Source organism: Pelodiscus sinensis, chromosome 13 (assembly GCF_049634645.1).
Source record: "Pelodiscus sinensis isolate JC-2024 chromosome 13, ASM4963464v1, whole genome shotgun sequence".
Lineage (NCBI taxonomy): Eukaryota > Metazoa > Chordata > Testudines > Trionychidae > Pelodiscus > Pelodiscus sinensis.
The window spans coordinates 39180912-39253000 of record NC_134723.1 but is presented as its reverse complement, the minus strand read 5'-3'; the positions used below and the strand labels follow the sequence as shown (position 1 = coordinate 39253000).

Here is a 72089-nt window from a genome sequence, read left to right as displayed (position 1 = left end):
TTAATTGAGCGTTGTGGCTACTGATTTAAGTTTTGTGTCTAGCATCTGTCACCCGTCTTTTTCTTCCTTTCTTTCCTTGCGGGGGTAACTATGTTTTGTATATTTGCTTATTTATAAATACAGGCAGGTTGAAGAGAGCCAAGAAAGATGTAGGGAAGTTTTTAGACCTAGTAGGAGTTTGTTCTATAGTCTTGTACCTTACATTAAGTAAATCCTGTTTCCCATACAATGTCTGAGAAATAAGTGCTGAATAAATTGATTTATTGTCATGGAAGCTAAAATATACTGTGTAGTAAAAAAGTAAAGACATTCAGTCCATTTAGCTTATCTGGAAATTGGAAGGAAGTCATTTGATCACAATCTAGAAGTACCTATATGGGAAAAAAATTCTGATAGAGGGCGAGCAGAAAAGGCATAATGAGATCCAATGATTGTAAGCTGAATAAATCTACATTAGAATAGAAATATTGTATGATTGTTTAAGCTGTGATTATAACTGCATCACAAATAAGAGACAGAGTGGATTTGCCAGCACTTGCATGCTAGGACTGCAAGACTGGATGTCTCTCTCAAAAGTTGGGCACTGTGGAGACAGAAGTAATGAGTTTGTTGCAGAAGTTCCTGGGTGGATGGAGGCACGATGGCCTATGTTTTACAGAAGACCAGGCTACACACAAAAATCTATTAATCCATTCCCAGACCTAGGAGAAGGGCCCTCTAGTTGCAACAGGTTGCAGCTGAGGAAAATAAAAGAGGGAGGACCACCTCTCCTTTTGAAGGAGGGCAAACAGATGGTTAATGGTAGCTGGGTACTTGTTAATGTAAGTGCTGGTGCTCCATCAACACTACAGTGACAGGACAGTATCAGAGTGGAGATATGAAGGTCAGGAGCAGGTTAGAAGAGATGGATATTATTTGCCACTACGAGAAAGAAATGCCTGGCATTATGATTAAATAGTATCCAATAAAGCATGAACGCTTGATGGCATCCCACTTCTCTAGGCCTGGTCTACATACGTATCTTTGTCCCAAATTAGCCCCCCAAGGTCGAATTTGTAAACAATGCGTCCATTCTACCAAGCCTGTTATTCCAGAATACGAGGCCGTGGAATTCAAACTCTGTAGTCCTACTTTTCATGAAGAATAATGCTATTCCCAAATTTGTGAGTCCGAAATAGCGTTAGTGTGGCCACTAATTTGAACTTATTGGCCTCTGGTAAGTCCCCCTCAGTTCCCCAGAGTGCATCCTAGGGCTCTGAGTCTGAGGTAGCGCATCAATAAGTTTGAATTAGCAGCACTGGAATGTCCACATTAGCGTTATTTTGGACTTACAAGTTCGGGAATAGCATCATTCCTCATGAAAAGCAGAGCTACAGAGTTCGAATTCTGTGACCCCTTTGTGGTATGGACACATTGCTTAGAAATTTGACCTTAGGGCCTTATTTCAGACTAATGTCTTAGCGTAGATCAGGCCAGACTGACCTGCACATGTGAAAAAAGAGTCATGATTTCATCAAAATGTCTTAGCCAGCATCAAGACATAAGCAATTTCTCATGTAATTAAAATGACATAGCATTGCTATCTTGGTTTATTTGTGGTTTGATAGGATTAAAGGAAAAAACAAAGTGATTTTTCAGGGAATTCAATTCCTATTCCACATGAATTTAATTAGACATTATTTCTCAAAACATTTTAATACCCTATTTAAACAGGGATAAACTAGGGCTTTATTGAAACCAAGTAAAAAAAAATAATTTACTGCAATATTTGGCCCTAAAAGAGAAATTTATCCTTATTTTAAGAGCTAATACAGGATTTATGCCCCTTTTAATCTCTAAATAAAGAAGTTAAGTGGGTCTTAAATCAACAAAGGTAAAATAATTTCGATTTTTTTTAAATTACTACCATACAGCCACCTCCATTTTACTTTTTAAATTTCTTATTCATATAAATTATATTTTGATTATAATTAATTTACACTTTAGTAAAAAGTCTCAAGTCTTTAATTTAGCTTCACAACCTAAAATTTAGCTAATTCTTGAGAAAAATGGCATGGATAAATGCTCAATTAAAATGTACTTAACCGCACATGATACTGAACCTATCAAAATGTTCTCAAAAGACCAGGGGGAGGGAAGGGAGGAAATCTCATTAACTATTTCAGTTTTATTTTCAGAAATGACTTAGGCCCAGATTTAAAAAAAATGTTCTGAGGCACTCAGTTTCAAGAGTGAAGTAATATATACTGCTACATTCCATTTTCAGAAGCGATTTAGACAACTAAGAGAAATCAAACAGGCTCTGATAGCGTCTACATCATTTTTAAAAATGGGATTTTATAGGTCTTTTGAACATTTTACCCTACTTTTTCCATGTAAAATTCCACTTGTCTTGGAAGCATGGCCACAGCAAACACATAGGCTATGTCTACACTGGGCCACTTATTCCGGAAAATCAGCCGATTTTCCGGAATAAGCTGCAAGCTGTCTACACTGGCCCTTGAATTTCCGGAAAAGCAATGATGCTCTACTGTACAAAATCAGCCACTATTCCGGAAAAACTATTCTGCTCCCGCTCGGGCATAAGTCCTTATTTCGGAACACTGTTCCGGAAAAGGGCCAGTGTAGACAGCCCAGTAGTCTTTTCCGGAAAAAAGCCCCAATCGTGAAAATGACGATCGGGGCTCTTTTCCAGAAAAGCGCGTCTACATTGGCCACAGATGCTTTTCCAGAAAAAGGGCTTTTCCGGAAAAGCAGCCTGCCAATGTGGACACTCTTTTTCCGGAAATACTTATAACGAAAACTATTCTGTTTTAAGCATTTCCGGAAATTCATGCCAGTGTAGACACAGCCATAGCCTTCATATATATCCCAATTTCTATCTTGGGCATCATATTTTTGTTTTATCTCTAAAATGGGAATAGCAATCATTCCTTCACTCCCAGGAAAGTTCTGAGGGTCTAAAAATGTTTTATATAAGTGTATTAAGTCTCAAACTACACTTATGAAAGTGTTAGGAATGAGTTGATTTTTCAACATCCTTATTAGTACTTTGCCTCTACTAAAACTATTAGTCATGCCAATTAGATCCAGTCAATGGGGATTTTTTAAAATGTGGATGATTGTGCACTGGGAGACAGACAGACCCTTCCAAATTATTTCAAATACACTATTATAGATAGTAACCAAATATTTCTAATTTCATGCTTATATTGAGGGGATAGATAGATAATGACAAATGAATTTGCAAATGTGCAGTAGTTACATTGTAATTTGGCAGACTACTTCAAATTCATTATCCTTGGATTACTGTACATACAAAAGGATGATTTCCCTACTTGTGAGACCTTTGGCTTCTTTTAAGGAGATTCCATGAACAGACAAAATAATGCTAACTATATTTAAGTTATCCAGCCTAAATAATCCTTCAAGTTTCTTGCTCTAAATGTATAGACAATTACAGAGTCTCTTCAGTTATTACCAATAAAACCCACAGATCAACCAAAGTCAGGCTTCCCAGACTAGGCATGGTAGAAACAGAGTAGACAGTCTCTGACCCTAATAATTTAAAAGTAAAGTAGATGAGATGGACAAAACGTAAGGGGAAAGGGATAGAATGTACAAACAGAACAATGTGATGGTAGCAAAAATCATGTTAGTTCCAGCTTTTGTTGTTGTTGAGGGAGTAAGGGTAGGGTGTGGAGGACAAGGGAGTGATAGTTCAGCGTGATTAGAGAAACTGAAAGCAAAGGGAAGAAGTGAGGGATGTACAGATGAGAAGGAGAGGGAGGCACATATCCATATAGCTAAATAACAGGTATAACTATAATATTTGTATATATTAACATTATAATTATATATATCAACACTGGACATATATTAACATTATTTTAGCAGTATTTTTAATTTTAAGTTCTCCAGCAATGAGAGTTCCAAGCAAAGCCCTAAGACAAATATTAGCTGTCATTTTGAGAAGAGTAAATACAGTTTCAAGTACGCTTACTTGGGAAATAGTGAGATATATCCTTATCTCTGATAAAATATGTTATTAAAGCTTGAGTGTATTAAATAAGTGTAATTTAGATATATATTTTAGAGAGTTTGTGCCTCTGTCTGTGAGTCTGAGTGTGTGAAAGTGAGAGTCAGAGTGAGGGTGAGGGTGAGGGAGTGTGTGTGTGTGAGAGAGAGAGAGAGAGAGAGACTGACCTGCTAGCCCCCTGACCTGAGCTCCTCATCCCCTACCCTGATGCCAGCACCACCCACACTACTAGGCCTCTGCCCTGAAGGACTGGAGCAATGCTGGGTTAGGTAAGTCTTTTAGGAAACAAAATATAAGTTAATTGTAATTGCTCTAGAGAGCATCAGAGAAACATGGTATGAGAATATAGTTAATGTTTTAAAGAGTAGGTAGAAAGACATACAAGGGAATGGATCTAATTTGTGTAATTGTTTGTTAACTTTCTAGCCAAACTGATTGTCCAAACTATGCCAGACAATGTTTACACTGGTTTAACACTACCAAAGATGTCATCGAGCAAATAAATACTGAAATAGAGGCCTCAGTTGCCACATCAAAATGATTCCAATACAGCAATGATTCATTTAATTGCTTGAAGATGGCTCAAAATCTGTCATGGTCATAGAATTCTATACCAGGAAAGGACGTGGAGAGGTCTAAGAATCAGGTCTTCTAAACACTTCTCTAGATTATCCATGACAGTTGATGGTCTGACCTACCCTTTAAAACCTCCAACAAATGGCCATCAGAGCTTTCTTGGGCAAGAGAGCGTCCACACTGCCAAGGACATTCTTGAGCAAAAGCACATGGCAGTGTGGACGCACTCTTGTTCAAGAACTTTTGCACAAGAACTCTTGCGCATAAAGTTCTTGCACAAGAAGCCTGCAGTGTAGACAGTGTCAAATTGAGGACATATCAGTGCACAACCATAGCTCAACAATTATTTCTTGTGTCTTTCAAAGAATAGACATGCTTATGTATCCAGGCTGATACTTTGTTTTGCAGTGTTATGCTGTTCATTCATATTTTGCTTGTGATCCACTATGACCCCTAGATCCCACAGTACCTCATTTGGATTATGTACAATTGTTTGTTTCTGAAGTACTTTGCATTTTTCTTTATTGAATTTCATAGGATTATAGAATACAAGAACTGGAAGAGACCTTGAATGGTCATCGAGTCTAGTCTCTGCCCTCATGGCAGGACCAAGCGCTGTTGGATCATCTCTGATAGATGTCTATCCAAACTGCTTTTGAATATCTCCACTGATGGAGATTCCACAACCTCCCTAGGCAATCTATTCCAGGTTTTAACCACTCTGACAGGAAGCTTTTCCTAATGTTCAACCTAAACCTCCCTTGCTGAAATTTGAGCCCATTGTTTCTTGTCCTATCATCAGTGGCCAAGTAGAACAATTTTTCTCCCTCCTCCTTGAAATATCCTTTTAGATGCTTGAAAACTGCTATCATGTCCCCTTTCAGTTTGCTCTTTTCTAAGCCAAACAAGCTCAAATCGCTCAGTCTTCCCTCATAACTCAAGTTTTCTAGACTTTTAATCATTTTTGTTGCTCAAATAGAATTTAATTTTATTTACTTCACAAATTTTCCAGTTTGTCCAGATAATTGTAATTTTTATTTGTTTTTTCCAATGTACTTGCAACTGCCCCCTAGCCAGCTTGGTATCACCCATAGACTTAAGTGTACCCTCTATGCAATAATCTAAGTCACTGATGATGTTACTGAATAGAGATGGACCAACAATTTGTCCCTGCAAAACCCAACTTGTTATGCCCTTCCAGTGTGAATGTGAGCTACTGATAACTGATTGGAAAACCATTCTAGATAATAGTTTATGCACCCAATAGAAGCTCCATTAGGCTCTATTTCCCTAATTTGTGTATGAGAAGACAGTATTTAAAGTCAAAGTCAACATATACCACATCTACCGCTGTTCCTCTATCCACAAAGCTTGTTACTGGGCAAAGGAAGCAGTTAGGTTGGACTGACAATTTTTTTCTTGACAAATCTATGCTGATTGTTACTTATCTTTTCTTTTAAGTTTTTGGAAACTGGTTGCTGAAATATTTGCTCCATTATTTTAAAGTTAAGATGACTAGTTTCTAATCCCCCAGGTTATCCTTATTTTCCTTGTTATAGATGAGCAAATACAATGCCTTTTTCTAGTCCTCTGGAATCTCCCCCATATTCCCTCACTTTTTAAAGATAATCACTAATGTTTGAGAAATCTCCCCAGTCAGCTCTGTATGTATTCTAAGATGTATTCCATAAAGCCCCAGTAGCTTGAAAACATCTAACTTGTCTAAAGTTCTTTTTTCCTGCTTTAATTACAAATGTTAATTGATTTTCAGTGATAGTCACTCTTCAGATGTCCAATTGCTAGTAAACATTTTGGTGAAAATTGAAATAAAAAAGTTCATTTAGCACTTCTGCTATTACCACTTTTTTTTGTATTGTTCCTATACCACCTCCCAGCCTTAGGTAACTGGCCTACCCTGCCCTTCATCTTCCTCTTACTTCTAATGTGTTCGTAGATTTTTTTTTTTAATTGTATCTATTAGCTATGTCCCTGGCTAATTTAATGTTATTTTATGCCTTGCCTGTTTCTTTCTATTTATATACATCCTTTCTAATTTGACCTAGTTTCCACTTTTTGTAGGACTCTTTTACAGTATTAGATCATTGAAGATCTCCTGATAAAGTCATACTGTCTTTCTAACACAGAGAGAAAGTTCATTCTTGTCCTTAATAATGAGTCTTTGAAAAACTGCCAACTCTCTTAAACTATTTTTACACTTTGACTTGCTTCCCATGGGATTATACCTAACCACTCGTGAGTTTACTAGAGTCTACCATCTTGAAATCCTTTATCATTCATGGTTTCTACTAGGGTTGCCAGGTGTCCAGTTTTGAACTGGACAGTCCAGTATTTGAACTTTCTGTTTGGGAAACAAATTGAGAAAATATAAATGAGAAAATATAAATGTCTGGTATTTTCTAAATAAGATGTAATGTAATATCAAGTGTGTCCAGTATTTTTGTTGAAACCATCTGGCAACACGAGTTTCTACACCTTTCAAAGTCTGACTTGTTTTCCTCTTTACCTATCAAGTCTTTAGTAATGAACTCTACCAGTTGAAATTCCTTGGTTTCAAGTTCATCAGTCACCAGCTTGGGCATTTGTAGTTTCCCTTGATAAATTCGGGCAGAATTTCAAACAATTGGCAAAATTATTTCTATGCCTTACACTTCAAATTTTGTCAATTGTCAGACTTTACTCTCACTTTTCTAACAACCCATTTTATAAGAGTTTGTTTTTTCCTGTTATAGACTAATAGTCTAGTTGCACCTTAAAGACTAACAAAACAGGTAGATGGTATAATGAGCTTTTGTGGGCACAACCCACTTCTTCAGATGACATGAGTGTTAGAAGTCCAGATCCAAGAATAAATAAGGGAAGGGGTAGGAAAAAAAGAGAATAGGAAAAAAAAGAGACTGAGTAGATAGATCAAATAGTTACAAGAACTGATAAGAACCATTAGGCTGATAAGAACCATTAGCACCTTCTTTGGTTGGTTGGTTAAGTCAGTAAGATGCGGAAGATAATGTGCAATCCCAGTTCATACCATTTTCATAAGAATTAAACTTGTGAATGAAAACCCATTTATGGATGTCTTGCTACAGTATTACTTCTTTATTTGGGTTCTCTCTCTCAATAAGGGTATTTCCTAAATTCATGCTCCTTTCCCACATCAACTTTACATAAGAACAGCCATATTGGGTCAGCACAAAAGTCCATCTAGTCCATCAAGTGATCCTTCCCTGTCACCCATTCCCAGAGGTTAGGAAGACCATTCCTATCTATCCTGCCTAATAGCCATTGATGGACTTACCATCCATATACGCAAATATCTTTTCATACTGATGGGCATGAATACAAAGTTTAAGGCAAGACTACACAACACACAGGCCCCATTTAAGTCAATTCTGCTGAGATGAATAAAATGCAATAGTTACCCGATTTCCATCCATATGATGGCACTTTTCATGAGCAATGACAGTCCAGAAATTTAACTACTAAAACATAACAGAAGACCATTATATTGACTACTTTTTTGTTTTTGCTCCCACCCACAGGCCGCGTGTTGAGCTCCGTGTAAACCCAAACCACACCATGGGCCACAACAAGCAGCCTGTGGGCCTCATGTTGAGTAGCCCTAATTTAGGTTCTTTTTTGAATCCTGTTAAACTCCTGGTCTTCACAACATCCTCTGGCAAGGAGTTCCACAGGTTGACTGTGAATTCTGTGAAGAAATACTTCCTTTTGTTTTAAACCTGCTGCATATTAATTTCATTTGGTGACTCCTAGTCCTTGTGATTTAGGATCAAGTAAATAATGTTTCCTTTTTTACTTCCTGCACACCAGTCATGATTTTATAGACCTATATCATATCCTCCTTTAGTCTCCTCTTTTCTAACCTAAAAAGTCCCAATCATATTAATTTTTCCTCAAATCACGGCCACTCTCAACCCCTAATAATTTTTTATGCCTTTTCCTGAACTTTTTCCAATGCCAAGATATCTCTTTTGAGATGAGATGACCACATCTGCATGAAGTATTCAAGATGTGGGTGTACCATGAATTTATATAGAAACAATAAGATATTGTGTTTTATTCTATATCCCTTTTATAATCATGCCTAACATTGTGGGTGTTTTGGTTTTTTGGGGGGGGGGTTGTTTGTTTGTTTGGGTTTTTTTTAAACTGCTGCTACACGTTGAGTTGTTGCTTCCAGAGAACTATCCACAGTGACTCCAAGATCTCTCGAGTGGTAATAACCAATTTAATCCCCATCATTTTGTATGAATAGTTGTGTAAGCAGGGGCTGAACTGCTGCTTGCTGTCAGCCAGCTGAAAGGAGGGGTGGGTGTGCCCACTACAGTTGTTTAGCTCTACAAGGTAATTAACTGTTAACTGTTGACATGTAAACACTGCTCAGGAGAGAATCCAAGGTGTGGCTATGTAAATCCCATTCAGCCAGGGCTGATGGAGGGTCAGTGTTGGAATGGAATGTGGAGAATTGTATATAATTTGGGACTGTTGTGGGGGTCACTAATCATGCTACCCCTAAATGTGGGAACTGTCAAACATGCCACCAGTGCTTGCAGGAGAGACACCACCATCATGGTAAGAGGTCTCGGAAGAACAAGCCTCCCCCCTTCCAGAGTTGAGTGAACAGAGCTGGGGGAAAGGGTTAAAGGACTTGAGTCAGCCTGCTTCACACCTGCCAGGTGTGAGCTATAAGACTGGCCCAGCCTGCACCTTTCCCCCTTTGTTTTAAGGACAGACCTAAAGCAGACTCCCTGAGGAGTCTGTTTGCTAGTCCAGTGAAAGCTGGATTCATTTGAGAGCTGAAATCACTGGTTTGGCTGAGAGTTGAAATCACTAAGCTGAAATCACTGGTTTGGCTGAGAGCCAGACCTACTGCAGCCAGTAGAGTGGCAGCAGGCGAGGAGCGGCGACTAGCGGTGTGGCGTGGTGCGGCGGCAGGCGAAGAGCAGCCATGCGTGGCGTGGAGCGGCGGCAGGCGAGGAGCGGCCATTAGCGGCGTGGCGTGGAGCAGTGGCAGGCGAGGAGCGGCCATTAGCGGCGTGGCGTGGAGCGGCGGCAGGCGAGGAGCGGCCATTAGCGGCGTGGCGTGGAGCGGCGGCAGGCGAGGAGCGGCCATTAGCGGCGTGGCGTGGAGCGGCGGCAGGCGAGGAGCGGCCATTAGCGGCGTGGCGTGGAGCGGCGGCAGGCGAGGAGCGGCCATTAGCGGCGTGGCGTGGAGCGGCGGCAGGCGAGGAGCGGCCATTAGCGGCGTGGCGTGGAGCGGCGGCAGGCGAGGAGCGGCCATTAGCGGCGTGGCGTGGAGCGGCGGCAGGCGAGGAGCGGCGACCAGTGGAGTGGCGTGGAGCGGCAGCAGGCGAGAAGCGGCGACAGGTGCCCAGCGGAGCGTCCAGAGGTGTGGGACGAGACAGCTGGTGAAGCGTAGCGGAGTTTCGTATAAGGTGCCCCCTATCTATCTCCCCACCCCCCATTTCTACCCAGGTTGGGAGGTGAAACCCTGTGGGTGAACTTTGGGACTCTGGGTGGCACAGAGACTTTTGGGGAGTCGGTGGACTTCGGGCGAATCTTGGCCGGGGTGGGGGCTCATGTTTGGGTTATGAACTCTGTTTGTGGTGTTTTCTCCAAGCTAATGCCGTATGAATTCTTCCTCTGTTTCATTAAATGTTCTTTCCCTACACTCAGACTCAGTGCTTGCGAGTGGGGAAGCATTGCCTCTCAGAGGCGCCCAGGGGTGCGTGAATTTCCCAGATCACTGGGTGGGGGCTCGAGCCGGTTCTTTGTGAGATTGACCCCAAGATATTGAACCCAGCCCTGGTTCCTGCCAGGCCTACCCGGCAGAAGGGCTACAGTTGGGATTATATTTTCCAGCTTCATGATGCAAGGTAGCAAGTTATGCTCAAGGACTCATGCCAAGAAACACACCTTCACAGCACTTTGGGAAATACTTAAATGGCAAATGAAAAACAAATCTAGCTGCTCAGAGGGATGGCTTCTGACAACAGCGATATGTCCTTGCAGAAAAAGGAGTGGAGTGTTTGTAATTGTCTCTTTCCTGTGCCTTGCACTGTGGAGTCGTAGGTTTTCATGCAATTGCAGTGCTCCAAGGGAGACGCAGGGATTAACGCCTTGCCAGGTACATTAATCCATCCACATTTATGGCAGGAGGAAGCATTAGAACCAGAGGAGCACAATGATTATCCTCTAGAAGTGAGCAGGAAACATGGGAAGGATCCACTACTTGTTCTGAGTAGCATCATTTCTGCCCTCCTCTCTGCTCAGTTGCTGTAGGAACAGTCAAGCTTTCACTCATCTGCTCCCACCTCTCTGTAGAAGAGGGCGGGAAGGCAATCCCATGAGCTGTAGCCTGCTGTCCGCTTGCGCTGAGAACAGAATAGTGTGAAGATCTTGTGTCCTGGTGTGGCCATGTAGGACTAGGCCACAAGTTGTCGCTGCCAGAGCCATACCATTCCTATACAGACATGGAGGTTGTCACTGGAATGGGAGCACACACCATTAACCATTACCCAGAGCAGTTTCTGCCTTTCAGACTTCCATTTCTTTCTGCCCAGCATTGTAGAAATGTGACAAGTCTCACAAGAAGAGGAACTGGCATTTAGAGCTGGCCATCCTAGGCCTGCCGATCAGAACCAGCTGCGTGACACCACACAAAGAAACCTATTAGCCTCTTTGCAGGAAGAGAAACTGCACACGGTTGGCTCCCAAAACATGTCTTGTCAATAGGATGATGGTTTATTTGCCAAGGGATTCACTTAGAGCCAGTTACAAACAAAGTATCGTGAGCTGTTGTCTTTTCTGTAACACATGTAATATGATATCTGGGCTATATTCTGTTAATTGGGCAAGATGCTCCTGATGCTCATGTTCATTGGGATCCAGGTCAAATTTCTTATAAACCCAGAAAGGACATAGGCGTGCTCTGCCTCGCAACCTCTCTATTATCCAGGATTTCCTACATATGCTCTTTTTATAAATGTAATTGATGTACCCACATGTACCTGGAAGCAACTCTGTTACCTACCCCAGCCTACCTCGTCAGTTACAGTTTTCTAGTCTGCTCCTAAAAATAAAATAGATCTCAAGCTAATGGATAATGGAAGGCAGTGGGTTATCTATACTTCCCTCTCCTTACCACCTAACTTTTTACTTTGAACCACAAACCAGACTTTTGGGTAAAAAGGTGCAATACCATTTGGCTCTGTGCTCCTAACTGCCTTCTCTGCTTTATGTGATTTTTGTATTTTGGTATCTCGTCTTTTTATGATGCCTCCCGAAATCTACTTGTAACTGCAACAGTGCACAGCTCACTTCAGACATTTGTTTGCTCGATGATGTTAGTCCCCGACAGCCTATTATACCACAGCTACACAGAGTAGATGCTGGTTCTATTTACTTCTACTTTATTGATATTGATCTTCAAAGACCTACATGGATCGGTTCCCAGGCCCTTGAGAAAGTTTCTCCTTCTTATGCCTCTTGCAGCTGTTGAGCTCAGCTAATATGCTTTCACTGTCAGCAGGAGCTGGCCATAAGTGTTTTGCTGTCCAGGGTGGAAAAATGTTTGCTCTCCAATCACACTGGCAGAACAACAACAAAAAAAACCATTATACCACAAACACATACACACTCCTGAATTATGTGCAATCCCCGCCCCTTGATTTAGTGTCCCCAGAAGTTGGTACCCCCTCCCTGCTCCCCTGTCCTTAAGGCTGGCTCTGACTTCCTAGTATGGCTGAGGGGAATGTTTTCTATTTACAAACAAGCTCAGTAGCTCCTCTATGAAAAATTTCTGCCAGACTCAGATAATGGACTTTCCTTTCCCTGCCACTATCTAGTTTTTGAACTCATCTGATCTTCACCCACAATACCAATTTCCGGGGGTACACACTGTGGGTCAAGATCAGCAGCTGCTCTCACTAGTACTGACACAGTCTGGGTGTTGAGTCACCTCGGTGACCACAGATTGTGGTTTTCCCAAAGATTTTTACAGTTTCTAATGCCTGGTAGATAATAGCATCCTCAGTATCTATGGGCACTTGACCCAGCATAAGCGCTCGGCTGGGTGGCACTCCTACACCTCTATACCAGGACAGTAACTTAAGGGGTTCCATGATGTACCCGATAACAGATTTAGTAGCACAAATCAAGGTTTTAAATACCAGCAGATCTCAGAAAACAATCATAACTCCAACACTATTAAAGAAAGCAGGGACAATTTTTCTTGCAGCAAAATTAGAGGTGGTAAAGGGGATCCCAGCGGTGCCTCCAAAATGTAACCCCCTTTTTCCTCCCCGAGTTACTGGGGAGCAGGTCACACTCACAGGTGTGCCTGGGCGCCTGGTGTTTTAACCCAAAAAAGAGATCCTGAGTACCCCAGTGGTGATGGTGTTTAGCTGGGGAAAGCCCTATCCACTCCCTTGCTGCAGTCCCTTGCTGGCAATGAATGTAAAGTGGCGGTACCTCCACCTGGCTGGCCTTGTACACACACTGGTGCCTTGAGAGCCTCCAGGAATATACTCATTCCAACATAAAGCTGGATCTAATTCCAGAACAACTACAAATCATATACATCTAATAGAATACTTTAAAATAAACCATCTTTACTTAACTACACAGGGATTAACAGATTAGCAAGGAATAGCATTAACAAAACACATAAAAATAACTGAAGCTTATATAGCTAGACAACAGTTACTCCACCCCAGAGTGTGCACACCCTTAGACTCAGTCCCAGACACTTGCTTGTGTTGGCGCGCTGATGTTGCAGCTGTAGTGAGGGTTTGGTCCAGGCTAAACAGCAGCTCTGTCCCCGGCAGCACTCTTCCAGCAAGGCCCAAACTTACTGCCTCATGCTGTGCCTATAGGAAGCAGCCTGCTAACTCCCAGTTCCAACAGGCATCTAGTAGCTGCATCCAACAGCCCCTGCACTGGGTCAATGTCCTCGGCAGCAGCCTGACTCCCCCTTTGGCTCCACAGTACAAGGCAGAGTCCCAGACTGCTAGGCCTCTTCTTCAAGCACATGGAGAGAGCAGTCCTCTCTCTCACAAGAGTCCCTCCTACCTCTTTTGTTCCAAGGGCTCATGGGAATTGTAGTCTGGATTGTAGCACCCAGGGTCTTTTTAGAATAAAACAGAGGCCCCTTTATTAAGGGGACTACATAAGGGAGCACCTTGACATCAGCACCCATCCTCTCTTTTCCCTGCCCTGCATAGCAAACAGGAGGCTCCTGGGGAAACAGCTCAAGGCAAAGGGCCAGAGATGTGCAGCAGTGGGAGGAGGAGCTGAAGTGGTGTCACTTGATAGCCATGTGGCCAAACCAGTCAGGATCATCTGTCAGAGGCTCCAAGATCTACCAGTAGATCGCGATCTACTGGCTGGTGACCACTGTCCTAAAGTTATCCTCAACCTATCTTTCTCATAAGCATGTAAAAATTAATAAACATCTCTACCTGGTCAATGTGTTCACTTCTCCGGGACTTGGTTTTCACAGGGTAAATTCATCCCTTTGGTGATATCTATTGCTTCCACAAGTCCTCCGAATAAGTATATGTGTCACCCTCAGACACAACAAAGCTTTGAGGTGACCCAACAATCCTAGGGAATGAAATTCTGGCCTCAGTTAAATCAGTGGGAGTATAGGTGCTGAGCATTGAGCTGGACATGTTTACTTCCAGCTAGTTGGTAGTCACAAAAAAAAAGGGGGGGGGATGTTTTTTGGCATTATGCTACTTCTTAAAAAAAAAAAAAAAAAGATAGGAGCAAGTAAGTGACAGTCTGCCTGTGACTAAGAAAAAAAAAAAAAGATTTCCATAAGATGGTGACCATGTAGGATAATAACCCATGGCTGAGAAGCAAATAAAATTGGAAAATTTTCAAAATTCTCAAATGGGAAATTGCGGAACTATGAACTGTGGTCTGTAACCTATCCTTTAAATCAGCTTCCGTACCTAATGATTGGACGATAGTTAATGTGATGCCAATATTTAAAAAGGGCTCTAGAGGTGTGCCCTAGCAATTACAGACCGGTAAGTCTAACGTCAGTACTGGGCAAACTAGTTGAAAATATTAAAAAAAAAAAAAAAATTCAAGTGTCAGACACATGGATGAATAATTTGTTGGCAGAAAGTCAACATAGTTTATATAAAAAGAAATCATGCCTTACTAATCTGCTAAAGTTCTTTGAGGGAGGTCAATAGACACGTGGACATGGGGGATCCAGTGGATATAGTATACTTAGATTTCCAGAAAGCCTTTGTCAAGGTTCCTCACTCAAAGGCTCTTAAGTAAAGTAAGTTGTCATGGGATAAGAGGGAAGGTCCTTTCATGTGTTGATAACTGGTTAAAAGACAGGAAATGAAGGGTAGGAATAAATGGCAAGTTTTCTGAGTGGAATGGGTCTGTCCTGGGACCCATCCTATTCAACTTTTTATAAATGATATAGAGAAAGGGATAAACAGTGAGGTGGCAAAACTTGCAGAAGATACCAAACCCCTCAAGCTAGTTAAGACCAAAGCAGACTGTGAAGAGCTTCAAAAAGATCTCACCAAACTAAATGATTGGGTCACAAAATGAAATGTAATGTTGATAAATGTAAACTAATGCATATTGAAAAAAATAATCCTGACTATATAGTCTCCATCATATTGTATAATTTGGCTACAACTACTCAAGAGAGAGATCTTGGAGTGATTGTGGATAATTCTCTGAAAACATCCATTTAGTGTGCGGCGGCTGTCAAAAAAGCAAATAGAACATTAGGAGTCATTAAAAAAAAAGTTAGAGAATAAGACATAAGATATTTTATTGCCTCTATATAAAGCCATGATATGCCCACGTCTTGAAAACCATGTACAGATGTGGTTGCCTCATCTTAAAAAAAAAAAAAAAAAAAAGATATATTGGTTTTGGAAAAGGTTCAGAAAAGGGCAACAAAAATGATTAGGGGTTTGGAACGGGTCCCATATGAAGAGAGATTAAAAAGACTTGGACTTTTCAGCTTAGAAAAGTGGAGACTAAGGGGAGGATATGATAGAAGTCTATAAAATCATGACTGGTGTGAAAAAAGTGAATAAGGAAAAGTTATTTACTTATTCCCACAATATAAGAACTAGGGGTCACCAAATGAAATTAATAGTCAGCAGGTTTAAAAACAAACAAAAGGAAGTTTTTCTTCACTCAGCACAGTCAATCTCTGGAACGCCTTGCCAGAGGATGTTGTGAAGACTAGGACTTTAACAGGGTTCAAAAAAGAGCTAGTTAGATTCATGGTGGTTAGGTCCATCAATGGCTATTAGCCAGGATGGGTAGGAATTTTGTCCCTAGCCTCTGTTTGGAAATGGATGGCAGGAGAGGGATCACATGGTGATTATCTGTTATGTTCCCTCCCTCTGGGGCATCTAGTATAGGTCACAGTCAGACAGGATACTGGCCTAGATGGACCTTTGGTCTGACTCAATATGGCCATTCTCATGTTCTTTTTGGATTGCAGCAGTGTCCTAGTGAATTTTAATTACAGGGAGGCAAATTTCATTCTCTTCTGGGTTTAGTATCTTAAGCCACAAAACTTGGAATGGCCAAAATTAGATTCTATTCTTACTAGCTGAAAGAGAAGAAGAGAACGTGCTGAGGGTGTTGAAGAGATCTGTTAGCAACAGACTTGCTATGACATTTTAAAATCAGGAAAAATCACTGGAAAGGCTCTGGGTTTTCAACACATTTTTTATTTCACAATGTTTAAAACAAAACTAAAATAGCTGTTCTCAGCTGAGACCAGAATATTTTGATCTTTATTGCTGTTTTCTGCCAGCTTGTTAGCAGTAAACACTGGGCAAAACTCTAGTCCTAGTCACACACAAGCAGCTCACATCTATTTCAAATGGATGAAGTGATATTGGGCCCACTCTGTTCATTGTTATGGGCAGAATCAGGAAAGTTTTTAAAAGATTGTATTCGTTTCAGTTTCAGAAATAGAAGTGGGAAAAACAGTTTCTGCTACTGTAAAACATGATATCAAATAACTATCATAATTCCAAAAAGTTATTGCAATTTATAGGTACATTGTGTATAAAACCTCACATAAAACAAACCTGTTTTTGAAAAAGGATTAGTGATAGGAAGAAACTTGCAAATGGTGAGAGATTTCATTTTCCCAGTTATTTAAAATCAGCAAACAAGTAGGCAGGTAACTTGAGCTCATTCAAAATTGATTTTTAATTATTCCAGCCGGTGACTTCTGCATCTTTACTGACAGCAAAATCCTAATTATAAAGCAAACAAAAACCAAACCCAACATCCAGGTAGAATTTGTACTTTTCTTGTCTTCAATTCATTCAAATAGATGGATCTCTCTCTGTTTTACATATGCAAAAATATTCCATCTTTTAAAAGCCAGGGAACAGAGGTAATTTTGGTTTTGTACATCTAAAGCATGCATCATAGGACCTGTCAAAGTTCCATTTCATCCCCATCAGAACTTCTATAGTTGGTCTCCTGGAGAAACTTAAGTGGTGTTTAATTATTGTGTAGGCCTTTTGGGCAGAGGTGAATTTCACCCATAACGAAGAACGTAAGACTACCTGTAGTTATTAAGTCTGCCAAATTCAGACCTCATACATTTCCACAATTCACTAGAGATCAAGGAAGCACAAAAAAAATTGTAAACCTAATTATTTTAGTTGCAACATTTGAGATATTCTGGGATTTTTAATTATATCATAGGTGAAAAACATCAAAAACTCTTATATGTTCTCATCCAATTCCATGCAAATGGAGGTATTTTCATGTACAGGACAATTTCTGGGGATTGCGATACTCGGACATGGGGGAAATATTACTGTCACAGGCACATCACTCACCACTGTGCTGGCTCCTCTTCCTAGATGCTCTGATGATTAGGACTAGAGGGCAACACATCCTTAAGTGGTTTGTGTGTCATCTCCCTTTCCTCCGGTGGTTTGCATCCCCTCTCTAGCTCCAGGAACCACAGCATCTTCTTCGTGAACTTCGGCCAGGTCACTCCAGGATAGCAAAGTCCACTTTCCCAAGCAGTCCTAGGAAGTTTATCCCTTCCATTGCCTCAGTGCCAGTCCCTCAGGGGAACCCAGTCATGCCCTCTACTCTCGGTGCCAGCTCAACAGTTCCGAGTTTTCCTTTTCTCATCCCCACCGCTCCTTCTCTAGATTACCTCCTACCCCTCCTAATACCCTTTCTCTCACTGGATGCACCAGCTCTAAAACCCTCTTTCCCAATCATGAACACTACCTAAAGCCTCTCTCAGAACCCCTCGTTTTACTGCTTATAACCCCTGTACTTTATAAAGACCTCTCCTGTTCCGACACACTGAACTAATTCCCTAACAGTATGTCTACACTGCAGTCCTCTTTCGAGAGAGGAATGCAAATGCAGCCGAGCAAAATTGCAAATGAAGCGCGGATTTGAATTTCCCGTGCTTCATTTGCATAATCGCTTCTGGCTGCTATTTCGAACTACCCTAATTTGAGATAAAAAACGCCGTGTAGATGTGGTTATTTTGAAAGAAACCCCTTCTTTCAAAATAACCCTTAACCATTGGAGTAAGAGTTATTTCGAAAGAAGAGGTTTCTTTCAAAATAACCGCATCGACATGGTGTTTTTTTATCCCGAATTATGGTATTTCGAAATAGCAGCCAGACTCGATTATGCAAATGAAGCGTGGGAAATTCAAATCCACGCGTCATTTGCAATTTCGCTCAGCTGCATTTGCATTCCTCTCTCAAAAGAGGAATATAGTGTAGACATATCATAACTCCTCCTCCAGGTGTGGCCTGTGGCCACATTAACGACTTTTGAATCCTTTCCTCCAGTTGGTGGTTACCCCTATCAGAAGGACTTTTGCCTGTGAACAAGGGTTTTCTTTTTTTTTTTTTAAATTTGTTTTTTTTTTTATGCAACTTTGATGCAAATATGCAAGGGGCAAAGCTGTTCATTTTCCTGGAAATTTTCCTAGTCAATATTTGTGTCATGTTCAGAGCGAAAGACTTAAGAGTTGAGCTCTCCATGACACAAGTTACAAACAGCCCTTCCCACCCCAACAGGACAGTCTCAACATTTGTGCTAACAAGAGTTTCCGCTGAACAATAAAGAGACATTTTTCCACAGTTTGCAGTAAGAATTACTCACACAGTCTTGCTTTGATGCTCCATTTATAGCAAAACCTTGGAATGTACCAAAAACACCAGCTAGGATATCTTAGAACAATATAAAGTGACATATATACACCATTGTACATGCAGAGTGTATTTCTATTATTGTATTTCTTACCCTTTATGGGCATGGTCACACTAGGCTCTTCAAGTTCCAAAGCTTCTTGTTTTTTTTAAAGATTCATTTACTGAGCTGAATGTTACTGTACATGTTGTTCCACTAACCCATTGTTGCCTAAACCATTGACACCAGTTACTATGGAAACTGTTTTTCAAAGAAGGAAATCTGACATGAGATTGAAAGAAAACAAGTGAAGGAGAAGGCACGTGTTCATTAGCAAAGCATGTGCTGGGATGTGGTGTCTCACTTTTTGGGTTACTTACTATCATATTATGTTTGTCTTTATTAAATTAATGCTCATTTCTCCTGTACTGCAAACTCTAAAATCCTCCAAAAAAGCTTTTGTCCAAGCTTCCACCATCTCTTTCCCTCTAGCTTTGTTACCCTCAAACTTTCCCCCTTCAAGTCCATTCAAAATACTGCCACTAAAAGTATCTTCCTGACTTGTCTCACTTACTAGACCACCTCCATCTTAAATCCTGACAGTTTCTCCTAGCTGTCCCAAAACACAAAATTCTCTAACTTTCAAAGCCCTTCACAGTTTTGTTGTGCTCTTGGTAACACAAGGTCATTTCTCATCTTCAGCCTGCCAACAAGGCCAGCCTTCAACATCCAATTGGTCCACATCTTCCACTTCTACCTTCATGCATCCTCTCATGCCATCCCTTATGAGGAATATCCATCTGAAATCCATTAAGGCACTCCTTATGGATTTGTGAAGTCACCCCTCAAAACTGACTTCTGTCTACTGCATACAGAAAACTGACCTCTGCTACCGTAGCTAGTTGCAACTGTGGCTAACAATTGGCTAAGAGCAAGGTGTGGGTAGAACTGACAGGCCCCTGAGCCAGATGGGGGGTGGGGGAGGGGAGGGCTCCACACACCTAGAAGGGGTGGAGCCTCAAGTGGAAGGGGTGGAGTCTCAGGTGGAAGGGGCAGGGCTGTAGCTAGCCTCTTCCCACCCCCACCAGCCCTTCAGCAGCTCCTAGAATTCTAGAGATTTAAAGGCCCCAGAACTGTGGCTACTGCCAGAATAGCGATGGCAGTGGCCAGGAACGCTGGGCCCTTTTGAATTGCTGGGCCCTGGGGCAGATGTTCCCTTCCCACCAACTCTCTCCCCCCCTCCCCCCCCCCCCCCCCCCAGGCAGGCCTGGCTAGAAACTCTGCACACAGTTCACCAGTAATAAAACATGCTACAGTCTGCCTCTTTAACATCCCCTAGTTTGCTTCAGCCACCTTTTGTCTTTTGTGGCAGGAGCTATAATTAACTGTGTGTTCATACAGTGCCTAGCACCACGGGGCCTGACCTGCATGAGGAATTCAGGCCCCGCTGCAGTGCAAGTTAAACAACAGACAAGTGATGCATACAGATGTTTAAGAGGAGTAATATTTGCCAGAGTTCATGTCTGTCTCTAAGGCAACTGTCAAAAAAGAGATTTACAGACCTAATTGCAGAGGGGGAAGGAGGAAAGGAGACAACAGCCAAAAATCACTGCTTCACTTCCCTGTGATTGAGAGGGCAGGCACTTTGGATAAGAATAGATTGTTTAGTGTCATTCTTCCCTCAGTTTCTTTTGTGGAGAAGATGTGATAAACCTACACTGAACTCATCCAAACATCATCAGATTTAATTTCATCATCAAGAGGAGGACATGGCCTTATTGAAGTAGCTTGAAACTAGGGTCCTTCATTTTTAATTTAAAAGTGAAGAGCTACAGTTCCCCTTTAAAGTAAAAGCAGAACTGACCTGTATTTTGAATGGATTAGAACTGGTTGGGAAACAATTTGTCCAATGGGGTATTTGACATTTCGAAACCTTCTCTTGAATTGGAACAAAGTTTTTTCTTGTGGTTTAGAAATGCCTTTTTAATAAAAAGGTTAGATCCATCAAAATTACTCAATTTTGAAAGCAAAAGCATAAACAAAAAATAAAATACGCTAAAAAGACTTCTAGCAGAGTCAGCACGTTCATGGGAAATACGGTCATCAACGCAAGTATTTTTTGGTGAAAAACTTTTCAGCTAAAAAAGTTTTCCACCAGCTCTAACAAATCACGGGTGGCCACTCAGCTCTCAATGGAAGTAGAGCAGTCTAGACTCACCAATGTATCTGTTGGAATCTCCAATCATTTTGTGAGACAACAGGATGCTCCTTTATAGGTCTTAGAATGAAATACAGGACCAAATTGGATTTCATGTATCTTTTCCTGCTGCTCTAACTTGGTGTAAGTTGGAATTTAATTCGTAGTTCTTATGATCTGTTACACATTACATGGTAAATCTGTGTTGTCCAGAGCAGCATTACACAAAGGCTACGTCTACATTGGCAGCTTCTTGCGCAAGAACTGTTTTGCGGAAGAGTTCTTGCGCAAAAAGTCTTCCACAGAAGTGCGTCTACACTGGAATGTGCTTTTGCGCAAGAGCATCCATGGCTGTGTGGACGCTGTCTTGCGCAAGAAAGCTCTGATGGCCATTTTAACCATAGGGGCTTCTTGCGCAAGAAATGAATGTTGCCTGTCTACACTGCCCTCTTTTGGAAGAGCTCTTGCGCAAGAGGGCTTATTCCCTCATGGGGAGAGGAAAAACTCTTCTGAAAGAAGCCCTGTTTTACAACGCTGTACTGTAAATTTACTTGCGCAAGAACACTCGTGCAGTGTAGACAACAGGCAAGTTTTTGTGCAAGAATGCCTGTTCTTGCACAAGAAGCTGCCAGTGTAGACATAGCCAATACAGTTATGGTTAGGAATTTAAAATAAAAGGATGTAATATATTTCTTGTGGACATGGAGAAACTACTTTGGGTAATTTATTCGATCTCAGCCAGCTTCTGTTCAGGTGTTCCAAGAAGGTCCAGAGGTTTGCCCTTGTGTAACAATTTATGTGATTTAGGCTTATGAGTACACAGGCAATTTCTCTTTTTAAAGGCATTTCTAAAGTGATGTCTTCACTTCCCTGAAGATCAACACTGCAGCAGTCAATCTTCTGGAGTTCGATTTAGAGGGTCTACTACAGACCTGCTAAATTGAAAGCGGAGGGCGCATCCATCGATGCTGGAACTCCTACTCCTCCCGAGGAGCAAGGGCCATTGACGGAAGCATTTCTCCCATCAACCTCCTGCTGTGAGGGTTGTGCCAAAGCTCCACTTGCAGTACATTGAATCCAGCAATGTTTTTTATGTAGATATAATTGCGTACCATAAGCCAACCTTCCCCCATAGTGTGGACCTGGACTAAGTAAATTAAAGTAAGTCTCATATAGATCCACTCTCATTTTATATGAAAGGGAATATTCCATCAGTGCTGCAATTTCATATATTGCTTCTAAACAAACTAACTTTAGAACGACATTGTCACCTCTGTTCTTATCCATTAGACTCACATTTAGCCCACTGCGGTGACAGGAGTAAGACACCCACACCTTTGTCTCAGATTGTACGTTACTCAGCACACATGCTTCATAAAATGATGTCTAAAGATAAAAGCTTAATCCTTTATTTTTATTGGTTTTTCATGCTTATTATAAAATTTCATATATGTCAAATAAAAGCAGACAAATTCTTGTCAGGAAAAACAAACAAAAAATCCCTCCATCATAGCACAACATATGGCAGGACACATGAAAGTTTTAGGAAGTTACAAATGCAGAAGATGATTGGTATTAGGAGCCACTGCTGGGATAGAGAAGGCTTGATATCCTATGACTTTCATAGGGCTTGATATCCAGTCATCCACCAAAATGAAAATCCTCCTTGTCATGTTATATAGCTGCAGTTATGCTATGCTACCAGTAGATATCTGCATTAAGCAGAAAAGGGAGTGGTCTTAGAAAGAGAAAGATGGTAACCATCTTGTAATCTCTAATAAATCCCCAACCCTGCCCCCCCCACCCGAAACGCAATCGCAGTGATGATACTGTAGCAATTTTATCACAAGTCTTAAGATATTACATGTTTTTGTTTAAGGCCCCAGCTCTTGCAGATGACCCCGAGGTTTTTCAACTTTCATTTTAAAATAAAATTTTAAAAAGTAAATTCTTAGCCCCTGAATTTGTGGAGAAAAACTTTTAAATTAAATTTACATGTAACCTAAAAGCTACAAGATTGCAAGTTGAGTATATTCAAATTTAATATACATTTTTAAAGCAGTGTTTCAGTGTGGCCAGCTCATATTTTATTGTGATTCACAATAGTAGGTTTTTTTCCTAAGAGCCCAAATTCTGCAAAGGAAAGAAATTGCATCCGAATCTGAGCTTTTAAAGATGACAAATAAAAAACAAAGCAAGTCCTTCCCTAGCCCTCTCGCTCATGGTTATGAAAAAAGAGCTTCAAAATGAGATTTGAATGCCAATCAAAGGCTCAGGAACCAGAAGACATGAAGAGAACTTCATTGTAAAAGTCCCTCAAGATTTAAGCTGATCTCACTGTTCTATTTCTGGGGCTAGCAGAGAAGAGAAACAGATGCAGAGGGAGCTGATGGAAACAGCTGTCTGCTGCAGTAGCATTATTCTGTCTGCAAAACTCAAACTAACAGGAAAGTGAGGCTTTGGACTGAGGAAGGGGAAGAGAACAGAGGCCCCATAATATTTAAAGGGACAGGACATCACATGATTTTGCATGTCTGACTTATGTTTTATTTTAATACCTAGGATTGATGATAAGCATGTGGCTCCATATATTAGTACAACTGTTCATGGAAAAGCTAATCTATTATGGACAGAAAAAGAAAATTTGAGGCCTGGAGAAAACATTATCCAAAAAAACCTACTGACTCACTGTGAGACCATCTTACCACTCATAATCAACATCCAGCAAAGTGGAGGATGTCATGATCCCTCCACAGTAGAACCATCCATCTCAGCTGATGACATCATGACAATTCTCTTGTGGCTGTACAATCTGATCTTCAAGGAGCTGCATCGTGATTAAATGTCTCATAAGAATATAGAGGCTCCCACTTTTTGTTTGTATGATTGTTTGAAAAACAACAGGCTGGGATTATTACTTAATGTTGACATTCAAATGCTATTCTAATATTTCTGGGATAGCTAGGTGGACCTCCTCCCCTTATACAACCACAGTAAGTACGAATGGGGCAGTTGTCTGTGAGGTACCCATTGAAGATTTGCTACGATGATTGGTCTTTTCTTTTAGCATCTCTATGTCCTAGGTTGACATAGAAATGAACTGAGAAAAATGAGCGATCATTGTTAGTTATTTAGCTCAGACATTCTACTCCCTTCCCTACTCATGAAAACATTCTCCGTGCAACTCAAAACCAGAAGGTGGTTGAACGCTCATCAACATGAGCAGTTACACGTATGACAAATTTGCCTGCTTTTCCACATGCCTGCCTCCACATGGTGAATAGTGATAGAAATGTAGCTGTGTTAGTCTGGGGTAGCTGAAGACCACATGGTGGTCTTTCTTGAGCAGCTTGCAGTTTAATAAGCCAGTTTGCCTCATCGAGTTCAGGAGCCTTTTGTTCCCATAGGCTGGGATGAGCATGGTTACAACACTACCAACAGGTTAAAGTTATGCAGGCAACATTTAGGGCACCATTTCTACCCCCCTTCCCTCACCAGGGTGAGAAGTGAAAATTTTAGGAAGGACTGCCTCAAAGAAGTCATCTAGGTGTTGCTGAGCATTGCTGCTGTCCACCATTCGAACCCCAAAACACCAGGATCCCAAGCTTCATGTGCTGCGTGTCTGTGTTGATCAGTAACTGTCACAATATCACTTGCCTGTCACTGCAGGACTTAGTGATAAAAGTGAATACCTGCGTCTGAGGTTTTTTTTTTTTCCCTTTTAAGTGAGGACCATTGGATGGGGGCAGTTGAAGTCTTGGAGCTGCTGAATTTGAAGCTGGGAGGCATGCGTGGTCACAAAGACTAGGACCTTGGTTAGCTGCCACGGACAGCCACTGCCATCTTTTGTGCCTTGTCAGGCCTGATGTATTCCATCATGTTACAGCAGTGCAGGGCCACCATCCTGAGGGGATAAAGCAGGCCACTGCCCTGGAGCCTGGCCATTTATGAGGGTCCGTGAGCCCTGGTTTGCTGTCACTGTTACCGCAACCACTGCAGCAGTTGGAGTTTTGGGCCCTTTTACATGATTTCCAGAGCCCCTGGCAGCACAAAGGGCTGGCAGTGGGAAGCTAGCCCCCAGCTCACCTCTTCTGCCCAAGGCCCCTTCTGGGAGGGCCTGTGGGTACCCCCCAACCTTTCCCAGGAGCCTGGCATTTCTACTCTCAGCCACTGACCAAGAGTTCTCCTCTGCCTCCCCCACCTAAGCACCCTTCGTATGTTGGGGACAGGCTCCTCCCACCTCCAAATCTTCTGACAAAAATTTAGCCTGCCAGTTGGAGCTGTGTCCTGGGAAGCAGCTGCTGACACCACGGGTGGTAGCTGGTTGTGATATGGGGACTAATTAACGAACCATTCAATGAGAGCAACCTCCTTCCAACCCCCATGAGTGCCAGAGTACAAGAAAAGAAAGCACAACCAGAGGCTGAGCACCTCAACTTTTAATTCTGGCTCCCAAATGCTTGCTTCCCAGCCTAGCTCTCAGCATCTCACAGGGAAGGGGGCTAGAAGCAGACATGTGGGAATGGCCTGAAATAAAAGGCCTTTGGATCCAGACAAGAACTGAACTTTGGCTGATAGGAACAGAACAAGCATTTAGGCCATACACTGGCAAATATTGTTCGTAAAGAAGAACCTGCAAACTGAAATATTTGCCCACCCAACTGTCAGCCTTAGCGATGGTTTGTTGCTTTATGATGGCTTACTGACTTATGGCGGTCTTTCTACAGTAGCTGGAAGTTAGATGAGACAATCTGATCTTCCATATAATGCTATGGATGCTTGATTAGTTTCATTAAAACCAAACCCACCAAAACTGTAGTTCATTTTGTTCTGAATATAAAGGCATGTATAGTTTAGGAAAAAATGCTTACAAATAAATTAAAAGGGTATGTTCCAGTGGAATAAAGAGCAACATTGTGAGAACCCGGGACTTACGAAAGGCTTGGCCATCTGTTTATATATTTCATTTTTCTTTGCACAGTTGTCTGAAAGGTAATCAGATCACCTACATCAATATCACTTCTATCAGTATGTCCTCATTTGTCTTCCTAATGTTACTAGGAAACTGTTGATTTTACTGCATGTTGTCAGGGACCAATCATTAGTGGCTAGACACTATTCCCCTCTCACTTGCCTTCACCCTCCAAAAGCAGCACCTAAACAAAGCAGAACAGTCTCTTCCAATGTCTCTTTTCTCCTTTTACATGATAGCTTGGCTCTTCTGATATGTTTAAATGCTAAATTGAAAAGGATTCACTGGCATTTTAAAAGCCTGTATGCACACATCTAATAATGCTGGCATAGTAACTGTGCTAACTGCAACTTACCCAACAAACAGAAACAAGGATTTAATATCAGGGATTGGATTGAGGAATTCACATTTTTCAAAAGCCCAATGAAAAGCATGCTCCTGAAAGGAGATGAGATGTGTCCACTTTAAGGCAACTCTGTGCATAGCCATATAATCATGCAAGTTCATATCCAAGGCTAAGGAATGAAGTTAGACTCAGAGGCCAGAGACTCAGAGTAGGGATGTTAAAATTAGATTAATCAACTAATTGATTAGTTGATGGATTTTCCATCGACTATTCAATTAGTCGATCAGGGTGCTTCCACTTTGAAATGTAGCAAAAGCCCCGAGGCATTCTGCCTTTGAAATGTACACAAGCCCCAGAGGTGACCTCTTGTATATTTCAAAGGTGGAATGCCACCCCTGCGCCCCTCCCTCAGAGATGGAGCTGGGGGGAGCCAGTTTTTAAGCCAGCTCCCTACAGCACCTCCTCTTCTTCTCCCCTCCCCTTGCTGCCTCTTTCTGATAGAGGCAGCGGGGAGGAGGAGAAGCGGCTAGTCGACTAGTGTGTCGACTATCCAATAAGCTTTTGCTTATCGGCTAGTCGATTAGTCTCGTACATCCCTTACTCAGAGTGCTCTTTTATGTGAATGAAGCAGTACAAATGCTTTAGTTTCCTTTTATTAAGCCTGGTTTATTTTAAGTGAAATTCACCCAAGCATGGAGGCATGGCCCATGCCATAAGTCAAACCTAAATTAGGGCTAGGTGTAGGTGGATCAGATGCAATTTGCTATGTTGCCAAAAGGTTCTCTGTGTCAGGTGTCATAAGGCCAGTGTGGTGGGAAGAGGGATGATGACTGGATAAAGAGGCATTTATTGCTGAAATACTTTGCTGCCTGCTATTCCCAACCTGAAACACCAGGATCCCAGGTCTCATGTGCACAAGTTTGATGCAGAACCAGCAGGAAGGCATCAGCAGTAGTTGTAGCCATTATTCTACCCTACAGGAAGGAGTAACCACACCAAAGTAGTAGTAGCTTGCTTGTGTACTGGTGGGAAGAATAGATTTTATCCCCCACAATTTCCCATGAAGATCCCTGCATACTTGGTCCTTGCACAGTGAGGGATGAATTTGAAGTTTCCAACACTTTGCTTTAAAGAACAGCTTCATAAAAAAAATTACTTATTCTAGCTTTTGAACCCTTGGCAAATTCATACAGAAAATATTATTGTAATTAACAAAGCAGAGGGATTTTCGAGTCCTGAAACTACATTTCAAATTCCAGTTTCACATATTTCCATCCCATAAGAAGAGATCCTCTGGTTTATTTATTTTTTAAAATTTTTTCCAGTGGATGCTTTTGGTCTCCATGGAAACTACTCAGCAAAGAAGGTTTGAAGTGTTACATATTATTTAATATATCTTATATTCACATAAATGTTGCCAGAAGATCTGTCATATCTGTTCAAGTGGAAAGTACCATGGGAATTAAGCAAAGGAATGCATTAAATTGAAACTCATTGTAGCCCATCATTGTTGACACTGCTGTCCTTAAAAAAGAACTTCAATGTGACTCCTGAGAACAATTCTAAAAAAAAAAAATTACTAATTTCACTATAAAATGCACCAATTATTAGTCCGTTAGCTCATCGTAAAAAATACATATTCCATTGTATAAGCCTATTGAATTCTGACTGTGTTTTAAACTAATCTTACTCATGTGATACTTGTTTATCAATAGAACTTTACATTAAATATTGCTTGTTTGGATCAGTATTCTGTGATTATTAATGCAGATTATACATTAAATATATAAAAATGCCTCTGTTTCATCTCTATTGTCAAGGTATGACAGCTAGCTGAATTCCTAAGGAATAAAAATTGCCAAATAACTCATCTTTCCTTGTAACCAAATTCAATCTTGCACATGCTCTGATATTAAAGAATGGAGAACCTTATATGACTTCCATTTGTAGTAAAGGGTTATATTAAATGGTTGCTTGAGTGTTTGAAACTCTACACTGAAATCCCCTGGATCCAAGTTCGCTGCAATAAGCTAATTCTATTGAAGAGTGATTTGTACATCATAGCCACATACCACTATATAAAATAAATTTGAAGTTCCATTGAGGGACCAGTAGTCTAAATGAAAACTAGACACCTGAGGCAGCTGCACTACTTGATAAAGAAAGTGTAAAGCACGCCCATAGGAGAGACAAAGGAGGAGGTGCTCTGGGGCCTGACAATTGAAAAGAGTGCAGGGCTTCAGTCCACCACCAATGTTACTGTGGCAGTGGTGGCAACCAATACCCCGGGCTGTTGGATTGTTACTGGAACGCCGCATGGTATGCTCCAGACAGCTCTGAGGACTGCCTAGGGAGGGCCTGGCCTGTGCCGAGCACAGCTGAGACTGGCTGCCACCACCCACATCTCTCTCCCTCAGTCTCCACCCCTTCTGGGAGTACGTTGCCCTTCTTGGCTGAGCAGTTTCCATGGAGACCATATTGCCCAAAGGTCCGGCAAGTTTTTCAGTCCCCCTGGTGCAAAGTAATTCTTTTTGCACACTTGATCTGATTTCCTATTTTAAAAAATAATACCATTTTACAAATGTGGCAGTTTCGATGACAAAACTATGAGGTCATCATGAGAACTATGGTAGCATTAATGACCCTTTGTTAGCTACTGACATGACTGCATGACTTCATCTCTGTGTTAGTCCGCTTGTACAAATTATGCAAAGAGAAGAAGGTCTTACTAAGAAGAAAAAAAAAATCAAATGCTGCTTCTTAGCTGAGCTATATTTGGGTCAAGCAAATTGTTAATTTGGGAGGAAAATAAAACAAGCCATAAATGCTATTGTGAGTGACAGAGGCTTTAAAACAGGATGCTACACTACATATTGATATTGCAATTATGGAGGGAGAGAGAGAGAGAGAGACAGAGACTCACACAGTGAGGAAGTAAGCAATTTACAAAGAGTCCACAACTCGCTCACACCTTTGAAGTCTGATGCAATGCCGCTCCCCTCCCACCCCATCCCGGGTGGAAAAAAAGGTGCTTTCATTTACTTTATCATCTCCTTTGAGGGCTCTGATGAGACAATTAACTCTCAAAGAAACAAAGATGATACAAATAAATCAGCATTCAGTGAAACTGTTTAACACAAAAACAAACAAAAAATCCACATTAATAAATCCAAAACAAAGGGAAGAGGCGCTAAGAGGAATTGAGAGACATAAGGCAATTAAGGTAATACCTTCTATTGGGCCAACTTCTGTTGGTGAAAGACTAGTTTACACAGATCTCTTCTTCAAGCTTAACTTTCAGAACTGTTGAACACTCACAGTGGCAACTGATGTCACTAGGAGCTGTGCTTGGATCATATGAACATCTATAATGCAGAGTACTTGGAAAATTCAGGTCCTGGACAACAAATAAAATTGGTGGTAATTTTTCAGCCTAATCTCTGAGCCTCCGTTCTGATCTTGTAAATAGCACCTTCCTACCTCACAGGGTTGTTATGTACTTCACCCTGCTGAAGCTCTGATGCTACAAGCCCACGTAGAACAATCACCAATTCTGTCTACACAGCAGGACTTGAATATATATACTGAAAAAGGCCTCCATGTTCAGCATGTGGTCCCAGAAAACAAAACATTGAACAGCTTGCTCCTTAAGCGAGCACCATCCTTTCTTTGCACCAAATGAAGCCAGGGTCCTGGAAGGAAGATGATGTGATTGCACAACAAAAGACAGCGTCCTAATGAATACACCCCACAGCATGAACTAGCAGCCTTATTTCTGGAATTTCCTAATTTAGAAGTGCTCAATTTTAAACCATTGGAAATTCCATCATGTGGCAGCATATTCCCAACACACACATCAGCTAGACTGAAGCCTTTAGACCCACTGAACAGGACTCTGCCACTCCAAGGGAGCAATTGGTAGCAATAGTAGGTTGTCATCTCCTATGTGGAGCAGCACAGGGGGTGGGAGGGGACATTGGGACATTTTTCTAGTGGGCATCACAGATTTCCTGACCGCAGAAGAATAGTGAAAGTAAGGACTCTTGGGTTCATTTTGCTGTAGCCAAAACTTTCTGCAGGAATGCCCATTTTAAAAGGAAATTGCATCCAACTTGAAAAGTATATTGGTAAGATCAAAACCTCAGTTTCGAGTTGGAATGGTTTGACTTTGTTTTAAAATATTCTTTTATAAAACACATTTTAAGAACAAAACAGTATTTCAGATGACTTGAAAAGTATTTCTCAAAACTTTTACACTGTAGGAAATAGAGCCCCAGACTCAGTACACCCTAATAACGAATTCTGACGCGTTGTTGTTTCTGTCGCTACAGCAGCATAGGGGAGCGGCTGACCCCACCTTCACACTTGAGGAGGGGGATCATGGATCTACAGTACAGGACTTTGGGGGGGGGTGCATTTGCACCCTTTACACCTCCCTTGTATATGGGCCTGTATAGATCCTGAATTATCCTTTATCATCTAAGCTTATATATGTAGTCACAGTAAGGCCAGCACAGGACTGTCAGTTGTGCTCATTAAGTGAGCAGGAATACCATCCCTGATGACACTAGGAATGTTAAATTTAGATTAATTGGCTAATCAAATAGTCGATGCAATTTGCATCAACTATTTGATTAGTCGATAAAGGCATCTCCACCTTTGAAGTGTAGCAGCAGCCCCAGGGCTGTTGCTACACTTCAAATGCAAAAGCGCTACAAGGAGCATGGGGCCAAAGAGCATCAGTCCCCCACTGATCCTGGGCTCCATGTGGCACTGCCACTTTGAAATGCTGCACGGAGCCTGGCACCAGGTTCCCTGCAGCATTTCAAAGGGCCAGTGCTGCATGGAGCCCAGGGACAGCAGCTAACTTAGGGGCCAGCTGATAGAGCCAGCAAGAGGGGGAGGGTGGGAGCGACTAGTTGACTAGTCCTTCAGATCCCTGGATGACACCACTGCACGCCTTGTTACAGAACTCTGCCACTTTGTCCTCACCCACAACTATTTCTGATTTGGAAACAATTTAGATCTTCAAGTCAGCAGCACAGACATGGGCAGCTGCATGGCCCCATAATATGCCAACATCTTTACGGCTGACCTTGAACAACGTTTCCTCAGCTCTCACCCTCTAGCTCCCTTACTCTACTTATGCTACATTGATCACATCATCATGTGGACTCTCAGGAAAGAGACACTTGAAGAATTTTACAGAGATTTCAACAACTTCCACCCCACTGTCAGCCTCAGCCTGAACCAGTCCACACAAGAGATCCACTTCCTTGATACTACAGTACAATTACATAACGGACACATTTCCACCATCTTATACCGGAAACCTACTGACCGTTTGTCAGCCGATGGTCAGGGCAGTGTATGCGCGCGTGTGTGTGTTACACCCGAGTCTTCAACTGCTGGGACGCAAGGTCCCGTCGCAGCCGGGGAGGCTGACGGGCGCCCCAAGAAGTTTAATGTCTGTGTCTTTGACCGCTAGGACCGGGGTCCCATCGCAGCGGGCAGCCAACAGGCTGACAGATGCCCCAAAGTTTACAGGAAGAGCTTATTACATCTCAGATTTTGACTGCTAGGATACATGATCCCTTCGCAGCGGGCAGCCTAGAGAAGACTGAGAAATGACCCATGGATCTGTCCTCTGGAAGCGACACGATCCAAATGCCTAAGCTCTCCCTATACCTGTCCCTTATGACCGGCTGGAGTTCTTTTAAATTGCGTGTGGTTCTGTTACAGCAACTGAAGGAGTCAGGTTAAAATTTAACCAGTTACAGGTTTATTAAGAAGGCTTATAAAGCATGTGGTTACAATGGCTATTGCTCTACTTATTAACTGCTAGCAAATATAGATCTTAAAACGGTTATAAAGGAAAGAGCAGGATAGAAAATAATGGTTCCAAGTGACAGCTTAATCTTTAAAGAGCTCTAACATTATGTATATACTTAAACAAAGGACACATACAGGTACAATTTTTACCCCCTTCTGTGCATCTCGACTCCAGCAGGTCAGGCTAGGGTCGGTCCCTCAATTCCTCAGAAAGACGAATACGAGGTGGGTGTCCCCATGGAACCTCGGGAAGTCAAACACCTAACCTGGCCAGCAGGTAGATGGCAGAGCGACGCTCAGAGTGAGTGTGCTGCTGGAACCACCTTTATACCCCTGGGGGCTCGTATCCTCTTTCTTATCTAAGATGCCAAATTGTACTGGTCCGTTTTTGTGGTGCCAGTTCTTACAAGGGAGTTTCAAATAATTTACACTTGTAAGGGAGAGATAACTAAATTAGGAGTACTGGACATTCTTTGCTGGGCGGGAGATTCCTTCCCTCCCCCCTTCCCCCCGGACGAGTGTGTGATCGTATCAATATGGGTTTCAGTCAAGGGCACTCCTCGGCAGCCTCTTGGTCAGCGATTAGTTCCACCACCCTCTTATCTCTGCTTACAGTTGTCCAGGGTCACCGGGTGAGCTAGCATATCTGGGCTTCCTGTTCAAGGCTTTCAAAGACTGTGCTGTTTTACTGCTCTTTGTTCCCTGTATGCTTCCAGGCAAGCAAAGATGGATGTTACAGGGGTGGTTCATGTCTGGCTACACCGTTGCACTTACCTTCATGCCTCTAGCTACCATCCAGGACACATTTCTCAGTCTATTGTTTACAGCCAAACCCTAAGATACAACTGGATTTGCTTCAATCCCACAGAGATTAACATCTACAGGATCTACATAGGGCATTCTTAAAACTGAAATACCTACCCAGAAAAATGAAAAAACTGATCACCAGAGCCAGAAGAGTACCCAGACATTAGCTACTTCAAGACAGGCCCAGAAAAGAAAACAGGACACCATTTATAACCTGCAGCCCTCAACTTAAACCCCTACAATGCATTATCAACTATTTACAACCTATACTGGAAAATGACCCCTCACTCTCACAGTGCTTGGGGGAAAAAGACAACCTACAGATAACTGCTACTCACCTACAGACAGCCCCCTAACCTCAAACAAAAATTGTTTCAAGAAACCACACAGCACTCCATCACACTCATCCAGGAACCCACCCCTGCGATATAATCACAGGACCTAACCACATAAACCACCATATAAGAGGCTCATTTAACTGCACATCCACTAATGTGATCTATATCATCAAATGCCAGCAATGTCCCACTGCTATGTATATTGGCCAAACTGGACAGTCTCTATGAGAAAGAATTAATGGACACAAATCAGATATCCGAAAAGGCAACGCACAGAAACCCGTTGGGAAACATTTTAACTTACCCAGGCACTCGTTAATGGATCTAAAAGTCACAGTATTATTTCAGGCCAATTCCACAAGCCAACTCCACAGGGAAGTCTTAGAACTTAATTTCATTGATTTCGATCATGGAGGTATGAATAAAGACATTGGCTGAATGGCCTGCTACATTCCACATCCTAATCATATAAAAAAAAATGGGTACTTAAGAACAATTAGTACCTTCTCTATCAGTTTCATGTAGCATGGACACTCTAATTGACTATTCCCCCCCCCCCCCACACACACACACACACTTTATTCCTTCTCCTGCTCACCCCTACCCTATTTATTTAGAAATGGGACCTTTAATAACTCCATTTATCCAAAGTGGGTTGTGCCCATGAAAGCTCACGATACCATCTACATGTTTTGTTAGTCTCTAAGGGTATGTCTACACTACCCCGCTAGTTCGAACTAGCGGGGTAATGTAGGAATACCGCACTTGCAAATGAAGCCAGGGATTTGAATTTCCCGGGCTTCATTTGCATAAGCGGGGAGCCACCATTTTTAAAACCCTGCTGGTTCGAACCCCGTGCAGCGCGGCTACACGGGGCTCGAACTAGGTAGTTCGGTCTAGGCTTCCTATTCCAAACTACCGGTACACCTCGTTCCACGTCCGAACTACCTAGTTCGAGCCCCGTGTAGCCGCGCTGCACGGGGTTCGAACCAGCGGGGTTTTAAAAATGGTGGCTCCCCGCTTATGCAAATGAAGCCCGAGAAATTCAAATCCCGGGCTTCATTTGCAAGAGCGGTATGCCTACATTACCCTCCTAATTCGAACTAGGAGGGTAGTGTAGACATACCCTAAGGTGCTGCAAGACTATTCATTCTTTAAGTTTTACCAGTTGTGATCTTGTTTGTCATTTAGCACCTGTCAACTGAGAATTAGATCCAATTCAAACTTGGAACAACACTTTGAAACAACTTTCAGTTTTTAACCATACATGACCAATGGTCAGTGTAAAACATATGGCAGTAGTTTTCCATGTGTTAACTTAGCAATAGCAACATAAAGCAGAGCTATTATGAGTTTAATATATGTGATACAGTTAAGTTCATTAACCTAATAATTACTAAGTCTACATTACTTTGCCTTCACATAACACTAAAAACAACTTAGAGACTAACAAATATAATATATCAGCAGCTTTTATGGGCAAAACCCACTTCATCAGATGAGATGGCATAGAAACTCATCTGATGAAGTGGGCTTTACCCACAAAAGCTCATGATACAATATATTTGTTAATCTCTACGGTGCCACAAGATTGCTCATTGTTTTAAAGTTAGAAACTAACACGGCTACCCTTCAGAGACTTCTCACATAACACTGTAAGTCCAGTCAGTAAGTGCAGAAGGGTCCTTAATAGATAGGGCTATGGATACATTAGCACAGTGATTTTTAAACTTGGGCCACAGGGCCGCCAGGATAAGCTACTGGCAGGACCATGCCACTTTGTTTACTTAACATGTCCATAGCCATCGAGCCTCGCAGCTCCCCTTTCCTGGAAACGGCAAACTGCAGCCAATGGGAGCTGTGAGGCTCTATGACTATGGACACGTTAAGTGTGTTGGCCTGCCAGCGGCTTACTCTGGCAGCCCCACAACCCAGGTTTAAAAAACATTGCATTAGTATGTGTCTTCTATTTCATTATTGTGATTAAAAAAAGTGGCAAATACTTAAAAAAAAAACCCCTCTTTAACATTTTCTTCCCGTATTATATCTCCTGGGGGTGGGTCAACATTTTTGTTTCGTCTTTCAAGTACACCCATAACATACAGTTATGTATTTCCCCAAAGTAATGAACCAACTGGAAATAAATCGCTTATAGGTGAGGGTATTTATGTTTGCATCCAGTTACATATGCCAAATGATAGCTCCTCATCTTCTTTTTGTGCTTTCATTGATTTACACTGGTGGCCCTTAATAGGTCTCTCTCATCCACTTCATTCAAATGAGCAATGGCCCGTGCATTCACACAGAACTCATTCTATGGTTTTGTGGTAAAACATCTCTTGAACACACAAGAAAGGAAGTTTCACTGGGCTGGGTAGCTAATTGAAAAAACAGAACATCAGACGCTCAACTCTGGCATTAAATGGGAAAAATCTCCCCTTTGTCCTGAAGAGGAGGGAGTAGTAAGTGAGGCAACGTGAGAGAGAGTAATGGCCAATCTATCAAAGAGGGCCTAAGCCAACATTCCCTGTACACTTATATTCAGACTGCGACATGTAGTTTTATGGACATACAGATGCCATCTTTCACGTTCTACACAGAAGGAAGATTGATGCAGCAATGGAGGCATTGCATTCTGCCACAGTGATTTTTAAAGAGGTACGGTAGTACAGTGGTTCCCAACCACCAATCCGTGGACCGGTGCTGGGCTGCAAACTGCTGGCTGCCAGGCCTTCTCTTCCCATTTTTGGTAATGCTTTGATACACCTCCTCCTTTGGATTCCTTCCCTGTCCTTCTGTGCCAACCTGGTTTTCAGTATCTACTCATTATGTTAGACTTTGCCATCTAGTCATCTATCAAGGGCTGGGATGCTTAACGGGAATTCTATTCACCTTTTTAGCAACCAGAGTGATATTACTGAAATGGTTTTGTTACTTGGTAAATTTAAGGAAAAATAGGAGCAGCAGTATGGGGGAACATCAGCCCTATTCTTTGAAGTCTGCCCTGAGTATAGCATCCTCAGTTTGGCTCATCCAGGCACAGTGTCATACGTACCCCCATCAGTCTGATAATGGACCTTCAACATCTGTACTTGCGTCTGATTTAGACTGTGAGACTCTGAGGCACAATGCCACGAATACTGCGCGTGCGCACGCACGCGCGCACACACACACAAAATATGGCTCATGTGTATATGCAATAGAATCTATGCCCTGAGAGCCACATGCTAGAAGCATTACTGGTTTGGGGATTTCAGTTGTGTGGCAAATGAGGCTGAAGGTGCCTCCTCTAATGGCCACTGATGTCCATGGAAAGATTCCCATGGAGTTTGGTGGCATCTGGATCATACCCAAAGCATCAGTATTAGCAAACACGCTTCAGTTTACGTAAACACATTTGATGGTGGAATTCTAGTTGGACAATAGAAATGAGTACAAAACCTTTCCTGCTCCAGATTAGGAGAGAAAACATTGCAGGCCAAAAAAAAAAAGTAGCTTTGTACTTTACATAATGCAAAATTAACTAGGTCACAATAGCTCTTTAAATGATACTGTATTTACTTTTAAAATTCTAATTTAAAAATCATGCATTATAATGCTGCGTGGTTTGTTCCTTAGGAAAGTCTTATATCTATATGTGCAGAAAGAGTCAGGGTAGGGATATTTTTTCCTCTCTTTGTATCATGAAGTTCTGTAACTAGCTGGTAGGATCCCTTGCTAGCTCCAAAGGAATGGGGGAGGGAGGAATTGTGCTGGAGTGAATTGCATCCTCCGTGTGGATTGAGTGCATGTATTCCTGTTCTATCTGCATGGAGAGCAGAGGAATTGGGGGCCATGAAATGCACTTGCTGATGCAGGGCGATGCTGGGGGCTGCTGTGATAATGCCTTCTATAGCTGCCATTCTGAGAGCAGAAATAACAGGCCAACACCTCTATGCCTGTGCCAGGCATACACAGGGTAAACTCAGCACTAGCTCAACATCAATACTGCTCATCTTACCCCATCACCAGTCCCAATTTACCCTTCCATGCCTATGTACACAGAGCTGGCACACATACCTTTCTCAATGTTGCACAGGACAATCTTGACATGAGTGTGGCCAATGAGTGAACTCCCTGAATGGCTACTATGTGGGGCTGAAGTAGCACAGAAAAAGCCTTCCACCAGTCCTGAGTGAAATGCACTTTGAAATATCTGACCATTAAAATGATACCATATTTGAGAGATCTTTAACTTTTGGCAGTGAAAACTGTGCTTCTTCCCTTGCAACTCAGAGTATCCAGCAAAACAGTTCTTTTAATATAGGAAACTAAAATAGCTAAGCAATCAATCAATTACAGGAAACTTTTGGCAAGATCCAATAGTGAATTGTAATTCTCCAGGCCTAGGGCCTGTAATTTGCTATATCATAGATCCATCAAAAATGATGGATCTGGGAGGTTTCCAGGACTTGTTAAAACCTTTGAAATCTATACAAAGGTTTTCCACTTTGGCAGAAGCAGCCCACCAGAATCAAAGCAGGTTATTTATGCAGACAGCCAGTTCAGCTGTAGGTCTAGAATTCCTCCCAAACCAAGAATTCTGTACCTCCTTTTAAAAGTGTCTTTCATCAGATGATAAATATATACCCATACTCCTTCTTAAAGACATTTATTTCCTCCTGAAGTGTGTTTCTGAATGCACTGATCTTTGTAATACTTTGTCATTAGCAAATTCACACACGTTTGGTAAATTTTATAGGTAATGGTCCATAATTTTCCCTTTATAGTTTTAAAGAAATTTCACAGAAAAAGAATTTGGTCATGCTGCATTGACTCACAGTCTAACTAGTAGAGTGTCCTGTCTCGTAGTGGCCATTGCTAGATGCATCAGAAGTTGTGCATAAATGCCAACACCACACATACGTAGGTTTTGTGGAGGTTTTGTTGTCTGAGTACCCCTTTGTAGCAGATACCCCTTGATTCGCGGAACCTTGTTTCAAAACTCTTCAGCCTACCCCAGCCACAGGATGACCTGGCCTTTCCAGCCAAGCCACAGCATTCAACCTCTTCCATTTTAACAGTCACTTGCTCCATGTTCAAGAACTGAATCAAGCAAAAGAATCCTCAGTCCAGTCTTCATCTTCCTTCCTCATTGGTGGAGCCCCAGCTACAGAAGTTTATAATCCACACTGCTTAAGAACATCTCGGTGGTTCTTCTCTCATCAGAGAGAAGAGACCTGCCCTCCTCCCAAAGGCTCCAACAGGCCACATTCCTAAGTCCTTGTCCAAGACAGGGTTCTTTTCCCAAACCAGAGTCTGTCTGCTCTCCTTCAACTGTTGGACATAGCAGGGCAGTATTAAAATGAGCCAAGAGCTACTATTTAATCTTCTCCAAGTGAGCATGTAATGAGGCAGAGTAGCTGCCCACTAACTTGGAGGGCTACAGATCAGGATTCCTGTAACCTAGCAGCAGACTGATCTGCTGCTATGAGAGCCCTGGGCTGGGACGCAGCGGAGAGGGTAGACCTGTATCACCCCTGCCACCACAATCCATGGGTGGCAGTCTCCCTCAAACTGCTCCAGGCCAACCGCCTGTGCTTGTCAGACCTCTGCTAGAACAAGGAGACCTGATTGTTTGCCCCAAATTGAACTGTGTGTGCATGTGTGTTTGTAGCCCTGCCCTGAATGGCCTGATGATTGTTGCTTGGCTGGAGCATAGGCCCAAGCCCCCTAAACTGCCTTTCATTGTTTGTTTGCTCCACCTTGAACCAGGGCCTAGACCTATACACTATTAAATGTTTGTTTGTTGCCCAACCCTGAACTAGGGCCTACTCTCATACACTATTCACGAATTGTGTGCTGCCCCGCCCTGACCCTGGGCATAGAGTATGACAGAGTGGCCTGAGGCCCAGGACTAGTATAACCTGCCCTGAAGGGGGCTACAGGACACAATATTTATATACTCCATCATAGACTTGAATTCAGGCTAATACATAAACAGGAGTAGACCCACATTGATGATAATTGCTTACATGGAACACATATCTAAATGTTTTCCTGAATCATGGCCTTAATTTTCAATTTCCCTCACATTCAGTTTCATTCTTTCCTTTCAACTCTTTGTGTGCACAAGTTAATGGTACAGGATATACAGTATCTTGGCCTCCGGTGTTATTCTTTCTGTTAACTCCAGTACTTGTAAATGGACAGGAATATGGTTAAAAGTAAGTTTTATGGTTAAAAGAGGCCACAAAAGTAAAGTCGGGGTTTGTTTGTTTTTCTATAAGCATATTTCCTGTCTACAAAGCATTCCTTGGCAGGTGGACCACAGGTTATGACATGCTTGTAGTCATGTGCATACTGTAACCTTACAACAAGGAATTTCTCATTTGGTTTTAAGGAATCGGTGTTAACAATAAAATTCTAAAACATACATGCAAAAGCGCAGTTTCACTGTCATGGTGCGAGTCCACTAAAACTAATCTGCAAATTGTGGGTCACATCATCCTCTGCTGAAGCATTGTCATTTACACCACCCAACGTGTTCCCACATACACATTACGTTAGAAGGCTGGTATGTTAAAAAAAAAATCCATAATCCTAAACTCTCAAACACTAAGACTTTATCGAGACTAAGGTTTTGACACAGAACACCTGCTTTTTTTGTGGGGGGAGGAGAAGAGAGGGGCAGAAGAGTGGGCAGGTAGCATTTGATTGAACGTTGAATCTACAGATTGGGGTGATGTGCGGTTCATTGTATTTTCCATCGAGGATATCTTTAGTTATTCCTGATTGACAAATGAGATGTTGTGTATTTTGAAGGCAAACGCTATATCAAAAGCGACCATTACTGTCAAAGCAGTGATAGACTATTTTAATTAAAGGTATAAGAGGTACCTGATAAGAAAGAAAGCAATGTTAACGCTGCAACTGCCTATAAAGCTATCTAGATGTTTTAGACATTTACCTTTATTATGTGTTGTTGGCAACAACAACAAAAAATGTTGCAGGCTAGGTGTTAAGCTTTTGATCTGACAGCAGTGTATTACTGGGAGAATTGAGAGGCTCAAAGCAATATTTTATTCTCTGCCATGATCCTGTGTAAAGAAAGCTCTCCTGTGGCATGCTCAATAGAGAACTACAGAATGGCACAGTGCTTCTTTTCTCTTGGATTGGTCTTAATGGGGAAATCAAGAGTTTCTGTTTCATAGCAGGCAGTACGTCACACAATGGACTCCACTGAGAGGCTTAGAGCTCACAGCATTTTGGAAACAACAATTACCCACAGTTTATCTAATATAATGCGCACCCATGTATAACCCGCGGTTTCTCTTTTTTGTGTACAAGAACCCTTAGATTACCCGCGGATGTGTATAGCCCACAAGTCCTGCATTCATCCACTCACCGCACTCACGCCCAGGCCCTGCACAGCCACAGCCTGGCACAACCCACCCTCCTCCAGGCGGGGGAGCAGAGAGTGCAGTGCAGGCACACTGGCCAACCTGCGGGAGGGGAGCTACACTCACCCCCAGGTCCCACGCAGCTGCAGGAAGGCACAACCCACTCTCCTCTGGGTGGAGGAATAGAGCGCCCTCAGGCCCCGTGAGTAAAAATAAATGTGTATACACTGTGGACATGTATACCCTGTGGGAGGGGGGCAGGGTTTGTAAAAACATGTATAACCCATGGGTTAGATATGCTAATTTACGGTAGTTATTCCTTATGCTTCGGTATTGCTGGTCCTATAGTTGATCATCCCATTGAAGTCTATTAAAGGACCGTCCATAACCTGGGACTCTATTTAAGTTCAATTCCTTGCTCAATTACAGGCTTCCTGTGTGCCCTTGGAGACATTACGAGGTTTCTGAAAAGACAAGTGGCAAACCGCAGTAGGAATCTGCATTTCGGCCCTGTTTCAAGTTAGCTACACCGTCAGAGGGGTTGGGCTGAGAGGAGAAAATTTAGTGGTTTGGATGAAGCAGCAAGGCTTCCCCTGAGATGTTCCTTGACCTCATGGAAAGGGGGTTTAGGCTCCCAAGTCAGTGTAGCTGTCCGACATTGAGGCTGTGTGTCCTAGAATACATGCTGCTGCTCCTGGATGCGGGGCAGTGGGGCTCTGTGCCAGAATCAGCACAGCTATCCTTCAGCAGTAAGACCTAGTCCTTTTGGTGTTGATGACACGTGGTGGTGGGTGCAGTGTGAATTAGGGGGACCCAGGTCTGCCCAGATTTCCCAGCTTCTGACCAAATGCCTTGAGGAAGTGGTAGTCCTGTGTTCAGACTCACTTTTGCTGATGCAGTCCTGCTCCCTGGCCTACTTCCTAGTCTCCTTTCCAATGGCAGCACTCCCCCGTCTTCTGTGGTTTCTCTCTGCTAGGCTCAATGGTGGACTGGTAGTTCGCAGATATGAGGTAGTTTGCAGACGTTCCCCCGACCCGTCCCATCCCAACCCGGGGGAGGTGGGACTCTAACCCATGACTCTGTCTGCAGTTTAAGGCACAAGTCCATAGCATATATCTACTCTCTTCCCGAGTGAGCCCAGACTGAGATGATCTGCTCCTTATTTCACCCTGCCTCCAGTTGGAGCATGACAAGCGTGAGTGAAGGGGACTGGCCTCTTCAATCCACAGTTAATCCTAGATGGGCAAGTGCACAGTAGATACACCCCGCCATAGGGACATTCAGTGTGTGACTTCGGTCATGATAGATGACTATTTTTGTGTAACTCTGAGTGATATGAAAAGCTCAATTTTCAAGACCAATAATTTGCTAACAAAGTTACCATATTGTGGTGGAAAAGTGCTGCAAGTTTGCTTCATACATGGGGAAAATGCGGCAATAATAACGGTATTACATATCGTGGTGCATTGACTTTTGACAAGCTTTGACTTTTCATAGGCACTCTTGCATGGGAGTAGATTATAGATGACAGAAGGCACATTGGTTCACATTGGAAAGCAAAGGGAAGTTTCCAGACATAACAAAACCTATAGTTTTCTAGAGATGCAGAAGTCATTTACCCTGTGTAATTCAGAAGCAAAAAAAGCCTCCTAAATAAATAGGTCATGTTTCCTTGGTTTGATTTCCTTCTCAGGTTACTTCACACAGCCCATCACCACTCAATGTCTTATCTAGGCCAAACCTCAGATATGCAAGTCATCCAGGCAAGAATCACTGGGCACCAGGTGTGTGCAATGCCATGGGCTACATCTAGACTGCAAGCTTCTTTCAGAAGAAGCTTTTCCAGAAGAGATCTTCTGGAAAAGCTTATTTCGACAGAGAGCGTCCACACAGCAAAAGAGCAATGAAAAAGTGATGTACTTTTTCAAAAGAGAGAGTCCACATCGATTGGATATTATCTCTCATTTAAGACGTGATTAGTCTTGAAGGAGTGGCCACCAGGGTAATTTCCTGGGGGCCTCTTCTTTCAAAACAACTCCCTCTTCTGTGTCTACACACGCCTTTTTCTGAAAAAGCTTTTTCAGAAATAGGCTTCTTCCTCATAGAATGAGGTTTACTGCCATCAGAAAAACCATACTGTTCTTTTGACTTTCTGTTGAAAGAACTCAATGGCAGTGTGTACACAAGTATTGGTTTTCCCCGAAAAATGGCCATTTTCCCAGAAAAATGCTGCAGTGTAGATGTACCCATGAAGATTTACATCCAAAGTGTCCGTGTATTGAGGGAACTGCATATGCAGCTACCTTACAACCTGCAGTAACTCAGTACCTCCATGATGAGGCTTTGAGTGAGTGTCAGAACAAGCTAGGACAAAGAAGCAAACATTGGATACAATTCTCAGAGGTCTCTTGGTGAAACATAAAGCCTCCTCAAAACAACTTCCATGCCTGTCTGGGGAACCAGATGAAACATCACTTTACTCTTGGTAGTAACGAAGGAAGCTGTAGATTCAAAGAATTCGGATATCTTCTTTCCTCATCCAGGGACAGTCATTACCAGAGGGTACTATTGGCTAATGAGCATGCACATGCCTACAACCAAAGTTAAGAGGCTCAGAAAACTGCAAGAATATCAGACAGAATGGAATAGCAGCTTTGGCACCATCATCTGATTTGTCTCCCACTTCCTTCCTTCCTACTCCCAAAATAAAGAAAGGCAATGGTTTAAAAGACAAAAAGTGACTGCCATCAATAAATCTAACTTAGAATACACATCAGATGGAACTGGAAGCCATCCAAACTGAGCCCACTGGCTTCCAGAAGAATAAATCTCTCTCTCTAAGCTATGATCTAACTGCATGAATTATCTTGACCTACAGAGGGTTGGATTGTAATTGTTTCATGATCATAAGTTGAATTTGGCTTTCCACGTTAACTAAAAAGCTTCAGAGGGGTAGTCGAGTTAGTCTGTAACTAGAAAAAAAACAACTTATAGTCTAGCAGCACCTTAAAGACTAACAAAACATGTAGATGGTACCATGAGCTTTTGTGGGTGCAACTCACTTCTTCAGATGACTGGAGTATTAGAAGTCCAGATCCAAGAATAAATAAGGGAAGATCAGGGGAGGGGAGTGGGGGAGGGTAGGAGAAAAAATTGTGAATTGGATTGTTCAAGTTACAAGGGGCTGATAAGAACAATCTGCACTTCTATAAGTATCCATTGGTTGGTTGAGTCATTAGGATGTGGAAGGTAGTGTGTAAGCCAGCTGATATCTTTATTCATTCCTCTCTGATAAGAATGAAACTTGTAAATGAAGTTCCAACCCTTCCCCATGTATTTGGCTTGTGGAATTGGCCTGAAACAACACTGTGACTGAGATCCATTGAGTGGCCAGATAGATTAAAGTGTTCTCCAACAGGTTTCTGGGGAGTAGGGGGTGGAGGCCAATCCTCACCTACAGACAACCCCCTAACCTCAATCAAATTCTTTCCAGTAACCAAGCAACACACCTACATCATAATCATCCAGGAACCCACCCCTGAAACCATCCCTGGTGCCAACTCTGTCTACACATCTACACAAGCAATTTCATCACTAGACCCAACCACATCAGCCACTACATCAGGAGCTCATTTAACTGTACATCCACGAATGTGATCTATGCCGTCAAATGCCAGCAAGGCCTCGCTGCCACATATATTGGCCAAACTGGACAGTCTCTATAGGAAAGAATTAAGTCAGATATCTGAAAAGGCAACACATAGAAACCCTGTTGGAGAACACTTTAAATCTGCCCCGGGGTACTCATTAATGGATCTCAAAGTCACAGTGTTGTTTCAGGCCAATTCCACAAGACAAATACACAGGCAAGGGTTGGAACTTTACTTCATTTACAAGTTTGATTCTTATCAAAGAGGAATGAATAAAGATCTCAGAGGGCTTACCCATTACTTTCCATGTCCTAATGATTTAACCAAACAAACAATGGGTACTTATAGAGGTGAAAATTGTTCTTATCAGCCTCTTGTAACTTGAACAATACAATTCACTATTCTTTCTCTCTTTTTTTTTCCTTTCCCCTCTTTTTCCCCCTCTCTGACCTTTCCTTATTTATTATTGGATCTGGACTTCTAATGCTCCAGTCATCTGAAGAAGTGGGTTGTACCCACAAAAGCTCATGATACCATCTACATGCTGTGTTCGTCTTTAAGGTGCTGCTAGACTATTTGTTGTTTTAAGTTTTTCCATGCTAACTAAAACACCCAAAGATACAATTACACTGTTGGGAAGGAGAATTGATGAAGAGACCAACTGTTTAAAATGAATTAAATTCTATTGGGGGGGGGAGGGGAGAAGGTATGGCTGAATAAATAATACAAGTCTGTAACTGTCATATAATAAAGAAGGGGCAAGCGAAGGAATATTTGAGAGGATTGTTGAGGGAATAGATGCAGATTCTCCCTGATGGACATCTATGTGATAACAGCAGATGTGTGCAGAGTTGTGAGAATTCAGATAGCTCAGGGCTTTGCTTTTTTATTTATTTTTAATTACATCTCAAGGGAGAAGTCACCTTTTTTTTAAGCAACTTTCAGTAAAATGATTGAGGTCTATAAAATCATGACTGTTGTGAAGAAAAGAAATAAAGCATTATTTACTCCTTCTTACAACACAAGGACTAGAGATCATCAAATGAAATTAATAGGCAGCATGTTTAAAAGAAACAAAAAAGGGAGTATGTTTTCCACAGAACATACAGTCAGCCTATGGAACTCTTTACCAAAGGATGTTGTGAAGGCCAAGACTGTAACATGGTTTAAAAAAAGAACTAGATAAGTTCATGGAAAACAGGTCCATCAGTGACTATTTGCCAGGGTGGACAGATATGATATCCCTAGAGTCTGCTTGCCAGAAAATGGGAGACAAGGGAATAATTACTCGAGGATTTCCTGTTCTGTTATTCCCCAAGGTACCTGACATTGGCCACTGGGCTAGATGGACCTTTGGTCTGACCCAATAAGTCCAGGCTCATGGTATCATGAGACAAGCGAATGCTGCAGAATGCCATTTGATTTCAATGCCCTCTGAAAACAGGTTTTTGGCTTGAATAATTGCTTATACTAGGGCTTTTGCCTAGATAGAAATTATCATCCAAAACACACACACACACACCCCCACACCCTAACCAACATTATTGTATTAGCAGAAGTGTTATGTGTACACCTGCCTGAACAGTCTAAGAGGGATGGATGTTAGTGGTTTGTCCTGTTCAAGTTTTAAAAGAGGGATGATGCTAAATACCTGGTTCTAATGCTCACAAATAAGATCCCCTTGCCTCTCTGTTAACTATTCAGGCTTTTTGGGGGGGATGGAGAAGCATCACTACAACCACAGGGGCAGTATCAATGTGCCACATCAGGTTCAGAGCTAGATTGTGCATTTGGGCATAGTCTTGAGAAAGGAGTGGGACCAGTGCCAGACCGAGCCATACGTGCGCCCTGGGCAGCGGGCATGCAGGGCATGCGTGGCCCCGCCCCCAGACATGCAGCGCCTGCGTGGCCCTGCCTCCGGGCACGTGGCGCCCCATACCACTTCAATCAGGTGCCCCCCATAGATTGGCACCCCGGGCAACTGCCTAGCGGCCCCCCCCATTAACCCAGCCCTGGGTGGGACAAACTGCACCACTCCACTTGCAGCTCCAAAAGGAATGACCGTTTTTTTCTCTCTGGGGAGAGTGGAAGTAACTACCTCCAAAGACAACAGACTGTGCTGGCCAGCAAATACGCTGCTTGGGAGGATGGAGCAAAAGGCTTAGCCTGTTTTTCTCCCTTAGCCCATCCACCACAGCTTGGCTAATTCTCAGCCAGTGGAGATAGTCCCTTAGGCCTTGTCTACACTACAGATAAGATCGAAGCTGCGGCAATCAATCTTCCAGGGTTCGAAGTAGCGAGTCTAGTGAAGACATGCTAATTCGAAATGAGAGGGCATCCCCATCAGCACCGTTACTCCTGCTTCTACGAGGAGTAAGGGAAGCCGAAGGGAGAGTGTGCTCCCTTTGATTTCCTGCAGTGTGGATGGTGCCAAAATTCGTGTTAAGATACACAACCTAAGCTACACAATTTAACATAGCTGAAGTTGTGTATTTTAATTCAAACTTAATCGAATTAAATAAATGTAGACTCGGAGTTAGGAACTAGAGCCAGGAGTGAGTTAAAGCAGCCCCTAGGCTCAAACTGTGGATGGGTCTAGAGTATCTCAGGTTTGAGAATAAAGGAACAATAACCATTTCTATACATCATCTTCATATCTGTCTTTGCCAATATTGATTTCAATGTAGGTTCAATATAGGTCCTAAGATATGTTATTTTTCAAGTGAGTGTTCTATTTCACATCTTGGCAAGGGGTAGAATAGATTACTTTTAGCTCTATCATTCTGGGATTGCATGCATTTATACTTGTGCATGGATCAGGGGGTTCTCATCTCCTCGACCATGTATTTTGTGCCATATCACATCACATCACGTTCCCTCACTAGTCATTCTGAAAAAAAAACAAACAGTTTCTAGTGAAAATGTGGTAGGTATAACACCACCAAAGGGTAAAGTTAACCATGGGTAGGTCACAGGAGTTTAAGCAAAACAACAACAAAAATGGCCTCCCCTTTAACAATTCAAACTCATCGTTGGTTCAGAACAATGGAGTTCTTTGGAGAGCAGATGAATTCAATCCTCCATGCGTGAAAGAAATTCTACTCCATGGACCAGTAAGACTTATTACTTAGGCAGTACTGGTTTCCTTTCTTCATAACACAATGAGCTACGAAAGCCTTTTTTTACTCTGAGCTGCTACATTGCTGGAGTTTTATAAAAGGGCTTAAAAAAAGAGAGTTTGGAGGTATTGGCTTGAAATTTCAAGCTGCAAATTCAATCTTTGCAAAGGCACAGAGTTTCTTAGAACTGGGCACCATTGTTTAATTTCACTAAAAGGTAATAAAAGTCAAATATTTACTGTGATGTGCTCTAGGATACAGAGTAAAAAGGGGCTCTGAGTTAATACATTAAAAAACCCCTCTAGTATTAGCTTTAGATTTGTAAATCTTTTCATGCAGTGAATCCTTACCACCTGTCAGTTTCCTTTTCATCATTTAAACTGTAAATAGTAAAGGAAAGGAAAATTCATATTAATTGCTAATACGATACTCAGATTGTGAACTCTTCACGGCAAGGACCATATATTCCATTAATGTAATGGGACTGCTCAAATATATAATTCTGCAGTGTGCATGATGTCTGCCTTTGTGCCTCAGAAAGAGGACATGAGGCTATTAAAAGTTCTTCATTAGAAAGTCTGGATCTGTAGGTCCCTCTACCAAGACTTCTGCTTTTATGTATGGAGATCCCAGGTTCAATCTACAGCTGTGTTGGTCAAGATAGCAGCCACCATATTTGTAGGGACTACAATTGTACAGCACCCTGCACAAAGCATGCCTAAACCACACCCACAAGTGACTTTGACCAATATTCTTAGCCGGGTAGAATGATTTTAGCCTTTAAGAGTTTCTAAATGATTTATATGCTCAGCACAGTACTCATCATTATTATTGATAGTGGGCTGAATTTTAGCGAGATGTTTTTAGTGAGGTATCGAATGTTGTAGTCTCCTATCAAATATAGAACATTGTAGTTTGCTGTAAATTAACTATGGTGGGGAGTTATAGAAACAAGATGTACCATTCATAAAGAGATCTGAGACAAGGTACAGAAGTACAATCATCAAAATGTACAAAGACCAATAAATTTACAAGAACAACATGATTAATAATCTTAGCCAGGATGCATTAAATACTCAAGTTTTCCAAATGCTATTTTCTCCCACACATGATGGTCATGTTTGTATTGTGCTGAATTCAGAACAGGATCCACTGCATGTTACAAGAAAGTGGCTAAACATACTAATTTTCAAGATCATTTTTACTCCAAAACAGAATCAAGAAGGGAGCCCCTTTTCCTGTGTTGACATAACTCCTTCTCATTCCTTTGGCACTATATTGTAAGCTTTGAAAACACTAGAAAGGAGAATTAGTTAGGAATTGTTTAAGGAAAGAAGGAAAATGCCAAAGTTAAAGAAATCAAAGGTAAGTATTTATCATCAGATCAATACATGATATACAACACAGGCATATGATCTACAACTCCTCTCAGGGCTTAACCAGATGGAGAGTAAGTTTGTAGTATGCTAAGGTCTAAATCTCAAAACAGAAGTAGAGCAAAATGCACTAGGGAATATTTAGCACCCAGGAATAGTATCCACATAGCCAGTTAGTTCATAGTGGGCATTGGCTCTGTAGATTTACATGTAATGTTACATGGATCAAGACAAGTCTTCATTTATCAATAAGAATCAACAGGAACTGAATGAAGAGCGTGGAAATGCCATCATAAAACTCTTCCTTTCATGTCCTACATAAAGCCAAAACATTAACATAGAAATAGACTACAAACACATGCATGCATCATTATGGAATATTATAAAAGCAAGTTCTATCGTAACTGCAGTCCTTACCAGTTTCTTGAATCCCCTCTCCAGTTTACCAGTTAGAATATAAATTTTCGTAAACTATTACTAATATAAATGTAATGAAGCCACTGAGTGTTGGAAGCCCTTAATATGCTCCAGGTACTGCTGGGTTCTCAGGTGAATTTTTAGCCCATTTAGCCCAGAAATCTCATGCATTTGAATCTAATTAGTGTTCACCAGCTTTTCACAGAGACTAGGATAACCTAACTGGGAAAGCCTGGCATGCATCCCTTTATTGAAGCAGTTTTAAGCTAATTTCCCTAATTAATATAGATTCAAAAATTAAACCAAACCAGTTGAAAGCATGCCTTCAATACATATGTAAAAATCATAACTGAAAAATATTAACAGCTGATTTGGTTCCGATAATTCCAGAATCTTCCACAATATCACCTGCCTGGCTGACCAGTAATACATTGCTGTGGTGAGGCATCCCAACTAGGTAGTGAATGATTGTGAAATAAATTGTCCATACCCCTCATGTCAGTTTGGATTTGGTGCTAGTCATGAATTCAGCATCCCAGTCTTACAAGAATTCCACTTATGTGGTATCCACAGTCAGTCATGGTCTTCACACAATGTAAGTAGAGAAGACTGCACCTTCCTGTTAGATGGAACTCTTGTCCAGCATGGTGGGTTTCTAGAGCAGATGTTACATTAAGGGACCTTTTCATCTCACTTTAAAAGTCAATATTAACACTCCCTCTGACACAGAAAAGAGTAGGATCAAGTCCTAATTTACCATTTATAGTGATAAACTTAGTTCCCTTTAAACTCAGAATCTCCTCTTGATTCTTTACTAGATACACTTTTTTAAAAACTTAAAAAACAACAAATAGTTTGGTAGCACTTTAAAGACTAATAAAACATGTAGATGGTATCATGAGCTTTCGTGGGCACAGCCCACTTCTTCAGGTGACCAGAGTGTTGGAAGTCCAGAACTGTGCCCATGAAAGCTCATAATACCAGCTATATGTTTTGTTAGTCTTTAAAGTGCTATCAGACTATTTGTTGTTTTTTAAGTTTTGCCTGTTACAGACTAAATCAGCTAGCCTTCTGAAACATTTTTTTAAACTAACTTGAAACTAATAGAAGTTTCAATAATTATTACTTATGCCTACTTTAAAAAATATCCCTTGAAACTAAGTCAACCAGAAATCAAATATTGGAAATCCCTTTTGAGGCCAAATGCCAATCTTATCTAAGCCTTTCTATTCATAGATTCAAGTCGTTTCAAGGTCAATAATGCAATTGCAGATATGGCCACTAAGATGTCCTGATTGCGCAAGTCAGAGACCTGGGAATCTTGTGACCTACATTCATAAATAAAGTACATTTCAAAGAGTAAAATGAGGTGATTTTGCCTAAAGATTGCCATCTTGAATTCCAGAATCTCATTTATAAACACCATCGAATTAGAATGATGAAGTCAACATTTGAAATGCAGCTCAAATGCCAGCCTGTGCTATCAAGGTCTGCCAAGTCTGCAGACAGCTTGAAACAATAATTCAGGAAATGTGAGCTTCCTGTAGTCTTCTCAACGTAGTTTTAATTTTGAAGCTTTCTGGAGCAAGTGTAGCAGTAAGCATTTTTCACCCCTTTCCAGATTTCTCCTGTGTATTTGAATTTCTAAATGTGATCTACTGTTCAGCCACTAAAACAGGGCACGTTAGTAATTTAGATGTCTAGCAATTAAGCTGAATGAAAGATCTGAGAGGATGGTACTATAATGTTTCAGCTGCTGACTGGAAAAACCTCAAGATCCACAGAGCCCGCATACCTTTGGAAGGTAAAAAAGTATGCACTAGTTTTGACCAATTTATTTTAAACTAAGTTATTGCTGCACACAGCCATCAGAATAGATAGTATATTCTACCACACAACTCCATCTAGTGTCCTAGGAGAGCGATGGAGAGCGTTCACTCCAACCCTTGCACAAATGATTCCATATGACTTTCACTGGTTATCAGTATATTTACACACTTTCAACAGTTCACCCCTTTCCAATAGCCAATAATATTAAGCTATTTAACAAATTTGGAACTATTTTCTTAGACAATGACTGTTTAGCTCAGTAATGTTTCATCCTTATGATGTCTAAATATGAAACTATGCCAGGGCTACTCAATACGTGGCCCACAGACCACGGTACGGTTTGGGTTTACACATGGCTCAACATGTGGCCCACAGGTGGAATCCTTTGAACACTGCCTCCACTAACATGCTCCACAACGAGGAATCAATATAATGGTCTTCTGTTGAAATGCTTTTTATTAGTTAAATTCCTGGACTGCCATTGCTCATTAAAAATTCTGTCATATGGATGGAAATCGGGTAAATATTGCATTTTATGAATATCAGAAGAATGGACTTAAATGGGGCCTGCGTGTTGTGTAGTCTTGCCTTAATCTTTGTATTCATGCCTATCACCATGAAATAAAATATTTGCATGTATATGCAACTCACACTTAAGTTGCACCCTTGGCATACGCTGAGAGTATAATTGTGGCCCCCAGGGCTTCCATAGTTGAGTAATCCTGCTCTATGCCTTCAAATAGAAGATTCAATCTTAGCACCTGGAATCCAGTGAACAATTTTAAATGAATAAGGTCATTTGATAACTTGTTTTTATGGAAAAGTAGGTTGTGAGTGTACACAAAGGTAGAATGAAGTCGTCGTGCATGTGAATTCCAGGATATCTACGCCATTAGGTCTTGCTTCCAAGTTTACAGAATTATTTTTACTCCAGGGCTTCTGCGTATATGGATACACATCACTGTGCATACCCAAACCTCTCCAGTTTCCATGGGGGAGGGGGGGGGGGGGCGGATGGATACATGGTTTGTTCCTATTCTGTGTATTGTCTCAAAGAGTTCTAGACTAGGATAGTGTCATGCACAAGAAAACCCACATTCTTCACTTCCAAATTCACTCCCACCCTTATTGTTCTGTGCTATGACTGTAGATTAACACCTGGTGCTAAAATAGATGCATGGTAGAAATATAGATTCCTGCACCTTTCGGTTACTCGGCATTATCACCACCATCAGAACTCTCTTCCATGTTGTGCTAATGAATTCTGTATGGGGCCCTTGGCTCTTCAGTTAACATAGATTGGCATAAGCGTTTGTCATGTGCACTATTATTGCCAAAGTGTGCTTGTCCTTTGTCCATGGCCAGAATCCATGTGTTTGCTTACTAAACATTTCTGGAAAAAAAATACAAACTATGCTTCTGAGACTAACTGTGGAGGCATTGGGCACGTGACTAGCATGAGCAGATAGAAGGTTTCAGAGACTGGTCCTTATTGTTCTAGGCACTGTACCTGTAACTGAGATAAGCCTAGGCTGTTTGCGCCTACAGAAAGCTTTGAATCCAAGTATGGTGAGTGTTTGGCAGTTGATATAATATCCATGTGGATAAGTACAAGCTGACATGGAGAAGAGTGTAACAAACACCAGAGCACATCAACCACCCACATATTGAGGGGTTTGGAGGCATTAAAATCCTGATTTGTCAGAAGGAGAATGACGGGATGGCTTTCTGGATTGTTATAGGAAGCTTTTCCCCCATACATAAGTGTAACCCCCAAGGAGATTTACCTAGAGTCCTGGGGCTCTGTCTGCTGGCAGCTCAGGGAGAGGTGCACTGAGTTTGCCTTGGCTCCCCCTCCCTACCAGAGACAGAGTCTGCTGGCAACCCATAAGGAGTGAGATGCCCCTCCCAGGGAGTTCAGAAGGGGGAGGAGAAGCCATTGTTTGAGGGGTCTGGAGTCAGCCAGGACAAGGGGAGGACTGGCTGTGTGGGAGGTAGTAAGCCCCAGGCCTGCGTGCGGGGTTTCCCCCTGAGAACTAGCCTCTAGGGACCTGAAGGCAGGATCCCTCGGCTGGGTTTTATTTCTCCACTACTGATTCCCAGTTTGTGGAGTTTGCTGGGAGGCTTCCCCAGCCAGGCTGAGTTGGCTCTCCAGCAACCTGGGTGAATCCAGTCACCACGTAGTCAGCTCTGCTCTGCCTGCTGGTTCGGAGCTGCTGCCTGCTGTGTGTCTCTCTGAATGCTGGGGTAGGAGGTTAGTTTGAATTTTGGTGCAGTTGTGTGGCCTGCACCTTGAACCTTGCACCCCTTTGTGGTGAGGGGAAATTCTGGAACCGAAGCAGCCTGATTCCTGCCTGAAGAGGATCCTTGCCAGAAGAGACCAGCCCCTCTTCAGTAACTGAGTCATCTCTCAACCTGAGGCTCATTCATGGAGGTGTAAGTGCACCATCTTTTAAAAATTAGTCTGTCAGGGAATTTGTTTGGGAAGTTTATAACCTGCTGCATATTAAACCTATGGAAGGATTTACCACCTTCTCCCACTTGTGAGGCCTTTGGGCTGTACTGGAGTCAGTCAGCCCCACTGCTAAACCACTGCAGAGAAGAATTTTGTGGTCATAAGTCATCAAGGGCCCCAACAAACTACGCGTACCAACAGGATACTAATCTCACAGTTGCTGGACACCGGTGATCCTAAAAATAGTGTTTTACCCTGTTATTTGTCTCCTGTTTAATATAATTGTGTATGTGTTTGTGTTATTTTCTGGGAGTCTCCAACTATCTGGCAAGTACGTGGGGATTCCCCTGGGTTAGAATTTTCCTCCCAAGCTGCCCTGGTGACCCTGCCAGGAAGGAGTGAGGGGGGTGGAGGCACCGCCAAATAAATCCATTGGAAAAAATAAAGTTGAGTGAGTGACAGGATCCAGAAGAACCAAGACCTGTACATCAAAACCTGTCAGCAGATTGCCATTAAAGAAGGTAACCAGGTGAAAAGTGGTAACTATGTTGACAGGAAAATCCCTCCCATCAACATAGCATTTTCTACACTGGGAGTTATGCTGATCTAAGTCCATCACTCAAGAGTCTAAAAAAATTTCCATAAGCAAAACTTCCATAAGCAATGAAGTTATTCCAACACAAGTTTCTAGTGTCAAGCAAGCCTTAGTCCGGAAGGATCTTAAAAATGATAACAAGTGGCTTGTTCAGGACACAATGGAGAAGAAGCCAGCATCAGAACGAGTTGTTATTGATACAACATCTCAGTGGTTCCCAACCTTTGGTCCACATATCCTGGTGGTCTGCGATGGTACTGTAGGGGGTCCAGAAAGTTTAAAAGCAAGGATCGGATTCACTTTTCTCTCCCCCCCCCCCTTTTTTTTTTTTTAAACTCCACCAGGGCTCCATGCCCAGCCAAAGGCAGAATGCCAGGGCAGGAGCGGTCTTCGAGGGAGAAATTTCAGGAGAGTGTGTGTGGGGGGAGGTGGGGGACAGCAGCCATGAACTCCAAGACACATCTTGCTTTTCATCCCATTCCCTGGACTATCAGGAAGTGGTGGGAAAGTCTTGTATTCTGTGCATGCCTCACACACCAACCAGACAATGTGTGGAGGGAAAAATGAGGATCGGGTGTGACAATCTGTGCTACAACTGATGCACATGTTAAATGTGTACCTATATGCCAAATCTAACAAGCATATTACCTACGAGTTGTGTACATATTCTTCTGTTTGCATTATTCAATACATGTCACCTCAACGTTGTTACATTTCAATGTGGACACCCTATGTTAACTCTCAGTACTGCTATATTTATTTAGATAATCATTGAAATGTATAATAGTTCATGTTATCAAGTCATGGAATGTTTGAAAACAGCTATATTGTTTGCAGAGCGCATTTTGCATTGCTTTTTCCAACAAACAGATGTAGTCTAGCTGTACCCAGAGAGAGAGAGAGAGAATGAATATGCTAGCTGCTTTACTATTTCTATTCTTAATAAATGTGGCCCATTGCCTTTTTCTCTAAGATCCTGTGTGCTTCTTATAAGCGTAACACAGGGAGAGTTCGTGATGATGGTGAGTTTTGAGAAAGACCAGAGAAGAGCTCCTTTGGGAAGAAAACAGAAGTCTTCATAGCCATCAATTGTCAGGGTTCTTATCCAAGTCTCATCATTCATGTCTAGTGTATAGCCAAGAAAAATTGACAGGAGACAAATACAAATGTCTGTTATTGATTGCTGTGGTTCTTCTGGTTATAAATATACTCATAGCCTAGTCAGGTATTTTATCATTTCAAGGATTCTATTGAAGGAAAGAGCCAGGAGTTTGGGACTCCTAGTTATAAACTCTGTAGAAGTGAGTAATTGTTTATGGACTAGAAGTTAAGAACATAAAGGCCATACTGAGTCAGACCAAAGATCCATCTAGCTCAATATCCTGTCTTCCAATGGTGGCCAATGTCAGATACCCCAGAGGGAGTGAATGGAATAGGTAAACATCAAGTGATCCCTCTCAGGATCCATTTCCAGCCTCTGAAACAGAGGGTAGGGACACTATTACTACCCATCCTGGCTATTAAATATTAATGGACCTATCCTCCTTGAATATATCTTGCTCTTCTGTACCAGAATATTTTATGTGAGTGGATGCCTCATAACTAGTCCTTAGCCCCTGTCATTTACAGAAAGTAAGACAGGACATGGTGAATGAGAAAGTCTTGAAGTATTGTAACCCCCTCCCAGGGCTTTCCCCAAGCATAATGTAACAAGGCAGTCTGGGAAGTGCTTTTGTATGCGTACTAGTCACATCCCCACATATTGCCTTTAAAGTCCAATACCTTTTTTTCAAACAAACAAAAATGCAGCCCCTGATGGGAAACACAGAATGTCTTTAACGTTCAAGAGCAGTGATGTCCATGTTAATAACTTGACATTTCTGTGCCTTTCATGTAACTGATGACCTTAACACACGAGTGGAGACAGAAAAAGTGAGAGAGAAGCGGAGTGCTCTTCCTCCAGGTTTCTTAGCCAAATCACAGCTTTACAAGCACGGATGTTCGCTTGCTGGCACTGTGCATTCTCATGATGTATCAGGGAGAAGTGACCACTCGCAAAGGGAGAGAAACAGTAGCTGGAGAATAATTTATGCTGAGCGCAGATTACTGCATTGCAGTACCTACAGTGAAACCTTAGGAAAAAAATCAGCCTTCTCCACCCCCCCCCCCTTTTTAACGAATTAGGCTTTATGACAGTGTTTGCGGATTTTTATCGTGTGCTATACCACAGATAAGTACTGCTAAGATATTACTGACAATCCCATACTGATTCTCCAAAGGATTTCTAGGGGCAATGTAAGGACTAGTAAAGCTATTTGAAAAGTATTCTCAGAGGAGAGCTACAAAGTTGTATCTGCAGTATTGCAATAATGAAAATATATTAGGTTTTGTGAAGCATTTCTAAATATATATGTTTATTCTAGTTTATTTTAATAGCTCAGTGTGGGGGGGGGGGGGAAGGAGAGAGAAATCAAACAGTCAATTCCAAAGCATTGCATAAGTGTGGTGTCATTCTACATGGTGCAAGGTCCTGATCCAAAAACTCAATTCAAGTCCAGGGAATGACTCCATTGGAGCAGGCCCTAGCAGAGTGCTAAGATTCAGAAGGATTTAGTATACTAATCTATGACCTATCCATGTTTTCTCTCAGTTACTCCAGAGAAATATTGGTTGGATTAATAAATAAATAAATAAATAAATAAAAATCAATAACCCAATTCCTAAAAGGTTTTGCTAGGCTATTAGAGGCATAGTAGCTTTTGAACATCAGTTACAGTAAGAATGTCATTGTTTGTATTTATCCCGAACTATACAGGAAAGGGATTAAAGTCCCCATTCTGCAGTGATTAGCTATTCCTATTCCCCCTAAAAGTGATGATTTTTTTTTTTACTTGCGCTGAAATTAAGTGCATTCAGAATGTATACATGAAGTTTGCAATGCAATTCCTATAATTTAAGGAACAATTCTACTTGCCACATGGAGGACACAATAAGACAATTGTTTCAATTTTTAGGAATTGTCTATACCAATGGTTGCCAACCTTTTTGAGCATACAGAGCCCTTTTCAATCAATTACAATTTCACAGACAGTCATCCCCGGGGAAGAAAAGGAAAAAGGAAAGAAGAACAAGAAAAAGTAAGGATCGAACTCAACCACGGTGGGCCCAGTCCTTATATTTAAACTTTCCACAGATCCCCTCGCAATACCATCACAGACCACAAGGGACCGCAGACCACAGGTTGGGAACCACTGGTCTGTACTACACAGCTTTTAGTGACAAGACTGTATCGACAAAGCCCTGTTGCTAAAAGTCCACACATGCAAATGCTGTTTGTCAGAAGAATTTTGTCAGCAAAAGTGCTATCCCTCAACAAGTGGGTTTTGCTTTGTCTGCAGGAGAATGCTCTTGCCAAGAAAGCAGCAGTCACACTTCACTTACCAGGGAAAAACTTTTGTTATTGGGGGATGGGGGTGGAGTTGAGCACCTGTGACTGACAAAAGTTTTTTTAACTCAATTGGAACTGTAAACAGCCTAAAGAATAGATACCAGTCTTTAAAGTGCTGCATAGTCCTCTCATTCATTTCATATGAAAACAGATAGAGTGTCTGAAAACAAACAACGGGGAGCACTTTGGCACCATAAAGACTAACAGATTTATTTAGACAGTCTTTCATGGGTAAAAAACACTATCAGATTCATGGAGTAGCAATCACAGAAGTAGGGAGATATATGTACTAGTATATCAAAAGCAAGAATTTATGTATTGAATGTAGGACCAATGTTAACAAGGCCAAATCAGAGTGAATGTGGTTCATACCAAGCAGCTGATGTGGAGGTGTGGATACCAAGAGAGGGAAAAATCACATTTGTAGTGAGATAACCATTCTAAGTCTTTATTCAATCCTAATCTGATTGTGTTAAATTTGCAATTGCCTTGCAGAAGGTGTCTGAAGCAAGATGGCAGAAGTTTGATTTTTTCAGAGGTTAAGAGGTGTGGAGCAACAAAATTAACATATCAATGCAACAGATGAAAGTTCTTTTACTACTGTGTCTTCCTTTAAGAGTATCCCTATTGAATTCAGGGGGCTCAGTCATGCTGCATGGTACTCTTCATTATTAGAAAGAGGTAAGAATCTGGCTTAATATTTGTGTGTTAAGGGCCTTTTTGTCTGAGGCTTAGCTTCTACAACAAAGGAAGCTATGCAATAAACTCCCCAGTCACTAATGGTATCAACCTCTTTTCTCACACAAGAGCACCTGCTGTTTGCTTGCTTTCAAAACATCTGATTTGCTACTAAAGTCAGATACAGATTACCTAAAAAGTGTCAATCAAGATGACTGAGAAGAGAGACCAACAGTCACAAAAAGTAATGGAAAGTGAAGACAAAGATCAAGAGAACTACAATATTGAACAAGGCACCAACACTGTACAGCTGATAAAGATTCAGCATGTCCACAGTGCTCTACCTCACTTTCTGCAAACAGACACCTGAAGGGGAAGAGTTTATAGAAAATAAGAGATATCACAGTGAGGAATGAAAACCAAATAGTGTGCTGGTTTCATTTCACATTTTGGAGGCTCAGGTTTCTATGTTGTATTGTCAGGACTAAGCAGCTCAGTTGGCTTTTCATAAAAGAAAAATGTGCTCCTGATGAGTTCTGGTGCAACAGAACAAGATGTATGTCATTGCTGTAGAAATGGTACCATAACACGTATCACCCACTCAGATCACAGAAAGCGTTCATCCAAACGAATGCTGTATTTTACCTTCCAGCAGAGGCAAATGGTAACTGCTGATAGAGGGGGGTGAAGCACAATGTAAACTACGGTAGGTTCCAGTGATGTGTGGTGGGATCAGGGTGGGAACTCAAGAGACAATCTTTGATTTCTAGAGCTACTTTTGCATGGGTGACCGGCAGTCTATGTGGATGCCTGGTTGTGAAGATGGTGTCACCAGGAGGGCTTTGTCTTCCTTGACTACAGGATGCTGTACCAAGGAGGACTGCTAAGTAGGGATGGGGTTAACCTATCAAGGAAGAGGAAGAAATTATTTGGACACAGACTGGCTGACCCAGTGAGGGGGGCTTTAAACTAGGTTCAACAGGAGCAGGTGACCAAAGTCCACAGGTAAGTGAAAAACACAGAGACCTGGGAGATGGGTCGGAAATGGGAGGGAGCATGGGCTATAATAGCAGAGATAAAAAAAAAGGAGGGAGAAGGAAGAACTGGGGAAGGGGAGCAACAATCAAATCAGTATCTTAGATGTCTGTAAACAAATGAAAGGAGTTGGGGAAATAAGCAGGAAGAACTTGAAGTGTTAATAAATAAACAACTATAATATAGTTGTATCAGACTTGGTGGGATAATACACATGACTGGAATATTGGTATAGATGGGTACAGGTTGCTTGGGAAGGATAGTCAGGGGGAAAAGGAGGAGGTGTTTCCTTATATATTAAAAATGTATACACTTGGTCTGAGGTGGCGATGGACATGGACATAGGAGACAGACGTGTTGAGAGTCTCTCAATTAGGTTAAAGGGGTAAAAAACAAGGCTGATGTCATACTAAGGGTCTACTACATACCACCTGCCCAGGCAAAAAGAGGTGGATGAGGCTTTTTTTTAAAACTTACAAAGTCATACAAACCCAGGATTTGGTGGTGATGGGGGACTTCAGCTATCCAGACAATGTTGGGAAACTAACATAGCAGGGCACAGATTAGTTAATAATTTTTTGAACTGCATTCAAGATAATGTTTTATTTCAGAAAATTGAGAAAACTACTAGGAGAGAAGCTGTTCTAGAACTGACTTTAACAAATAGGGAGGAACGGATTGAAAATTTGAAAGCGGAAGGTAGCTTGGGTGAAAGTGATCATAGAGTTCGTGATTCTAAGGAATGGCAGAAAGGAGAACAGCAAGATACAGACAATGGATTTCAGGAAGCCAGTTTTTAGTAAACTCAGGCTATGTCTATATAGCAGTGTTATTTTGGAATGACTGATGTTATTCCAAAATAACAAAGAGCATGTATACACTGCAAGCCATTATTTTGAAATAATGTCTGACTCCTGTAGCCCTCATTCCTCGAGGAGTAAGGGACATTGAAGGAAAAGTTTTCTTCCTTCGACTTCCTGCGGTGTAGACAGCACCAACTGTTGAAATAAGCTAGTCAACTTAAGCTACGCAACTAACTTAGCTCAAGTTGCATAGCTTATTTCAGCTTTAGCCCTGTGATGTAGACGTGCCCTCAGAGAGCTATTAGGTAAGGTCCCATGGGAAGCAAGACTAAGGAAAAACAACCTAAGAGAGCTGGCAATTTTTTTCAAAGGGATATTATTAAGGGTCCAAAAGCAAACTATTCCATTGCATAAGAAGCATAGAAAGTATGGGAAGAGACCACCTTGGCTTAAACAGGAGACCTTACATGATCTAAAAATTAAAAAAAAGGAGTCATATGAAAAGTAGAAACTAGGTCAATTTACAAAGAATGAATATAAGCAAATAATGCAAATATGCAGGGGGTAAGATTAGAAAGGTAAAGGCACAAAATGAGCTCAAATTAGCTAGAGACAAAGGATAACAAGATGACATTCTACAAATATATTCGAAGCAAGAGGAAGATCAAGGACAAAATAGGCCCATTGCTCAGTGGAGAGGGAGAAACAACTACAGGAAATTTGGAAATGGCAGAGGTGCTTAATGACTTCTTTGTTTCAGTTTGTTCTCAAGAAGATTGAGAGTGATGGGATGCCCGACACAATGAATGCTAATGCAAATGGGGTAGATTTTGAAATTAAAATAAAAAAAGAACAAATTAAAAATCAAGTTAGATGTCTTCAAGTCACCAGGGCCTGATGAAATGCACCCTGGAATACTCAAGGATTTGATAGAGGAGGTAACTGACTTTTCAAAAAAGATAACTAAAAGCTCAGATATCTGTTCAATATCTTCATCAATGATTTAGATATTGGCAGAGAGTATGCTTCTTAAGTTTACAGAGGATACCAAGATGGGAGAGGTTGCACATTCTTTGGAAGATAGGGTCAAAGTTCAAAATGATCTGGACAAACCACAGAAATGGTCTGAGGTACATAGGATGAAGTTTAATGAGGACAAATGGAAAGTACTCCACTTAGGAAGGAACAATCAGTTTCACACATACAGAATGGGAAGCAACTTTCTAAGAAGGAGTATTGCAGAAAGGAATCTGGTGCTCGTAGTGGACCCACAAGCTAAATTTGAGTCAACAGTGTGACACCGTTGCAAAAAAAGTAAACATGATTCTAGGATGCATTAACAGGACTGTTGTGAGCAAGACATGAGAAGTCATTCTTCTGCTTTTCGCTATGCTGATTAGGCCTCAACTGGAGTAGTGTGTCCAGTTCTGGGCATCATATTTCAAGAAAGATGTGGAAAAATTGGAGAAGGTCCAGAGAAGAGGAACAGAAATTATTAAAGATCTAGAAAACATGACTTATGAGGGAAGACTGAAATAATTGGGCTTGTTTAATTTATAAAAGAACAGACTGAGAGAGGACATGATAGCAGTTTTCTGGTATCTAAAAGGGTGTCACAAGGAGTAGGGAGAGAAATTGTTCTCCTTGGCCTCCGATGATAGGACAAGAAGCAGTGGGCTTAAACTGCAGCAAGGGAGATTTATATTGGACATTAAGAAATACTTCCTAATCGTCAGAGTAGTTAAACATTGGAATAAATTGCCTAGGGAGGTTGTGTAATCTCCACCACTGAAGATATATAAGAGCAAGTTGGATAGACATCTATCAAAGATGATCTGACAGTGCTTGGTCTTGCCATGAGGGCAAGGTCCCTCCAGTTCTAGTATTCTATGATTCTCTAGGATTATACCAATTGGAGGAACAGAGATATTTGCCAGGCAATCCTTCAATATTATCTTTAGAACTCTTATGATACCAGCACCCCAAATTATGTCAGGAATGAGTTCTAATGTATTCTTATAACATTATTTTCCCTCTATAGCTGAATTCACTCTCTCCTCTGGGTTTACAAGGAGATATACAATTCCCAAGAGAACTAAAGTACCAAGAATATCATACATACCCTCCTGATGGTGATGATCAGGGCTTGACAAATGGCGGCGAAACCTACTTGCCAGCCCCGCACCGCGCATGTGCAAGACCTGCATTGTGCAGGCACAAGTCCCGCATTGCACATGTGTGCGCTGCTGGTGAATGGGGCAACCAGCTGAAATCTACTTGCCACCCAGCTGATTAGCAGAGCACCCACAGAGCCCACAGCTGGCAGCATATGTTTCCACTGGTGGTACACATCCACACATGCCTCAGTGCACATAAAATGTATTCTAAATGAATGGAGATGCCTATCTCCTAAAACTGGAAGGGACCTTGAAAGGTCATTGAGTCCAGTCCCCTGCCTTCACAGCAGGCCCAAGTACCATCCCTGACAGATTTTGCCCCAGATCCCTAAATGGCCTCCTCAAGGATTGAACTCACAACCCTGGGTTTAGCAAGCCAATGCTCAAACCACTGAACTATCCCTCCCCCCTTTGCACACAGATAGAAAAAATTAGAGGGAACATTGACCCCAACTTCCTGCCCCAGGCCTCAAACTACTTCCACACCCAATTCCCAGAGCCTGCACCACCTGCTGCATCCCCATCTCCTGCCCATGTCTTGAAACCTTGCCTGGATTCTGGACCCCTTGGTTCCAGCCTGGAGCCATATCATGGATCCCAAATCCCTCATCCCAGTCTCCACCCCGGAGTGCACCCCCCCCCCCCAGTGGAGCCCTCACCCTCCTGCAGTCCGATCCCTGTTCCAGTCCACAGCCCTCTCTCACACTCTGAACCCTGCACTTCTTCAGGAGTGTCTTTGATCACCAAATCCACACACTATGCCGAGTCTGAATCATCTCTCCACTGGCTGGTAGAAATCCTCAGTAGGAATCCATGCAGCATTTCCTCCGCTGTGGAGCACTGCTAAACAGCCAGCTCACCAATTAACCACTCAGATAGGTCACAAGAATGCAGCCCTAAAGAAAGCCTAGTTACAATATAAAAGCTGTTCCATATAAACAACATGGAAACGACTCTTTCCCCGTCTACATTTAAAGAAAACAGAAGAATCACACCAGCTGAGAAAGTGAATTAGAACAGTTTGACTAAATTCTGAACAATGTTCAAAGCATAGAACTAACTCAGAAGTCATTTTCCTTCCCAGTTTCCTTTTGCTGTAACTAACACTTCCCGTGTTCCATGGTAAAGGGTTAACAACATCACTAACCTGCTTCAGGGTGAGGAACAGCAGCCTGCTTTCTGCCCCTGAGCTCAGCTTCTCCCAGCTCACACAGGACACGTGGCCCTTAGCAAAGCAGCTGCTCTGCCTGCTTGCTAATGGTGTCTGATCCCAGCACTAGGCACAGAACCTATTGGAGCTGACCACACAATTACCACACCCAACTCCAGAAGTTTCTGGGTGTGGCGTGCTAAATCCACCTAGCAACAGTGACCCAGGCACAACTTACTACTACTTTCCCCCATAGGGGAAAGTAGGTCTCTTAAGGAGATATATCCCTATTAGGTACATGGGTTACAAAAGCAGTCACAGAACCGAGGCTGGGAAGGGTCATCTCTCCCTGGCATCCACAGCCCTAGAGGTAGGGAAAATTGCATTTTTTTACCTGCTGCTGCAACCTTGAACATCCTAAATTCCTCCATCTTCTCTTTCACTCCCACCCTGATCAATTGCATTTGTTATATGGCTAAATGATCAATTGCATGATTGCACACTTGCCAAAGAAACCTGATTGTTCAGAGCAAGATTCTGTGCCATGTCTAATCTTTGCCCCTCCCTTCCCTCATCACTACAAAGCTGACCTAAGTGAGACTCAACTATCTGACTTCAAAGCCATTTGATACTGACTTGTGTTTTTCTTGCAGTGTGCTGGCTTTCTACCTTCCTGGTCCTGATCCCTATCCCCAATCTTCCTCAATAATCAGAATGTTGCTTCAATCCTGCCCCTTTGTTTCCAATGTTTTCTGTCCCTGGTAAGCAGCTCAGAGTCTGCTTTTGTGACACCGAAACCATGCAGGGTTCTCGCTCTCAACTGAGGCTGTTCCCCAGTTAGAGCTAGGGATTAGGGATGTAAGTGACTAATCAATTAGTCAACTATCTGAGAAGCCAAAGTTTATTGGATAGTCGACACACTAGCCAACTAGTCGCTTCCCCCCCATGTTGCTGCCTCGATTAGAAAGAGACAGCAAGTAGAGGTAGGGGGAGAAGCGGAGGGACTTTTGGGGGGAGGCAGTTTGGGGCTCTTGTACATTTCAAAGCGGAAGCGCTGCATGGAGCCTAGGGCCAGCAGGGAATTTGGAGGGGATTACGTGGCATTCAGTCTTTGAAATGCACAAGAGCCTCTGCTGGGTCTGGAAGGGGGTTGTGACTTGGGGCACGGGTACAGGAGGAGGTGCACATGTTTGAGCTGTGACATAGGGCAAGAAGGGTTGTGACTTGAGGGGATGTGGAGACCAGAAGCCAGGGTTCAGAGGGTTTGGATTATGTAGGGTATGGCTGCAGGGGTTCAGAGGAGTTTGGATTACATGGGGCTATAGGGACAGGAGAAGGGGGACAGGCTGGGATGCCTCAGGCTAGGAAGAGCTTACCTATGTAGCTCCCAGCCAGCAGCCAATCCTGTCCCTCAGTTAGGCTCCCTGCCTGCCCAGTCCTCTCACATGCCATTTAAAGTGGCTACCTTAGGGGGACCTTGTGCTGCTCTGAGACACATAAGCCCTAGGGCCCAGGAACTTCACGTGCTGCCTGCCCTGTAAACAGGCAGCTCCTATTGTTCAGAAGCCACCCAATGGGAGCTTTAAGACTGGGCTGGGGGTGGGGTAGTGCACAAAGCCCGCCCCTGGTTCTGCTGCTCAGAGAGGCATCTGGCCCCCTCAGCTGGTTACTGTGAATGGCAGGCAGGGTGCATGACTGAGGGACCTGCTGGCTGAGAGCTGCCTAGGTAAGCATCTCCTGGCCAGAGCCTACACTTGACAACCCAGCCCCTGCTCCCCCCAGTCCTTTCCCCCTCCTTCTGCATTCCTACCCACCAGGGGCCATTTTGTTCACACCCTGCCCCTAGTAGCCCTATATGCACTGTACAGGCTGTGTGGTATGGAGTGTACAAACTCCACACTGGGGAGCAAGGAGTTAAGGGATTATTTTGGGCTCAGACAGCCCTACCACACCTGCAGCTTATGGGCCATCTGCTGAAGGAATTAAAAAGCAGGTAATTGGCCCATGCCTGGGGTGGTGGTGTAGCGTGGCAGAGCAGTAGGGGAATAGACTTGTAGCCCAGAGTGCCAGCAGGGCAGAGGGAATCCTGAAAGCTCTGACACGACTGAAGAAGGGGGTTTTCCTGAGGCAACCAGAGAGGGATGGAACCTCTGGCCCTTAATAATTCCCTTTTACTTCCTTTGGTTTGGATTTCCCCACTCTGTGAAGGCCTTTGACTAAACCAACTGTGAGGAGAAGGGGCCTCTAAGAAGAATGGACTAAAGCAGACTTAGTTGCCAGGCTACTAGTAGCCCAAAGGGCCCTGAGTTGGAGCCTGGTGGAACAGGAGGACCTGGGCTCCCTTCCTACAACTCCTTTCTCAGGCATGGGTTACAGCTGGGACCATGCTTTCCAACCAGACCCACGGTGAAGACCATTACATTCTCAAACACCACATAGGGTCAGATTAATGGCAAAGTTCACTTACTCCTGATTATTTTCAGGAATATGGGCATTGTGCAAAAGGGTTTTTCTTGTGCAAGAAGGGGCAGTGTAGATGCTCTTTCTGGTGCAAGAGCCTCTTCTGTAAAAATGGTAGCTCATTAGGTATGCAAATGAGGATATTTCCTGCTTAACCTCATTTGCATATTTCTGGCACAACAACCTGCCAATGTAGACATAGCCCCCCTGTTCAGTGACCATTGTAACAGATATGTGAGTAGAAAAAATCTGTTTCTGCCTTGGAAGTGTAACCTACTGGTCACTATGCACTAAGCATTCCCTTCTGATGGCTCTAGAGAGGATTCAAGTCTGTTACAGCCCTTCTTAAAGAGTGTAGTTTGAAGTTCAAGGAGTGGAAGTGTGTAGGTTATCAGTTTGGACCCTGTTATTAGCCAGGATGTCAATCATCACAGAAATAGTCCATTCTGAGTTCTCCTGAAAAGTATGGATATTCAAATCAGTTCAGATAATAACTCATCGAAACAGTATTTTTCCTTTCTAGTCATCTTTGTAGTCCCGGGTTCAAGTCAGAGATGGGAGGTAGAAATATCCAAGTAGCCTAAGTTTGCATCCTCAGGTGATTCAGACAACACAGGTAGGACATGACCAGGCATCCACATCACCTGGGCTACGTCTACACTGGCCCCTTTTCCGGAAGGGGCATGTAAATTTCATGAGTCGTAGTAGGGAAATGCGCAGGGGATTTAAATATCCCCCGCAGCATTTAAATAAAAATGTCCGCCGCTTTTTTCCGGCTTTTAAAAAAGCCGGAAAAGAGCGTCTACACTGGCCCCGATTCTCTGGAAAAAGCGCCCTTTTCCGGAGGCTCTTATTCCTACTTCAAAGCCTCCGGAAAAGGGCGCTTTTTCCGGAGAATCGGGGCCAGTGTAGACGCTCTTTTCCGGCTTTTTTAAAAGCCGGAAAAAAGCGGCGGACATTTTTATTTAAATGCCGCGGGGGATATTTAAATCCCCTGCGCATTTCCCTACGACGACTCATGAAATTTACATGCCCCTTCCGGAAAAGGGGCCAGTGTAGACGTAGCCCTGATGTTTACCCATTACTACTTGGAGTGTCGTCTTTTCAATTCTAGTTGTTGCACTTGTGGGGAGGGCACAGAAGTACTCAGGGCCAGCTACAGCCTTGTTTCAGAAGAGCTGCCTAACCACACAAAGGACCATAGTGTAGGCAGGCCTACTGATGGGGTGGGAAGGGGAAGAGGGCAGTTTCCTTGGGGCCTGGAGATTCAAAAGGGCCTGGGCTCCCAGCCTCCGCTGTTACTATGGCAGCCACTGTAGCTATGGAGGCAGCCGCTGCAGCCAGAGCCCTGGACCCTTTAAATGTGGCATGGTGTGCTCCAGGCCCTGCTAAGGGCTGGGGAGGTGCACCACGCTCTGGGCAGGATTAAGGGATGCCATGGGGCACTCCAGGCAGCACTCATGGCTAGCTTCTCCAGGCCTCACCCCTTCCAGGAACGCAGAGCCACTTGTCCCCCCATGCCTTGCTCAGGGGCCTTGGAAGTTATCGTTGCTTGTGGGTATAGGTGTGCATAGATGCCAAAGGCAAGCACCAGTTACTGTGCTTCAGCAAGGAGGAGCAGGCAAGAACAAGAATCATCATGAAAATATGCTTTAAAACTGCATAGGAAGGCATGGGTCGGGTTAGGTAGCCAGCAAATGCAGGAGGATGAGGGGAAGTAGCAGACAGAGGAATGATGCTCATGGAAGAAAACAGAGAGGTTTGATGGTTCGCAGAGGAAGCTGCTGCCTCTGAAGTTTAAAAGTAGTTCTCATTGGCAATGTGGAGATCCGCTTGCTGCTTCTGTCACCAATAAGCCTTTGGTAGATTTTTCAACGTAAAGAAGGAAGATTTTCCATGAGCACCTTCATTCAGAGATATGTGTGTGTGTGTTTTTAATGGTAAAGAAAATGTTTTCTAGTGCTACACAGGAACAGTAATGAGGAGACCAAGGGTTGGTTGGTTGGTTGGTTTTCACAACTAACTTTAGCTGGACCTCATTTAGGCTTGGTTCATCTGTAAAATAAGGACAACACTCTGGAAAGCTTTGGAAAGTCTCTGGTGGTGGGGGGTCTAAGCAGACCCCACAAGGTGGCTTACAGGCAGAGAAATGAGAGAGGAGCATCTTTAGCTAGCGTAGCTGTTCATAAACCCTTCATACTATCTTTGTACTCTGGGGCTTTGTCTATACTCGCGGCTTCTTGCGCAAGTACGGCCGTTCTTGCGCAAGAATCTACAGACCGTCTACACTGCCTGCCTGCTCTTGCGCAAGGAAATTTACAGTACAGCGTGGTAAGAGAGGGCTCCTTGTGCAAGAGTTACACTCTCTTTTTTTATCAGGTGTAAACCCTCTTACGCAGGAGCTCTTGCACAAGAGGGCAGAGTGAATGCTCGGCAGGGATGTCTTGCTCAAGAAAGCCCTATGGCTAAAATGGCCACCAGAGTTTTCTTGCGCAAGAGAGCATCCACACTGCCATGGGAACTCTTGCGCAAAAGCACAGCTCGCACATGGCAGTGTGGACATTTTCTTGTGCAAGACTTCTTGCACAAGAACCCTTCCGCAAGATGTTCTTGCGCAAGAAGCCGCCAGTGTAGACATACCCTGGGGATTTCGGAGCCAACTCATTGTCCTCACCTGTGCGCAGTGTTCCTATAGAGTGAGGGCCCAAACCTGTCTCCACTCCATACCACAGAGCAAAGGTAAAGAGAAGACTGAACTCCCTTTAGGGAACAGCGTGAGCACAGATTATCTCTGAAGGCTGTGCCTCTTTAACCTTGATCTACTTTGTATGTGACAAAGCACTGTATGAAGTCTTTGATAGCGCAGTGTTGTATTGAGGAGCTTAAAGATTTATGACTGGAAGTTACCAGATTTATTTTCAGACTGGAGCCTAGCTTCTTCCCCAATTTACATGCTTCCACGCTTATTGGCATTGTTGGCTGTTCCCTCTGCGTCAGCATCAGGATCACAATACATATAGAAATGGTTTTAGCAGTCGGTAACTTGCCATTTCAAACACGTATAAAGTTTCAGAAGAAGTTGTCCGTTCAAGGTAATACAATCACATCCTACCCAGGGAACAATGCACATTGCATAACTTTTTAAAATAATTGCTTATTTTATCCCAAACAAATGCACACAGAAGAAGAGTGATACATAATAGCAAAAAGCATAGAAGAAAAAAGCCGTGAGTATAAACACAGATGGCTGTATTGTTTGTATGCAAGGAAAAAAGGGCATTGTTGTGCACTCAGAGCAGCAATAACCTTGGAATAAAACATAATAAAAAGTACCAAAATATTCTATTAAAGTCTCAAGAAAGAAGCTTTGTCGGGGCTGGATCCTCAGTAAGGAGAATAACCTGCCAATTAATCCAGTAATTTTCATAGATGTGCAAATACACAGAGCTGATCCATTGAGTTCCGTTGATGCTGTTTACTGTCCAGCATGGCCAGAGTTGCTATACTTGAGCCTGTTTTCAAGGACAATAAAGCAATCCTCCCTCCCAGCTCTGCATCCAACGACCTGCTCTTGTAGTATAGGACAGTGGCTCTCAGCCAGGGATACAGGTACTCTGGCCAGGCCTTCTGACAGAAGGAGGGAGGGTGGGAGCAAAGGAGACAGACAACTGCTCCAGGTCTGGATGATACAAAACGGTGCAGAGCTTCCGGCTACCACTAGTGTGGCAGCGGTGGTGGATAGAGTCTCCGGCCCTTTAAACCACTTGCAGAGCACCACTCAGCATGCTCTGGGAAGCATTAAGGAATGGGGGGGCACACCATGGTCCGGGAGATGCTGGGGGCTGGTTACCTCAGCCTCACCCCTTCTGCTCAAGGCCCCACCTCTTCCAGGGATGCGAAACAGCCCCCCACCCCAGCCTTGCCCAGGGGTCCGGAAAGGCTGTCAGCCTGGCAGACTTCTAGGGTTATGCAAGGGTTTTCAGGGGGTTCAGAACTCCTCTAGATCAGTATTTCTCAACCTGAGGATTGCAACCCCTGGGGGGATGCAGGATAGCTTTGGGGGCTCACAAGTATAGGGCTGACATTTGGGATGTGAAGCCAAGCAATTGAGGCCTCCACAAGAAGGGGCCAAGCAAAGTTAAGGTACGCCTTCAGCCCTGGGTTGTGGAGACTGGGCTTTAGACGAGGCTGACAAGTAAAATGCAAGCACAATGTTTATATTCCAGCTTCCATAATGATGTCACAATGATATGGGTAAAAATGAGAAAGTTGCCATTTTTCAGTCATAGTGGGTGTGATACTTTCATATTTTGATGTCTGATTTTGTAAGCAAGTAGTTTTTAAATGAAGTGAAACATGGGTACAGAAGGCAAAACAGACTCCTGAAGGCGGTACCCTGGTAGGCTGAAAAGGTGAAGAGTCACTGATGGGACGAGAACCTGCTTTGGTTCTTAACAGAGACCTCCAGAGTAGGGATGTTAACTATTAGTTAATTGAATAGCGGATTAACCTCATGAATTCTTATTGGTTAGTCAACTGTTCTATAGTCCCTGGGCAGCCCCTGTCCGGGGGGCAGGTCTGAGCTCCCCGACACGGCACAAGCCGGAACTGAGCCGGGCTGCCTGCCCACCTGGCTCCTAATACACTTTAAATGCAGAGCTGCAGCGGGGGTAGGTCCAGGACCCAGTGCAAGCTGGGACTGAGCTGGGCTGCTGTCCAGCCTGCTAAAAATTAACTGGCAAGGGCTGTGGGGGGGAAATGCGTGTAGTCTATAGCATTAACTTATAAGCTTTTGTTTATCCGTTAATTGACTATACTATTGTATCCCTACTCCAGAACACTGTTCCAAAGGACAGTGGTATGCTCAGAGAAGCTCCCCAGTGGTACTACACACAGCATAGATAAGAAAAGCTTTTTAAAGAATTAGATGCTTAATAGATCCCTTTAAACTCTTGAGGGATGGGAACTTCTGTTAGAACCAGACTGTGCCCCTGGCATTTTGTTGGGGAGGGGCAGGACAGAACGGTAGGGTGCAGCCTGCTCCCTCTGTATCTGCTGAAGAGGTTGTGGGGAGCAACAGGTCCCTGACTTCTCTTTCCCAACACTTGGCAGTCAGGTGGGCACATGGACAGTGAGGGTATGTCTACACTACCACCCTAGTTCGAACTAGGGTGGTTAATGTAGGCAACCGAAGTTGCAAATGAAGTCTGGGATTTGAATTTCCCAGGCTTCATTTGCATCTTGCCGGGCACCGCCATTTTTAAATCCCCTGGCATTTTGTTGGGGAGGGGCAGGGCAGAACAGTAGGGTCCACGAGGAGTAACGGTAGTTCGGAATAGAGAGCCTAGTCCGAACTACCTACTCCGTGCCGCGTGTAGCCGCCGGCACAGAGTCCGAACTAGCGGGGATTTAAAAATGGCGGCGCCCAGCAAGATGCAAATGAAGCCCGGGAAATTCAAATTCCGGGCTTCATTTGCAACTCCGGTTGCCTACATTAACCACTCTAGTTGGAACTAGGGTGGTAGTGTAGACATACCCTGAGTGTGTTACCATGCTTCCATATCAGGTGCAGCTGGGCCTTCTCCTCAGGCAGTCAGCTACTTCACTGACTTAGGGATTTGACCCTGTTCCCAAACAAGAGGCTCTTCCTCTTCGAAACAATGCATTGTCGTCACCAGGATAAGCCCTTCTCCTCACAGACACTTTGCCCTGCCTAGGCCAGAGAGCCTCGCTGCACATTAAAACAGACTGTCTCTTCCCCCACTCAAATGCCAAAGAGGCTTTCTGCTGGCAGTCTCGGCTGGCAGCCCTGAACAAGAGCACATGTTCATGTTGAGCCCCAAGCCCAAACTGTTACCCTTGTCCCCCCGCACCTCCCTTAGCCTGCTTTTTTCCTTCTCTTAGTCCAGGTCTTACAAACAGTCTCACCAACCAGGGCCGGCCCACAACATTTTGGCACCTGAGGCGGGGAACCTCAAATGATGCCCCCATGCCACCTTTTCTCCTGCCTGCCCATTATGTCTCTTGTGCCCTCCTTCCTCCAGCACAGCACTCCCCCATCTCTGTGCATCTAGAGCAGAGAGAATACAGATGCACCAGCAGCTGATACAATTTTCTACACTCTGGGCCCTAGTGGCGCCCCCCTCCCCTCTACAATCTGGCACCTGAGGCGGCT

General features: G+C 42.8%; 1 long non-coding RNA gene across 2 annotated transcripts; it reads right to left on the bottom strand.

Annotated features, from left to right (window-relative positions):
- Nucleotides 1–11421: 11421 nt before the first annotated feature.
- On the bottom strand, nt 11422–63612 carry LOC112546101 (uncharacterized). 2 transcript variants are annotated; one of them, XR_012907028.1, is made up of 3 exons: nt 63452–63612; nt 14113–14257; nt 11422–12240 (listed from the first exon to the last, which is right to left on the bottom strand). It is a non-coding gene; the product is annotated as an uncharacterized LOC112546101 (long non-coding RNA). The 2 variants fall into 2 exon arrangements; XR_003089732.2 differs by lacking the exon at nt 63452–63612 and adding an exon at nt 18962–19047.
- Nucleotides 63613–72089: the final 8477 nt, after the last annotated feature.